Source organism: Mustela nivalis (assembly GCF_964662115.1).
Source record: "Mustela nivalis genome assembly, chromosome: 14".
NCBI classification, from domain to species: Eukaryota; Metazoa; Chordata; class Mammalia; order Carnivora; family Mustelidae; genus Mustela; species Mustela nivalis.
Window position 1 is genome coordinate 77,423,418 of NC_139033.1, and position 71,212 is coordinate 77,494,629.

General features: G+C 44.8%; 1 protein-coding gene and 1 long non-coding RNA gene across 3 annotated transcripts in view; both read left to right on the forward strand.

The window, feature by feature from the left end:
* The first annotated feature begins 6,515 nt into the window (after positions 1-6,515).
* Positions 6,516-30,243, forward strand: NAPG (NSF attachment protein gamma). Of its 2 annotated transcripts, XM_082699333.1 has the most exons (12): positions 6,516-6,694; positions 10,991-11,058; positions 13,055-13,139; positions 13,893-13,910; positions 14,572-14,602; positions 17,583-17,692; positions 17,808-17,874; positions 18,157-18,227; positions 24,026-24,104; positions 25,983-26,062; positions 26,835-26,964; positions 28,030-30,243. In XM_082699333.1, the coding sequence occupies exons 1-12, from the start codon at positions 6,639-6,641 to the stop codon at positions 28,168-28,170; spliced, it is 936 nt and encodes a 311-aa protein (XP_082555459.1). In that variant the 5' UTR covers positions 6,516-6,638; the 3' UTR covers positions 28,171-30,243. The 2 variants fall into 2 exon arrangements, with proteins under 2 accessions (XP_082555459.1, XP_082555460.1); XM_082699334.1 differs by lacking the exons at positions 13,055-13,139; positions 13,893-13,910.
* Positions 30,244-70,002: 39,759 nt separating this feature from the next.
* Positions 70,003-71,212, forward strand: part of LOC309847339 — an 8,562-nt gene continuing 7,352 nt past the window's right edge. The window contains exon 1 of the long non-coding RNA XR_014302409.1: positions 70,003-70,109. This is a non-coding gene — a long non-coding RNA (uncharacterized lncRNA). The remainder of the gene's footprint in view (positions 70,110-71,212) is intronic.

Genomic DNA, 71,212 nt, shown 5'->3' on the forward strand with positions numbered 1-71,212 from the left:
TATGAATGCGAAATGTTGCCAGAATCTGACTGTAATCCAAAGTAACAATTAACGGCTGTTTCTGTGGTTTATGGCTATGAAAGCCTGCGCGAGTAGTGCCACCGTGTGTTTCCGAGGGAGAACTACAAGACCATGAACAAAGGAAATGAACTTGGAAAGTCTCAATAAAATGTACTTACTACATTTGGCAGGGATGTTTCCTTCTCAGCGATTTGGCAACTTACTTCAGTAATACCTAATAAATTCTCAACTCCACTTTCAACTAAGTGAAATTTCCAAACTAACATATATGTAGTAAAGTGCACTCTGATTTTTCCCCCCCAAATTTGAACATCTATAACGGATCCATGCAACCGAGTGGGGGTAATGTGTGAGTTCTAATTAAACTGCTACAGACCAGGGACCATTTTGCAGTCCATTACTGTGGCTCGACTATAGACTTTGGAGCCAAGTGGTGCTGGGTTCAAGTTCTGCCTTCCTGCTTACTGACTGTGTGATCTTAAGCGAGTTCCTTAGCTTCTCTGAGCCTCAGTCTCCTCAGATGTGAAATGGGCTCGTTGTAGTGCCTCGAAGGCAGTATGCATAAAACACTTAGTAGAATTTCTTACAGACTGTGGCTGCTCTATTGAGCCATTGGTCTCACAGCTGTCAGGGACCCCCAGGGTGGGGGAGCCTTCAGGGTCAGGCAAGCTGGACAGGGTGGGGTCCACTCAGCACCACAATCATCCACCTCCTCCCCACTGACGCAGAGGCAACTACGGGACAGTGGCTACATTGGAAATTCTGCTCTGTGGCCTGAGATATGCTGGTCTGTACCATCCTGTGCCCAGGTCAGAGGACTGGCACCCGTGGGTGGGTCTTTCTCCATCTCACAGACTTCCTCTCTTGTGTTATCTTGGGGATTCTTTCAAAAATAGAAAGAAATTAACAATGAGGATTCTATGCAAGGTTAAGCAGCAGAGACGGAGGGAACCACGGAGAGAGCCCAGCAAACAGAAGCAGGTTATGAGCCTGAGGAATCCCCCCAAGGTGAATCTTCCCCCAAGGAAGAGCCATGCCAAGGCTCTGGAGCAAGGAGCTTCTGAATGCTCTAACTCCTCTTTCGCTTCTGGAAAAATGCGAGAATTTTAGGGCAGAATTGAGTGAGCTCTGTTCTAGGCACCACACTGTAGTGGCTCCCCAGGAAGTCAGGGGCCCTATCCCCCAGAGCTCACATGTTAGTGGTGGGGCAGATAGAGCAAACCATCAGTCGTGGCTAGAAAGGAGCAGGGTGGTCACAGGAATAAGAGGACAAGTCACCAGTTACCCCATATCTGCGTGGTGTGTGCCTCTTCAGTGCCAAGTATTACTCTAAACACAAGCAAGCAAACTGCATGTAGACATCCAGGCTTCTGGGGCTTAACTTCCATGGGGAGAGATGAGCAACAAACAAAAAGTTCAATGAAACAAGAAAATGACATCATGGAAGATGCCAGGTACCATGGGGGCAAAGCAGGGCAATTCTGGGGTCTGAAAGCATGTCAAGGGGGTGGAGAGAGCAAGTGACAGGCTCAGTGGGGCAGGCACTGGAGAGTGGGTGAGGTTTGAATGGATTTAAAGAAGGTGGGGATCTACCAAAACTCTGGGGAGCATGCTCTGGGTGAGGGAACACTCAAACACAGACCCTGAGGGGGAACTGGCAGGGCTGGTGTGGCCAAGGGGTCTTGTGGGAGGCACTCAGGTCCTGGTAGGTCTTGTAGGTTGTGCTAAGGCCTGTGGCTTTCACTCTGAGAAAATTGGAGTCTTTGGAGGGTTTGGAACCCCCAGTGATCTGGTCTGATATGTTCTAGAAGAATCCTCTTGCTTCTGGACAAAATGGGGCACAGGTCCAAAGGCCACTGCTGTAACAGAGGATAGGAACTCAGACCCCACTCACAGCTGTGGACCGATCAAGAAGCCACTGGGTTCTGGAAATCTTTTGGAGGTAGAGTCAACCAAATTTCCTGACAGATCACATGTTGTAGGTGTGTGAGAAAGAGAGGAGGCCTGAGTCACTCCATGTGCTTGGACCATGAGTAGAACAGAGTTGCCATCTGCCAGCATGGGTAAGATGAGGAAGAGTGGGTTTGCAGTCTCAGGAGTTCAGATTTGCACAGGGTACAAGAGGTTTTCAATTTCTGAGTGGGACTTTAGAGCATACATTGAATATATGAATCTGGAGAAATAATTCTCAATCTTGATCTCCATATTAATCTCATTAATTTCATAGATATTTGGAAGTGACTTTTTAGGCAATGGATTCATTAATTGTTAACAAAAATATAGATATCATAATATATATAGATATCTGTCAGTTTTATCCCAACAAAAGTCAAGAATTATTTTCTAAAATCCTATTGCAAGGAGGGGATCCTGTCAAATTATAATAGGATTTGTCCTCAAAGTCTGTTAGTTTTTGTTTGCTTTTTTGTTTTGCTTTGTTTTGTTTTTGTGACTCAGAATCTCTTTTCCCAGAGAAATGACTTTATAACTCATGGTAATACTTGGGCCAAGTCTCAGAGTCCACGTAACCTATTACACAGCAATAGATTTGCAAAACAAAACCTAAAATTAAAAATAAATCTTTTAAAATAGCAATGCTGCTGAGGTCCTGGTAATTTAATAAGCACACAAAACTTAGTGATATGGGAGCTTTTGTGGTTCCTCACTTACAGTTTCTGAGTTAAAACGGAGTTCATGGACCAAACTCTCTCCCAAGCAAAGACAAAGACCCTTCATTTCCCTGAACACTCAGCTGAGGAAGGTGGGTCCAAGGATCTGGCTTCCTGGCAGCAGAGCTGATGAGAGCAGGGGAGGTTCATGCACATGAGGAACCCAGGGACCTGGGCGTGAAAAACCTCCTGAAGGCTGCAGCCCACCGCTAGTGAACCATGGGGTAGCAAGCTCTAGTTCAGCCTCATTTACCCCCTGATGGAAATTACTGTAGTCAGATTCCAAACCAGCAGAGCACTTGGGCACGCACATTTTTCTTGGGGCAAGATAAAAAATTTAAAAAAGGAACCTGTAGAATAAGAGAGGATGAGCTCAGTGGGGTCGCTTGAGCCAGAAGCCAGCATGGGGAATGAATGGGACATTGACTGCCTGCAAGGGGCCCAGAAGAGGAGCTGAGAGATGCCCCGGAAAGTAGGGAGAAAGCAGGAGATGGGTGGAAGGCAAAGACGACAGAGACAACCTTTGCTTGGGTGCTGGCAGCAGCTGCTATGATAGCAAGAATTCTTTTCATGGGGTACACCATCAGGTCTTGTTTGAAAAATTACACTCTTTAGTTTTTCCTCGTTTGGGTGCAAATGTTCCACTTTTGGCTCATCCGAGCTGGCTTCCCATTGTAAATATCTCTCCCTCCTGCCCTACTTCAACCCAAATGTAGGATCAGGGGAGAAGAAAGTAGAGTATTTGTATCCCCCTTTACACTCCCTGTTCTTCCTCCTCTAGATCCCTTTCCTGGGAAGTGAGTTAGCATGGCCTTACACAGTTTCCCTAATGAAAGGTTTTTGGGAACAGGGAACCCTTAAATGCCAAGGGCATGTCAGAACCTCCTTTCTCTTTTCTATTCTTTCTTTGTCAACGCTTAGCAACATTACGTTAAATATTTGTGTCCCCTCATTGATCACAAATTCCATGTGAACAGATATTATGTCCTGATAGGGTTTTGAGCGGGCTGACTCAGATTATGGTACTTTGGCATACTGAACAATTTAAGGTGAAGGAATTTGAGGAACAACAGGTGCAGGAAGTTCTCGCGGACCACTCCCTTCTTCCCTGAAGCAGATCATAAGACCCAGGAGGACAGAAAACAGTTTTCTTCAACTCTCTTAGAATCGCTGCCTGGGTCTGAAAATTAAACAAAGATTAACAGGATAAAAGTATACAGGTGTATTTCATGTAAGTTTTACATGGCATGGGAGACTTCATAAGGAAATGAAGACCCAGAGAACTACACCTGTGTCTTTTCATGCTGGGTTCAGTGAGGAGGGGGCAGGCACCGAGGAATATGACAAGGAGTGGAAGGTAAGGGCGGTAAAGTGGAAGCTTAGCAAGTCCTGCGTGTTCAGATTCTTCCACGTTCCTCCATCTTTGGCAAGAAGCATGTTGCTTTATTCCAGGTGTAGGGAGGCAGTTCCCACATGAGGGTTTATGACCTGTTTCAGGGCAGAAGGGCAATGGGCAGGGGAGGTCAGAGTGCTCTACCTGCTTCTGTTGTTTGCTCAAACTTCCTTGGCTTAAAATATTCAACAAACCAAAGTGACATATTTTGGGGGAGCATGTCCTAATCCCATCAGGCCTCCTATGAGAGACGTCCTCTCATACCTGGAAAAGAGGACCTTCCTTATCTCAGACGGTGAAGGGACGCTGAATGAACAGTCCTTGCTAGGTTTCCTTCAGTTTACTACCCTTAACTCATATCCTTTGTCCTGTCATGTTTCCCACAACTTTTCCCCCTTCATCAAACCTAGCATAACCACATTCAGGTTTAACCACTTTCACAGGTCTTCATTTCCTTAGGAGGTCTCTGTGTCCTGTGAAACTTGTATTACATAAATCTGTATGCTTTCCTCCTGTTGATCTGTCTTTGCCAGTCTAATTTACAGTGCCCCGGATGGAGAATCTAAGATGGGTAGAGGAAGACAATTCTTTCTCCCCTATGTTTTCTTGCTTACCATTGTGTCCTGTGTATATAGGAACAGCACCTTGAAAAGAGTGGGTGCTCAGAAAACATTTAATAAGTGAATGTGTGAACAAGGGAGCGTGAGGAGGAGGCTAGGGACTTTTGGTGGAGATCCCTTAGAAACATTTCTGGCACTTTGAGTGGTTTCGGGGGTTGATGGCACTGGGGGGGGGATGTTAAATCTAATTTCACCTAAAAATGTAAAATGTCACTGTTTCTTGATAAAGTCCCCAGTTCCCTTATAACCGAATCAGTTATTACAGAGCTATGATGAGCTGGAAGTCACAATCACAATATTCTGTACCCCTTCATGTCCCTACTTCTCGAGTCTGGACTTGCCTCATGACTTGCTTTGAGCAATAAAAGTGGCAGAAGTGATTTTGAGTTGGTTCCGGGAGGCCTATAGCTTCCACTTCCCCCTCTGGGAATGGTGTGCCTTCATATGAGGTGGCTCGAGCTAGACAATGGGAGGATGACAGTAAGCCTTGTGCATCGATGGTGCTCACCCCCGTGAGACTAAATAAGGACATGAGGACAGATGAGAGAGATGTTCACTAGAGAAAAGGAAGACTATTTAGGCATAGATACAGGTCACTGGCAGATGGGCTGATGAGGCCAAAAGCAAGATATCTCTTCAGTTGCTATTTCCTATGAAACAAGAAGTAAGAGTTGGCAGGCAGGCGGGGAGATTGTGTGGGAATTTGGAGGAGAAAGAGGGTGTGAACGGCCATCCAAGTGAGTGGGTGAGTAATTTGACAGGAAAATGAAGTACAGTTGCTCAGCAGCAAAGACCAAAGACCTCCTTGATGTTTATGATCGTTAAATTGAGTCATGTTAACAGGCTAGTTTGTTTTTTCTCCAGCCACGTTTTCCTCCTCAAGAGCAGTTCCAGAGTGGGTGGAGAGTTGGGGCTTTTCCAGACAGGGAGAGAAGGAGGGATAGGGAGGGCCAAGGAGTTTGAGGCTTCGCTACCACAGGGTAGCTAAAATGATGGAACATGAGATCTCTGCTGGGTGAAGAGGGAAGTGTGAATAAGAACAGAAGAACAGGAAAACGGACCGAGCTCTGTTGAAAGTGAGAATTGCTGACACTAGGAAGGGCGAGCAGGAATGAGAGGAGGTAGTTCAAGTGGGCTGCCTGAAATGGACATAGTGGAAGGCACACAGTTACTAGTAATAAGGTCGAGGGAGCGATCCTGGGAAGTTGGTGGGGGTGAGAATCCAAGAGGCGAGTAGGCATTGCAGGAATCATCTATGTGGGTATTGCAATCACTGTGAGGGATCCACTGAGCCAGGAGTATTACTGGCTGTTATCCCTGCTTGAGCACTGCAAAAGATCCGAACTCCCTGAACTTTTCATTCAAAGCCCTCACTACAATTTGTGTGTCCAGTGATTATTTGGCAGTAAACGAGACTGATAGTCTGTTTTGCTTACTGACTGACATACAGTTGGCGCTCAAAGGCAGGATGAATGAGCACCATTCCAGCTATGGAGTAAGTGTAATAAATTATAGCACCAACGTGTTTCACGTGAATAGAAAAGCAAAGCTCCACGGGGGCGGGAATTTTTTTATTTTTTATTTTTTTGGTCTATTGTACTCCCCACTGATTTCCTGGTGCTTGGAAAAGTTCCAGGAACATATTAGGTGCTCAATAAATATTTACTGAGCGACTGCAGGCAGGAACGGCCCTCGGTACCCACGGCGCTTGCGCTAAACGCCCAAGGCTCAGGCGAAAACGGGCGCTCTGCGCCTGCGCAGTGTGTGCCAGAGCTGCGCCCCTACTGGTTCCCGACACTACTTTGCCGCATTAGATTTGCGCCTTACGGGCCCCCGTAGCGGCGGGGCTGCGGCACCGTCCCGGCTTTCACCTCGGCGTTCCCACGCCTCCTCAGCCGGGCTCTCCCCCTCCTCGTCAGGGCCCGGACCTTCGAGATGGCGGCTCAGAAGATAAATGAGGGACTGGAGCATCTCGCCAAAGCAGAGAAATAGTGAGTGGGCGTCTCAGACAGGGTCCGCTGGGTCCGTGCCCCAAGATGGCCTGGTCCGGGAGTTGGAGGGAGGGCCCGGGAGAGTGAGCCCTGAAGGCGGTGGCTTCCCGTGGGCTGCGGCCTGGGGGCCGGGGCGGGGCCTGCTGCACCTCCGGAAGCGGACTGGGTCTCCCCGCCGGAAGTCGTCCCCACTCTCTCCTGGGGTCTGTGGGCTGGAGGCTCTGCTCGTTTTGGTCTGGGCACTCCGGACCGCGTGATCCGTGGCGGCGACTGCCCTGTGCACCCGGAGAAAATCGCCTTGCTGAGAACCAGCGCTCTGAAAGACTCTCGCGTTGGGAAAGGGGATACAGATGTACCCTGCGAATTCCGGGGGGCTTTTTGTCGCGTCCTAGTATTCGGGTCCTGGGGTTTGCGCTACCTCAGTCATTTTATGTGTCTCCCAAGCTTCCGATACCGTACGTAGTAGGCACCCAACAGATATTCGCGGAATTGAACTGATCCTGCCCAGTCAGTCCTTTGAACACTCCCCTCCTCCTCAGTGTCATTACTGCAACGAATTTTTATTCGGCAGTTAGAGACCGTAAAAAGTCTGTGTGGTGCTGTGTGTTAGATGCTTTATGCCTGATCTGAGATCTTTACAACTTTCGACATACAGAAGAGGTGAGGCCTGGACAAGCCTTATGATGACTTGCCCAAGGCCGCACAGTTGAAAGATGGCAGCGCCAGGTTTTGAACAGGGGAAGAAATTCCAGTACTTTTTGTTATACTGTATTACCCCTTCCAGGCAGTGTGTAAGATCCTGGAGCTCTTTTGGTGCAGGAGATTCCTACAACAATCTTACTTTTTTTTTTTTTTTTTTTTTTTTTACTGGGAGCAAACATAAAGGTATTAGGATAGCGGCACCTGGGTGGCTCAGTGGGTTGAGCCGCTGCCTTGGGCTCGGGTCATAATCTCAGGGTCCTGGGATTGAGCCCTGCATCGGGCTCTCTGCTCAGCAGGGAGCCTGCTTCCCCCTCTCCCTCTCTCTGCCTGCCTCTCTGCCTACTTGTGATCTCTCTGTCAAATGGATGAATACAAAAATCTTAAAAAAAAGTATTAGGATAGTTTGTTTAATAAGGACCATAATAAAGCTGTGTTAACTTTGCTTTGGTAGAATGCGCGTGGGGGGAGAAGTTTATTCTGTCTGGTGGAATTGAGGAAGATTTCCCAGAAGTGGTATTTTGGAACAGGGCCTTGGAAAATAGGAGATTTTTTAGACAGAAGGCAAATCCTATGAGACAGAATCTATGGATAGGACGTCGTATGTCCACAGGCCTGAAAGTATGAGAGGAGAATAGTTAATGTAGAGTAGTTGAAGTGCCAGCGGATGAGCTAGAGCAGAGAAGTTGGGGTCCCATCATGAAGGGGCTGCTCCTCAGATGGTCCTGAACCTTAGCTTTTCTGGGGATCATATAACCAGTGGGACCGGGTTAGGTTTTTTTTGTGGTGAAGGAAGTGCAGCGGCAAAATGGAGAATGTACAGTGGGAGAGGAAAGTGAGAACTTTGGCATATTCAGTAAGTGTATCTTTGACCCAGCCACTGGGCTTATTAAGGCAACCAAAAGTAGTCCTTAATTCAGGAGCTTAGAATTCACAGGCGGGCATACAAGTCCTCAGATGAGTAAAAATAAAATACTAAATGTTAGAATAGAGGTATGCAGTTTCAGTGGGTCTACAAAGTAAGGAAGAATTAATATCCTCAAGGTGGGAGAAATGGAAGAGAAGGGCAGGCAGGAAAGGTGAATTTCCATGAGGGTTTAGTAGGCTCACGATGAGGGTTCGAATTAAAGTAATAATACAAGGGGCCTCTGAGTGGCTCAGTGGGTTAAAGCCTCTGTGTTCAGCTCAGGTCATGATCCCAGGGTTCTAGGATCCAGCCTTGCATCGGGCTCTCTGCTCAGCAGGGAGCCTGCTTCCTCCTCTCTCTCTGCCTGCCTCTCTGCTTACTTGTGATCTATCAAATAAATAAATAAAATCTTAAAAAAAAGAAAAGTAACAATACAAGGGGTGTCTGTGTGACTCAGTCTGCCTTTGACTCACGTCATGATCCCCCAGGTCCTGAGAACGAGAGCATGGTGTCTCTTGGGCTCCCTGTTCAGCAGGGTGTCTGCTTCTCCCTCTGCCTGTTCCCCTGCTCGTGCTCACTCTCTTTCTCTGTTTAAATAAATAAAATCTTAAAAAAAAAAAAAAAGCAACAATAGAAGAGGCAAGATTGGATGACGTCTGTCAGATAGAATTGGTAGGCTTTAATGACTTGACTGGATATGGAGGGAAAAACTTGACTCTTAGGTTTCCAATTTAGGAGATGACATGGAGGGGAGACCTTTAGCTAAGATAGGGGCTATTGAAGTGTGAACATGATGGGCAGGTAGGGATGAGGAAGGGGGATATTGGGTTCAGGCTTGAGCGTGTTATGTTTGAAGTGCCTCTAGACAGAGTTGTTAGTAATTGACAGGAAAAATGAGCCAGGAGCTTAGGAGAGAAGAATGGGTTTTTCTCTGTTTTCTAGTGGTAATATGGTTCAATATTTACAGATAGTTTTGTAATTTTAATCAAGCCCCTCTAGCAAATAGTGGTTTTGTGGGTTTTGGTCCTATGGAAATTGGTCTGTTGGGCTCAACAGAATTTCCTTATTGACTCTTGACCAAAATATCAAAACCACTAAGAGAGCCATTAAATTAACCAGAATGCCTTCTCTCTTTCTTATTAGAGGTGTTTAGTTGACTGGGGATGATTTGCTATATTTTAAAATCTCTAGTTCTTTCCATGTGTAGCATGTTAGACAACTGACTGTATTGTGTTTTGGGTGGGGTTTAAGAAATTATGTTAATATATAGATTATAATGAACCCTTAGGGTAGGGGTGGGGCATTAGAATTTTGTTTGTAGATTAGAATTTTGTACCCAGTTTTGTGGGTTAGACTGCTATTTAAGGATTTTATTTTTCTGAGCAATAATGTTCTTGGTAAGCTTTAAAAATTGCTCACACGTTTGGATCCTAGTATATATGCAAACACAGATGTTAAATATACTTTTTAAAAAAATTTTTATTTATTTATTTGACAGAGATAGATAGCACAAGCAGGGGTGAGAGAATGGGAGGCAGTCTCCCCACTGAGCAGGGAAATCTATGCGGGGGCTCCATCCCAGGCCACTGGAATCATGACCTGAGCTGAAGGCAGATGCTTGACCAACTGAGCCACCCAGGCGCCCTGTTAAATATGTTTAATCGCCAAAAAATGTTGCTTAAAAGTTAGAACTTCTGGGTGGTTCACACAACTGTCACAAACAAAGGCGTACTTTTGAGGGCTATTGGGGATTCTGTGTCTTTCAGTTAAGGTGCTCCTTTGAAGCACCTTACGGCATTACATGTAAGCTGGCTTTCACTAATTGCATTGAAATTTGGAATTTGAGATGGCATTTATTTAGCAGTTCTTAGGCGCACCTAAGTTTGACGGTCACTGGGTTACTTTACACTGAAAGTTTGAAATTATTTAAAAAAAAATAAAATATTAAAGAAAGAGCAAGTAAGATAACGACTCAAAATTGATGGTCTTTTGCTTTGACATCTGATAAACCAGTAGTGATCCTGGAAAGCAGCTTCTATTGTTTTCATAACATTCTCATCTTTCTGGCTACGCTTCCTGTTCACTGCTGGCTAATTCTGAACCTGGTTTGCTGGCTTCCTGTGTCGTGGTCCTGAACGTTTGTATTCTGCAATCTTGCAGGTCACTCTCTTAAGATCTCCCTGGTAGATCTTAGCTAGGTCCCTGGTGTGGCATACACTAGTGGTTCTTAAGTTAATAACTCGAGCCTCTCCTGAGCTTCTGTCTCAGGAATCCAACTGCTTGCTTGATGCCGTGCTTCAGAGGGTCTCAAGCTTTAATGCACCTCAGGGTTTGTTGTACCCCGATGGCTGCTGCCACCCTGGAGTTTGTGGTTCTGTAGGTCTGGGTCGGGAGAAGTTTACATTTTTAGCACATTTCCTAGTAATGCTGGCCCGGGGACCATGCACTAAGAATTTTTGCTGTGCTTGGCTATTATGCAGACATTTCAAAAGGAGAAAACCACGTCTGTGATACGGAGAGGGAAAATGGTGAGCCTGTTTCATTGTAAATGAATTTGGGTGGAGGTGGGCGGGGTGGGGACTTCGCACAGGTGTCTTTTAAAAAATCACCTACAAAGCCATTAAAGCAGGATTCTGACTTCAGAAATGTGGTTGGGAACGTCAGTTGAATGTGTCTTCTTTTCATTTTAGCCTGAAAACTGGTTTTTTAAAATGGAAACCAGATTATGACAGTGCCGCTTCTGAGTATGGAAAAGCAGGTACGTGTGATGGTAGTCCTGTGACTCCAGTATGTAGTCTTAACATAGGCCGAGAACTACGTCTTGGCAAAATACTTACACTTCATGCTTTCTGTGAGATTTTAACAGTTAAACAAACCTGCCCAAGCCCTTGCTTTTCTCCCAGTTGTTATTTTCAGCTGTGTTGAGGGCTGAGTTTGAGATCGGTGACCTGCAGCTCTCTCGTGAGAGCGGTGGTGGGGAGGGTTGGCAGTAGATAGCTGCAGGTTTTTCTCCGCTGTTTGTGTATTATTCTTGAACTTTAGTCAGTTGCATACTATTTCCAGGAGTTTTTGCCATAGACCTCTATTACACTTCCTATAATAGAATAAAGATTTTTCTTTGTTAACTTTTTATTTTTTAATTTAGCCTTATTCTGAGCAGATCTGCAAATTCTTTGTGTGTTTGGCACATGTTTTTTTCAAGAACTGCACTTTTGAGATAGGCTGATAAATGTTCGTGAAGTATTAAGCTATATAAATATTTGAATAAATTTATCTGTATATAAGATAAAAATAATCTGCAATATGCAACAGAGAAGGACCTTACTAAAAATTTAGCATTTACTCATGAAATGACAGCTTTCAGCATATGCATCATTATTTGGGATACAAAGCATAATGCAGTGTTTGAAGTACTCTGAACACATTTGCAGTTGTGTTCCAGCACCGCTCAGATCACGTTTGTTAGCCTAACACAGAGACCACCTACATAGTGTGCTTTTAGTAGACTTTAGTTTCAGTATGCTGCCAGAGAATAAAGAAATCAGGTAAATAGAAAGCTAATGAGTCTTTAACACTTAAATTTAAATCCTGACTAAATTCTCTCTGTCAAACTATGCAAATTATTTGTCCTATTTAAAAGAAAAAATATTAAAAGTTCAAAGTTCATGTGGATTCTATGGACACCTTATACAGGAACGCTTTTGTAACTAGAGGGGACAACATTTTGCAAATCTCGTGAGGGAAATTTATCACAGGTTTGTTTTACAAGCATCTAAGACCATGAGTTGCTTTCATAAATACATATTTCAGGTCATATTTTCCCATTAAATCATCCTTTGTTTATTTTCTTTAAGGGGTTATGCAAAATATATTTAATCATCAAAATCATTTTTTAAAGCAAAATGTGCAAGTCCAGGGATGAAAATAGTTCAATAGTTTGTTTATTTTCAATGTTTTATTAAAGAGAATTTTAAGAGTTTGAGTTTAAAAAAATTTTTTATACAGTATCCTTTTTTACTTATTTGTAAACAACTCTTAGCAAGTTTTCCAAAATCTGGAAGATCCTATTTTAGGGTCACTCCTTATTGTTTTGCCCTGGTAATGACATTTTTACAACAGTGAGCAATATATTTTAGCTCTCTGGACACTGGAGATGTCATTTACATAGAAACCCACTAAACAGCATAAAAGCTTTATGTAAAAGAAATGCATTATTAATGTTTTAGGCATTTATTTAAAGATTGTGCCAAAGGAGGGTTTATTTTACAAATGTTGAATGTATTTATTGGTCTTCCATTTCTAAATAATTTCAAAGATGGAATAAGCTGTAGCTAAAGTGCTGTTTTTATGATTAAATGTTGAACTGGTGAAGTAAGGTGCTGTCTTTAGGGACAGGACCTGTTCTTTCAGAGTATTGGTTTGACTGATGCAATCCTAGTTTCTCAAAGCTTAGGTGCTGCTGTTAAAAAGACTTGGTTTTGCGTGGAAGCGGCAATGATTTATTGCCAGCAATATACAGTTTGACAGAACAAAACACCAGACTTTTGAAAGTACTTCTAAGTTATTGGTAATCAAAAAGTTGTAAGAAAATTCTTTAGGACAAAGTAGCGTTGTATAACACTTAACACATTTGATTAAAATAAGGGTATTTTCTAATGCTTCCTACATGATGCAGATTTTGGTAACGATTGATTGGAAGTTTTTTTAACAATGGACTAGAAAGTCTGTTTTGTGTTGTTATTGTTCTGTTTCAGCTGTTGCCTTTAAAAATGCCAAACAGTTTGAGCAAGCAAAAGATGCCTGCCTGAGAGAAGCTGTTGCCCATGAGAATAACAGGGCGTATCTTTTTCAACCTTTATAAAGAAATTCAACAATTTGATGATTTGGACAGAAGCTCATTGTTTTCTTTTGTTAGAAATTTGCTACATGTGGACTACAGTGCTATTAAATTAGAAAATTAGAAATTAGAAAATTAGAAAAATTTTGTATTTAGACTCTGAAGGAGCATTTACAGAGAGACTTTTAATCATAAGGTTCACATTGTTTTGCAGAGCTGTATTTGAGAGTTTATTTCTGTTGTTTCTGCATTTGCTTGATGCTGGTTTTCCTTGGGATGAAGTGAGGGAAGTACATAGGTGCTGAAAATGAAACAGTAGTGGAGGTATTAGAAATATATAAACTGCTCAATAAATATTTTAAAAATATAGTCTTTCTTAGGTATTTAAAGAAAGATTTTTAAATATTTTAAAGCAATAAATTTTCCTGACGTATTTTAAAACTTACTAAGTAAAAAATGTCAATTTTATCTCATTTCCAAATTATGGTTATAATAACTTTGCATTACAGTGACACTTTTCAGATTAATGGTCAGTAGACATAGCTTAAAAATCTATGTGGTGTTTCCTCAGTGTTTTTGTGAATTAGGTAGTTGTGAGAGACATCAACAGGTGTGAAATGCTTGCTTCATCTGATTGTAAGATCTGTCTTTTAGAACCAGCAAGGGGAGATGACCATGTTTTTTAAATAGTAGATCTTTGGAAACTGTTGATTCGGGTTTTTTTCCTTAATTTTGACTTTGTTACATCCATTCAGTCTTTTTCATGCTGCCAAGTAAGTAAATATTTTCCATGTTTTCATGTATTTAGAGATAATGTTTTAAATGTTGTTTTTCCATAGGTCAGTAAATTATTTCTAAGTTATAAATCCATTGATAGTAAATTATTTTGTATCGATTTAAATAAAATAATCATTTCCATTTGTTTTGGTCTTTACCTGACCCTTAGAAACTGACTAAGTCCCTCCTAACTAAGTTATACAGTGTTTACATTCAATTCACCAAATATTTTTAGGACTATTTTCTCCAATAACCTATGAAGAAACAAGTAAGTTAGAATTTTTTTTCTCCCTCTTTCTTGATAGTTAATAATAGCCCTTGTGGAGACAAACAGTCTTTCTCCTGCTTTTGTGGAGGGTATTTACTTGTTTCAAAACTTGGATATAGGTTTGCAGATAGAAAGTCCTTTAACCTTTCTGAGATTTACTCAATTTTGCATCTGCAAAATAAAAATCCCTTTAACTCAGTTGTCTATTGTTTCCAAGGCATCATTGCTCACGAAAATGAAAAGAAAATAAAATGTTATTAAAAACCTAAAGCAATATGTAGTGCCTGAGCCAGTTTTAATTGACATAACTTCTCATATCTGTGGTAGAAGGTTTCTCCTCCCCCTTATTTCATTAACATCTCATCTGAGAAATTGTATTCTCTTTGCAGAGCTTATGAGCAAGCTGGCATGATGTTGAAGGTCAGTAATGTGCCACAACTGTTCTGTAGGTAAAATAAATTAATAACTACAAGGTGTTAAAGTAAATTTGTGTGGAGGTTGAAAACTCTCCTAGCTGTAAGGTGAGAGTTGGTAAGATTTCTTTTCCAAAGTAATGCTAATCAGACCCAAGGGTACATTGTATGTGTCTTGATAGGGAGTTTTAAAGGTGAAATTTAAGAGAATGTATTGAGTAAGTTTCTAAGCTTTCTACCAGGGGACTGTTGCTAGACAAAAAACTATGTGAGAGATTTCCCTACTTCTGAGAACTTCAGGACATTGTAATGTAGTAAAAATTTACAAATATATGTATTTTTTACTACCCTTGGGTTATAGAAAGAAGAAATATTTGCTTGTTTTATAAAAGTTGGCATTGGCTATTTAATTCTGATTCTTGTTGAGTGAAATAGTTTGGCTCATGTACCTGAGCCACTTTTCATATTTCTGCTTCTTAAAAGCAGGCTGGGAATTGATATCCTGTTGTGGTAAGAAAAAACGTTACTTTATGGCATTTAATGACATTCACTCTCCCAAGTATGCCAAGTAGCAATTGAAATCGAACATTTCCTTTCCATTTTTATGTTCACTAATGTATTAAAAGCTATCTGAATTATTTATTATAAAGCGTTGTTTTAAGAATTTGCACTTTAGTAAAACTTGTTTTTTTTTTTTTAAATTACTGTGACTTTTATAATCTTGCTGATATTTTTTTAAGTGGTCATGGTAGAACATGCCAAAAAATGTTAGTAATGTATTTAGGTTTTTTTTCCTTCTAGTTATTTTTCTACGTACATACATTTTCACATATATACACACATAGATTGAGATAATGCTCTACACACAGTTCTCCTGCTCTTTACATTTAACTTTTTAAATGCTGATTTTCTACTGTCATTTAAAAAACTACTTTGATAATATATATCAACGGCCTTGAGAATTTTCATAGCCAAGAATTCCAATTCTGTGACTTTCTTGTAAAGAGATAGCAAAAATTGATGTGTAAAAATGTTTATTGCATATTGCTTAACAAAAATGGCAGTTTCTAAATTTTTAATAATAGGATATTTAAGTGTATTTTGATGCTTCATTATAAGAAACTGTTACATAGCCATTGGAATAAACCTTTTCTGGATAAAATGTACAACCAGGTGGATATTAAGTAATGCACGCCAGGTTATCAGCAGCAGTTTCTCAGCAACTAGCATTTCTTTTGTAGCCAAAGGAGCTAGGTATGTGCCCTGACCTTCTGTTGTCCCTGTTCCCCCTGAGAACTCCTAGGAAGCTCCCAGATGGCTCTTGTCGTCTTGGTGTACTTTGTGCTTATTATTAGGATACATTCCTTTAAGGTACAAAAATGCGGGAACACTGTAATATATAATCCTCACAGCTTCAGTTTATATTCTAACAGCTGTGCTAAGACTTGAGTCTTCATCAAAAGTCTTTATAATTTCCATTGCTGTAGTGTCTGTTTAATTTGAGAATTTGAAGGCACTACTTTGAATGAAGAAAAAATAAACCTAGTGGATAGGGGAGAAGACAAGAGAAAATGCTTTCTGGTATGCTCTTATATTTATATTAAATGCCTTTGCACAGTCCTCAGCAGCATTAGAGGTCCTGAGCTACGTGGCCCAGTGTCAATTCTGTGGGTTCAAATTTCCATCAGATTGTCATACAGACCTTGATATTCATCCCCCAGCAAGGCTTAGGACGTGATAGTATGTAGAAGGAGGCAGAGTGGAAGACACCGTTTGGACCAACCTCTACAGCTGTTAGATTTTATATCTTGTTTGCTCCACAGAAGTGGTAAGGTGACGAAAGCACACAGACCACAGAAAATAGGTATATTTTTATTGTCTTCTTGATGATTTTGGCATGCTACAAGAACGTGGTGAAGCATATAAAATAGTGTAACTTTTAAGAAGACAGCCCATCCTTTTTTACTCCATAACTAAATAACAAAAAAGTTAAATGTGCAAGTCAGTAAGAGTGAGACCAGCCAGTTTGGTATCATAAAGAATTTGTCAACTCAGGTACTGAATAGTCAGACTTGAAAACAACCCTTGAGCTGTCGATGTGGAGCCTTCTTTAAGATCTAGGATGGCAATTCTAAGTAGATAATGTCTATAAGCTTTGTTTAGCTTTTAAATGACTTTTGTTCCTTTTTTAAGAAGAGTTTTGATATGGAGATGTTGTAAGGACCACAGGATGTCGAGATCTGTGATTTCATAGTAAGACACAGAGTTGGTGTGTTGGTGGCACTCGTCTTGGAAGAGTGCTGCAGGCTCAGATGAGCTCAGGGCATGGAGAGTAACTGGTGTGCAGGAGGTGGGCCCAGGTGTGGAGGGCAGTTCGGAGTGGGGAGATGTGCGGCCGCTGTCAGGAGGCATCATGCCTCCCAGGACAGCTGCTATTCAGCCCCAACCCACAAGCCTACTGATGTCTTAGCTTGTGATCTTTTTTAAAAGTAGGAAGCTATAGAACAGAACCTTTGTGAAAGGATCTGATTTCAAACTACTGAAGCAAGATGCACTTGGAAATGAGGTACAGCCCTTGAGCTGCCAGTTCAAAGCCATGACCATGAGCTTTATATGTGGTAGGGATTCAAAGCCATTGCCATGAGCTTTATATGTAGTAGGGACTCAGTAAACACTCAAAGAATTACAAATCTTAGAAAACAAGTTAATAGCAAGCATTTTGGGTTCTACCATTTGTATAGTTCTTCTGAAATTCTAAAGTGATGAACTCAGTGTAGAAATTAACCAATACCTTTTTAGTTTGGCTGAAGGAGGCTTTGATGGGGAACAGTAACCATGTGAAGGTATTTCATCTTAAATATATTTGTTGTTGTATAACATTGTGAATCATCTACTTTCATGAATTAGGAATAAAATGAATTTCAGTTTGTTAATGTTACATTTAAGTTGATGCATTTACTGCTCTGTCCTGTATCCTTTGCCTGAAGGAGATGCAGAAACTCCCTGAGGCCGTTCAGCTGATTGAGAAAGCCAGCATGATGTACCTAGAAAATGGCACTCCCGACACAGCAGCCATGGCATTGGAGCGAGCCGGCAAGTGAGTGTGGACACAGCTCTCTGCATAGAAGCCCTTGGCTGTTTGTCTTACTAAAGACCTTTGAAAAATAAGTTTTCTATTTCTCATATAAGTCCCATTTTCTTGTCTACTATAGGCTTATAGAAAATGTAGATCCAGAAAAAGCTGTACAGTTATATCAACAGACAGCTAATGTGTTTGAAGTAAGTTTGAATTTGTTTTCCTTTGTATACTTAGAGTGTTCAGATCCACAGCATGTAGGAAAATAGAGAAATGCCGTGGCTGCTTTGTAAAAATTTTCTGTGCTCATAATTCAACTGTATTTTTTGATTAGTGAATAAAATGGATTAACAGCTTTGGTATTCCACCCCCCCCCCCCCGCCATCTTGATCAAATGCTGTTACTTATTTATCAAATAACTATTGGGAGGAAAAAAGATTCCTAGATTAAAGCAGCCAATAGTTTCTTCTCTTTGATTCCTTCAGAATGAGGAACGCTTACGACAGGCGGTTGAATTACTAGGAAAAGCCTCCAGACTGCTGGTACGAGGACGCAGGTGAGATTTCCATAACCGTGTTCCTGTGTGTCCAGGTAACCCTTCGGTCCCCATTTGGAACTGTGAAGTGATTTGGGGAAAGGCTTGTTAATCTTTTTGGTGTGAGCCATAGGCACACCAGGCTGCCTAGCAGAAAGAGTGAGGTCTACAAGGTAGAATGTTAAATATCAGAATTTGCTGTTTTTCTTAATCTGATGCCAAAATGTATCATGCATTGTGTTTTTATTGGTTACAGTCTGGCTGAGCAGCATGAGAGCAGTTTTTTTCATGTTATTAGGTTAAGTTACAATGTGTTTTTCTTGAGGAGAAATATCTGTATAAGCATAGATAACAAGCTACCCTAAGTGCTCACCCACGAAAACTGACAGGTTCTCGCCCGCCAATCAAGTAGTGTCTTTAAATAGGGTATTTGGTGTTTGTTTTTTCGTCCTTTCAACATATGACTTAAGGCTTTAGTAGTTGGACCCCAGAAACCTAGAATCCTATTGATTTTTCCTTTGTTTTTTACTTTACCTTAATTTAAGCTTAGGAAACATTTTCTGTCATTCATAAAATTCTGTTTGCCAAGATGTCATTTAGTTGTATTTAAGGTAAACAAAGAAAACTCGAAGTTTGAAGATAGGTTTTTTCATTAACATGTGTCTCTACTTCCCTAGTGACAGAAGAGATGCAAGATAATTCTGTGAAGGAACCAAAAAACAAATGACTAAAGAATCTATTGACCCCTCTCTGAGACTGAATTAAATGTTGTCTTAATGAGGACTACAGATTCTAAAATAAAGTGGCATCAGAATAAATAATAGAATTAGTAACTCGTGCATGTTGGTATTTAGATGGACTATTTCATAAGACTTCGTTACACTGATTTGGTTTTTTTTGTTGGTCTAAACGGAATAGTGCTTTTATTTTGTTTTTAAATTAGGACTTTTGTATTAAGCCATGAGTCATAATTTAATTTATACATATCAGCCTTGGGTCATTACCTTTATCTGTCTTAATTCTCTTGGCTTCCTAGAAATCCAAACAACTGGAATGCTAACTGTGGCAATTCTCAACTTATAAATGGTGGTAGAGTAAGTTCACGTTAGTCCCTGAAAGTGTGTCTTTCATTCTTTCTTTCTTTTTTTGAAATATTATTTATTTATTTGAGAGAGAGACCGAGATAGCGAATGGGAGAGTGAGTGAAGAAGAAAGGGAGAAGTAGGTTCTCTGCTGAGCAGAGAGCCCGACATGGGGCCCAATCCCAGGACCCTGAGATTATGACCTGAGCCGAAGGCAGACGCTTAACCAACTGAGCCACCCAGGCGCTCCGCTGGAAGGGTTTCTTACAAAACCAGAGATGTTTGTGGTGATGGTCCCAGGTGTTACAGAAAAGCTGAACTTTAAAATAGTTCCTAGAGTCTGACCCTTTGAGCAGGGTTTTACACATATAGAAACAGGGAATGGTATCCTGAACGTTACTAATTTTAGGGCAGACGGGCACGTTCTGACATACTTTCATCTCCTTTTCTCATCCACTCCCCTAATGGTCTTCCCCTGAGTTCCCCAGTGTCTTTTTAGGGCCTGAGTCCCCTTAACTACTGAAGGCCTAAGAAGCGTAAGTTGGAGGTAGGGGCAAAAAGTAAGCCTCCCCTCTGTATAGGCAGGGACTCTGCCTCCGCTTTCCTAGGGTCTTTCTGCTTTTGCATCTGCTCCGCTTCTGTTTTCCAGACTGAGATTATCTAAAGCTGGGTTGTAGGGGGAGTAGCAAAAGGGAGGAGGGGGCCAGGACCTCCCCAGGATGGTAGCTGAGCAGTGTTTTCCAGCTACACAGTCATATTCCTCTGGAAAGCTCCACCATGGAGTGGTGGTAGCCACTGTCATTCCCAGAAGTTACTGATTGCTTGTAATGTGTGTAATGAGAACCATTATTCTAGAACAAATGCCAAGTATTATTCACAGTTGTGGAGACTGGTATGGAGATGCTAGAAAGGTGGACATTTGTAAATCTAGGGCAACCAGTGCATCTTTTATTTACTTTGTGAATTTGTTTTTTGCTTTTTTTTTTTCATTTTTAGTAAAAATGCATTGAAAAATGATAGTATTTCATGCAATGTTTTAAAAAAAATTACAGAAATAATTCAAGTTGTATAATATAAAAATTGATATAAATTTATTCAGCAGTGTTAAGGAATCTGATATTTGAAAACTACCACTGGGTATGGATAGTATGAAAGAATTATAAATCAGCTGTCACATGATTTTTTTTTTTTTTGCTATTTTATTTTATTTATTTATATTTTTAATAATTTTTAAAATTTTTTTATAAACATATAATGTATCATTAGCCCCAGGGGTACATGTCTGTGAATCGCCAGGCTTGCACACTTCACAGCACTCACCATAGCACATATCTTCCCCAATGTCCATAACCCCACCACCCTGCCTCCCGCCCCGGCCACCCTCAGTTTGTTTTGTGTCACATGAATTTTTGTAGTGCAAAGTGAGAAAGACCTGGAGGATTTTTATTAATAGATAACTGAGAAAATTTATGTGATATTTGAGTATTTTGAATATATATTATCCTTATAATCTTAATTGGGGCTGCCATTTGTCTAAAAGAAAACAGTAATTTTGTGCTTTCACAGAAATATCTAATAGGGCATAGTATGCAATTTAAAATTTTATGTTTGTTACATTGAGATAATATGCTTATATTTTTACAGTAATATTTAATGCTAACTTAACAGTAGTTTATAACTAGTGTAGCAAAATTAAATAACTTATTTAATATGTTTGTGTTAGTCTCCTGCTCTTCCCCCATTTTCAGAGAGCCATAATTCAAAAGTGAGTCAGACTTAATTAGGTTGCATCTGTGGGGTCTTAAATCAGTCCGTACCAGTGCCCTTGTTCCCTCCCTGAAAAGGCCTTTCTGATTGTTCTAAGCAGAGACTACATTCCTATGCCTTCCAGAGAAGTTTTGTGGCAGCTGAGCTGGTTGAACACTGTGTGGTTAGCACTAGGTAACCAAATCCAGAGCTTTCCAGAGCTTTGTCATGATTCCCAACAAGGGGGAGAGTCTGACTTCTCTGTCATTTAACCACTCCCCCAACCCCAGCTGACTCCCCACTTCTAAGGCTCTCAGACTCTTACCAGTTGACTGAGACAGTCACTAGATACTAAACTTAGGGAGGCCTGAGTGTGTGTTATGTGGACTAGGTACTAGTTTAATCCTGTATAATTACTGGGTTTCCATCTTACTTAATTTTGTCCTGTCCATTGTCATGCCAAGGTTTATTGGGTTGATAAACTTAGTTGGCAATATGATGTGGGCTGAAAGTTTTATAGGTAGCTAAACATATGTTCCAGACTTTAGGAGGCAGTTGGGGCCAGAGGATGGGTTTTGAGTCATGGTGAGGGAGATAAGAAAGCTGGGTTGTATGAAGTCCTGTGACAATTTCCTGTCGTATGCACATAATTTTTGTGGGCCTTACATTTTAATTACAGGAAGATAAAAACAATTTATTCTTTTTTTAGCAAAATCACATGTATTTTATTTTGTTAGGAGTATTAAGAATTACCTCTGGGTTTCATTATAATAACTTATGAATAATTTCCTGGATACAGTTGAAAACAGTTGGCTTTATATGTCAGTTTCATGGACTTTTAGCCAAGCTCATTGATTTTTTTTTTTTATTACAAGTAAATATTTCTCTTAGATGGCTGTTTTGCTCGCTAGCTGTTAGCACATGGAAATGCTATTTTTATGCCAAGGAAATAATTAAGTCATGTGGGAAGAATGCAGACTTTATACTTAAATATATGAAAAATTCAAAACATTAAGATTTCTACTAGAATGATGTCATCTGGATGTTTATGTCCTGGTATAATGTTTATAAAATAGTCTGGGATAAGCTCATGGTCATAATTACAAATGATACAGGTATATATAATCCTTCATATTAATTTCCTTTTCTGTATGACAAATAATCGTGAACCTAACAGCTTTAAACAGTATCACTTACTGGCTCCCAGGTCTGCAGGTTAGAAGTCCAGGCCCAGTATAGCTGGGTCCTGTGCTCAGGGTTTCACCAGGCCGGACCCAGGCGTCTGGTCTGGTATGACTGCCATCTTATTCTAGGCTCACTGGTTGTTGGCAGGATTCCTTTCCTTGCAGCCAGAGGACACATACCCATGTTTTCTCGTTAGCTATTGGCTAGGGGCAGTTCTCAGCTCTAGAGGTGCTATAGCCTGTAGATCCTTGGCCTGTGCCCTCCGGATGGTTTATAAGATGGCAGTTTGCTGCTGCTTCGAGGTTAGTGACTCTCTTGACTTTCAATCCCTGATCTTTGAAGACCTCACTGATTAGGTTTAGCCCCATCCAAACATTCTCTCTGCTTTGCTTGAGGTCAGTTGAGGATTGTCCTCACAAGAGTGAGTTCCATCATAATCAGAGATTGTGCCCACGTTCAAGAGGAGACTGTACAAGGAGTGTATATGAGGAGCAAGAATCTTGGGGAACAATCTTAGAAGTCTGCTACCATGCCCAATTTATAAACTGGCTTTGTTCCCAGAATTTAAAGACTTTTTTTTTTTTAATTAATTTGACAGAGATCACAAGTTGGCAGAGAGGCAGGCAGAGAGAGAGGCGGAAGCCTGAGCAGAGAGCCCGACGCGGGGCTCGATCCCAGGACCCTGAGATCATGGCCCGAGCAGAAGGCAGAGGCTTTAACCCACTGAGCCACTCAGGCGCCCCTGTTCCCAGAATTTAGCATGTTGATCTTTGGAAATTCAGAATGCATTTCTCCAGTAAGCCTTATTGTATGAGGTAGTAAGTTACAAGGGCACGGTCCACAAAAATTCAGTTCAACTCCTTTGAGTTAAACCAAGCCATACCATGTGTGTGTGCATATATGCATGTGCACAGATCTTAATTATTCACAGAAAAGTGTAGTATAACATTTTTGTATTTTAATATAATCACGAAAGAGCTTTCCCCCCTGCTGCATCCTAACAGTGCAGACAGCTTTTGCCATTTTGGCTTTTGGGGTCAGAGAGATGAGTGAGGCCTACACACTTCCTTTAGATACAGGTCAGACGCCAGGAAGAGAGTCCCCAGACAGGGACAGTGATACACCTGTACGAAGAGGTGAGGAGCTGCTTAGGGTGTGCTGGGCTTGAGTGGAAGGGGAAGGGCGAGGGCCTTGGAGGATTGGGGGAACAGTGCTAGTGATGCCTTTCCTCTTCGTCCTGCCACCTGAGTGGGATGGAAGAAAAAGAAAATGGGTGAGAGGCCAATGTTGGGGATGAAAGGTGGCAGGAAGGACGTTTTCTCTGGGTCACTGAGGCTGCAGTGGAGATTCTGGCAGTGAGGACAGAGTGGGAGAGGGAATTCTCTAGCAGGCAGGCAGTGCTCTTGGGGGTCTGGATGGCTTTATTGGAAGGAAAGAACTCTGGGCTGATTAAATCGGGGCTTTTCTAATACTTTTCACAAAAGTTTGCAGAGCGGTTTGTTGTTGAGTTGGCTAGATGCGCATTAATGGATGGTCTTTACCAGACTTAAACTACTCCATTTGAAGTAACCTGTCCTTGAGTTCTTCTGTTTTTTGTCTGTTTGCTTGATGCATGAACAGGCACATCAGGAGTTTAAAAGATAAGCCAGATGTGCAGAGCTCATGGAAACTGTGTTGTAGAGCAATTGCTAAAAATGCCTGATACCTTCTTACTTTTGCCAGAATCTGTAATATCTAATAGACAGTGATCTCTGTTTGAGAGGATTTAGAGCTGCCTTACTTGACATTTCTTCATTTTGTCTTTAGGTTTGATGAGGCAGCACTTTCTATTCAGAAAGAAAAAAATATTTATAAGGAGATTGAGAATTATCCAACTTGTTATAAGGTATGTTTTGAAAGTGCTTATTTTTGGCTTTATATTTGTTAATTTTTCATATTGGTGTAGCTATGTGTGTAAGACTGCAGTCCACGGATATTTTAAAAAATAATTTTGGCTGAGATGGAGTAAGCCCACTATAGCCTATCTTTCCTGCTGATTACAACTAAAACTTCTGGATAAAATACAAAAACTTCTGAACTCTGAAAAATAAAAGCAGGAGGAGTGAGCACTTGGAGAAGCGGCCATTACAGGAGTGGGTTTCCAGCATTTTCCCTGTTTTTTCTTGTGGCTTTCCTTGAGAGAAGCCCCCAGTCATGGAGCTGGGCAGCAGAGGCTCCAGCAGCTACAATGCCCAAGGAACCCATCTATCCGAAACTGGGGGGACTGGGAAAAGCAGCCTCCTTGTCTTCTCTTGTTTCTCCCCTGGCTTTGCTCTGAGGGTGAGCCCTAGTCATGGAGCAGCGACTGTGACAGTGGTGCAGCAGATGAAACACCGCAGGAGGCTGAATCTCTTTGGTCAGAGGAGCTAGGACAATGAGCTAAGAGCAAGGAAAAAGACCCAGGAAGGAGGGGAAGGGAATCTCAAGTGTGGGTATGAGCAGGTGCCCACACAAGTCCTGGGGTTACCCTCCAGCTCTGCATGTGGCAGACAGACCCAGAGCAGCAGAGCATAGGCTTTGAGAGTGGCAGTAAGATTTGATCACTACCCAGGACTCCCAGCTCCCTGGCAGCACTCTTGCTTGGAGCTGAGCCGCAGCCACCAGCAGAGGCCCTGAAGACTGGAGCGGCCGCCCGCCACAGGGGCGCAGAATCTGCATCTGAGCCTGACTGCTGGCTTAACCTGCTGAAAGCGTCCACACTCTCCTGAGAATCGTAACAGAGTCTATGCAGCAGAGCGCCTACAGTGTCTGGGGTAGTGTCCCAGAACACCCAGCATGATTGAGTCAGGAAAATGGCACCAGTTCCCAACAGAAGACAACCAGTGCCAACCCAGAGATGACCCAGATGTGGGAATTACCAGGTCACAACTTCAAAGCTCCTATCTTAACTATTCCATGAGATGCGAAAGTAAACAGATGAATGGATGAAAGGACTGTGTTTTTGTTTTGTTTTATTTTGTTTTAAATAGAAACTAAAAATGAACTAAATGAGAAATTTGGAACTGAAAAAGCAAATGTCTGAAGTAAAATATTGGATGATGGAGATGATAAAATGTTCAGTGAACTTAAGGACAGATCAATAAAAGTCATCTGAAAAATAAAGAAAAAAAAGATCGAAAAACACCTTTTGAAGAGCTGTTTGCCAATAAGATCTTACCAGTCACATCTTTGGTCTTATTAATGCCTTGATTGGCTTATAAATAGTATTGTTCCTCTTATCTCAAGTTTTTATTTGTTCATTCACCTTTTTCCTATTATTAATAGGAAATATATTAGTTATATTAAATAAATATATTAATTTTCCTATTAATAATTCTGAAGTGTTGTGGAGTCACAGGTCCTGCTTCAGGATTTCCCTTTTGAAGATTAAACCCATATAGACAGTTAAGAGAGATTTTCTTTACAATATGTGGTGGTTGTGTGCTAAGTTGTCTTAGTCGCTGTGGTCCTCAGACTGGCAGTATCGGGACCACCTGCGAGCAGTCTCAGGCTCGTCTCGGAACCCCCCAGACTACAGTCTGCATTTAACAGGACCCAGGGTGGTTTGTGTGCTCAGTGGAATTGCCGCGGGGTGTTCTCGCTCGCGTGTCCTGTGGAAGTTCCTAAGAATTTATCAATCTCTGTAGATAAAACAGGACTCTTAAAAGTTAAATTCCAGATGTCAGGATTGACTTTACTAATAAATAGATGTCAGTTTGGACCATAATCCCCTCTTTTGTTTTAGAAAACAATTGCTCAAGTCTTAGTTCATCTCCACAGAAATGACTACGTGGCTGCCGAGAGGTGTGTCAGGGAGAGCTACAGGTAAGATGTTGGCAGCCCTGCCGGACTTCTGCTGTGTAAACATTTCTATTTCTCAGTGTAAGGTCACTGCTCAGACAGCTGTTCTTGGCCATGAAGCTAGTTTTGGTTTTTAATAAATTTCATAGTGGTGGGAGGACTCACGTACCATTTCAGCAGGATTTTTACAAGTTGGGATCTTTCCTGTGTTTTTCTCCTGGGAATTTCGTGGGAGTGAATGACTAGAATGATTTTGTTCCCTTTGCCTTCTGAGAAAAAAAAAAGAAACAAAAAAAGAGTCAAGAAATGTTCTCAGATTACATGTAATAGGAAGATCATTTCTTTTTTTTTTTTTTTTTTTTAAGATTTTATTTATTTATTTGACAGACAGAGATCACAGTAGGCAGAGAGGCAGGCAGAGAGAGAGGGGGAAGCAGGTTCCCTTCTGAGCAGAGAGCCCAATGCGGGGCTCAATCCCAGGACTCTGGGATCATGACCTGAACCAAAGGCAGAGGCTTTAATCCACTGAGCCACCCAGGCGCCCCTGGGAAGATCATTTCTTGTTGGAGGTGTGGTCCAGTCGGGGCACTTGTTGACATTTCGGCCTAACTCTTTGCTTTCGGGCCTGTCCTGTGCATTGTGGGATGTCTGGAGCATCGCAGCTGCTAGCCGCTTGTTATCAAGACTGTCTCCAGCTATTGGCAAACACCTGCTGGGGGGCGGGAGGCAGAACCCCGGGGGATGGGAGACAGGACCCGGGGGGCAGGTGGAGCCCTGTGACCCGCGTTTGCTGTAGCATCCCAGGGTTCAGCGGGAGCGAAGACTGTGCTGCGCTGGAGCAGCTTCTCGAAGGCTATGACCAGCAAGACCAAGACCAAGTCTCCGAAGTATGCAACTCGCCGCTTTTCAAGTACATGGACAATGATGTAAGTGCCTTTTGTCCTTCCTTTTGACAGGTGAAGGCTTCTAGTGAGATGATTTTTCTCCTATGGACTTGTGAGATTTCCCCCTCTATTTTATACCTCCAGCCACTGCTTACAAAGGCATGTGGCATTGGCACTGAATTTGACCGCAGGCTTAGACATGTCAGTGAGGCGCATGTATAGCCATTTCTCTCGCCAACTAATGGTGTTGACTGTATGTGTTTATTTTTTAACTGGGCTCCATGTCTCAGCCTCTCCTACTACCCCTTGACCTCTGAAGGTTCCTTACTTTAAGTGTATTTTAGGCTTCCCTGTCTGAAAGAGGCTTATTGGGTAGTGGCCTTTGTAATTCCTTAGACTTGTTGGAGGCCCCCTGCTGTGACAGCTGGTTGTGTGATGCCAGTTAGTAATGAAGTCTCTAAACCTCCAATAACTCATTGTAAGCTGCTGGTCCCTGTCCTGCCAGCCTGTCCTACGTATTAGAGTGGTCTGCCTGTGAGAAACGGCCTCACACGCTGCTGTCTGCAGAATGTGAGCTGTGACTGTGACTTTTCAGTAGACTTCTGAGCCCCTGTTCATTTGATTTGGTATCAGATCAGCTTGAGATCTTGAGTGTTGTTTGGTTGGTTGATTTTGTTTGTTTGTTTTTCTGTAAGGATGTATGTAGAAGGAATCTGTTTTTGTTTTTGTTTTTTTTTTCCAGATATAGTCTTATGTAGGCTTTTGTAAGTGATTATTTTTAAAGACTTTGTCCCTAGTTTAACTCTTCATTTACTCAGCAGATCTTTATTTTGTAGGCACTCTGTGTGTCCTGATTATCTCCCATTCCTAAGTGTGGCACATAACTGAAGTTTTTACCAGTTGTCTACCTGTCATGTCCTGGTCACAGGCCATCTGATGGCGGTGCAGTCGTGAATTCCGTTGTGGTGGTTTTACCATCTAAATGGTCGTATTGGTTTTCCTGAGGTAGAAAATGAAGATTTGTCTTTTACAGATCGCTGCTGTTGAAAGGGGGCGTGTTGAGATTCGGGTTACGGGGCTATTGAGAACATGCTTTGTCATTGACAGTATGCTAAGCTGGGCCTGAGTTTGGTGGTCCCAGGAGGGGGGATCAAGAAGAAATCCGCAGCACCACAGGCTAAGTCAGAGGGCGCCGCCGCTCCCACTGCGGAGGAAGACGAAGATGAGTATGCGGGAGGCCTGTGCTAGGATCCTGCTCTGCCGCAGAAAGGAAGAGAAGAATCCTGACACACCATTCACAGACTTGGACCTTGTCTAAGGGGATCCAGACTTCATTTCAGTCATGGTTTTGAAAATGCTAATAAAGACTCCATGTTTAGTCTTCATTTCCCTAAGTACCCATTATGAGAAAACACTTTTTTTCTTTCCATAAGAGCCTTTCTAAGATACCAGCAGGAATTAACAAAAATATACTGTCACATTTTAATACAGTTGATTTTTAAATTTGCAAGCCACCAATTATGTTCTAAACAAAAGGGATACTAGGGATAGAAATTCTTTTCTCTTGGGCTTTTGTGATTTATTGTTACAGAATTTTCTTTGTGTTTTATTTAATAATTGCTGCTAAAAGTGAAGTTTACTCAGTTAAAGTAGTATTTTAAACTTTTTTGAAAAGGAAGTTTATCCCCAGTGATATTAGATACATTTAGATGATCAAATCTTGAAATCTCTTCGGAGGTAAGATTGGGACAGGATGCTGTTTTGAACCTTACACTATTGTTTAGCCCAATAAAAGGTACGTTTGAAGTCTTATGTGTAAGCTGAAAGTTTTGAAGCTATATTCAACTCCTTTTTGAAATCCATTTTTTTCCACCTAAAAAAACACATGGCGGCTGTCCCCAAATGCATTTGGTTCTTGGCTAAACGGGAAATAATGAGGACTGTTGTGCGTTCTAACAAAGGGATAATGTTCCCGTCAATCTAGAATATAGACCTTTCTTCCCTCCAGAATAATTTCTGATTCATCCAGAGCTGCAGCAGGACAGTAACGTGATGGCAGTGCTGTGTATACTGCAGACGCGTAGCTGGAAAGGGAAGAACTGTTTCCGAAGTGCTTCTGTTGAGGGGAGTGAGCTGCCAAAATGTCAGTCCTCATAGGTATTTGTAGAAGGCTGTTCGAGAAGCATTCCTTTTTCGCTCATGCGGCTCTGCCTCCCACAGTGGTCCCCGGTGGTACGCCCGTCTGCGTCTGCCTGGAGCCGGCCTGCCAGAGCCGGTGCGCAGTGTGCTGCTCCCTGAAGACAGCAGGGCCCATCGTGAAGCCTGGTTTTAGCCCCAGCTGGTTCTGAGGGAGAGGAGGGCTCAGCCAGGATGGCCGCCTCTATGGCAGGTGCGCTGGGCAAAAGTCATTATTGAAGATCTGATTTAAGACACTAACAAACTTAATGCTTTGATTCCTCGCATTACTTGCATAACTCTGCGGGGAGCAGCTCATTTTCAGTAATTGTACGGAGACGAACGTTGACCAGTCCCAGCGAGGTTGCATGTAGACGTGTGCACTGAATGACGAGCCCGCCATTGCTGCTGCACCCGTTAGATCCCATCGGAAACTTCGGGAGTCTCGAGGTCATGCTCATGTGAGCTAAGCAGCCATATGTCTAAACAGATTTGGCAGCGCTTAAAAGGTATCTTCGACCATTTGTTTATAGATTATTTGTTTATAGACTAAAGTGTTAAGTTTTACATTTTAGAAATAAGGAGTGATTGAGTGCATTCTGTACCAGCAGGGCAGCTGACCCAGAACAACATGGAACGCTTTATTTCTTTCAAGTGCAGCCTCTTCCCGCCTCCCTGCCCACACTTAGGAACTAACAAGCAAGACTTAGGGCTATTTCTTTGACGTCAGGGTTATTCTGTGTGGTGTCCAGGAAAGAGCCCTTGTTCCATCTTCATGCATTTTATTTTTCCATGTACAGAAGTCTTGATCCTGAGAGTGTGGTCAGGAGTGGGAAATGTGTGTTTACAGCAGGAAAAACTTTTCCAGAACTCATGTCATCACTTTTACCAAAGTGGAATCCTGCATGAATATGCTCAGAATCGAATACTCAGTGTTCTGTTATAAGTGAAATCAATCTAGAAATATATTTAATATATTGAATGTATTTGTACATAGGCAGAGTAATATGGTATTTGTGTATGGAATCTGTGCTTCCTATTTTTTCCAGTTCTTTGATGAGTCAATTTTAAATGTGTTGCTATGAAAATGTAGATTATTGCTTCTATGACAAGATAATTATGAAAATAAAATCTGAAACGATAGAAGTATGATTTATAACTGTCACTCATTTTGCTTTGCTTATTTCCTTTTTTCCAAGGACACATTCTTAATTATTTATGTGATTCCAGCTGTGTTATACAAGGATGGTGTTTGGTTCTCTGCAATGATATGCTCTGTTCTTTGGGAGTCAGTTAAGTACCTATAGTAGTTACTTTAAACTCTGAGCTTTAAAGAGACTGATCACCCAGTTACTATAATACTGTGCTATCTGCTACTTGGTGAGATGGGAGATTTTATATATCTTTCAAGAGAATCTTTCATTAAGGGAGATGATGGAAAGTCAAGTGCCTTGCTTCCAGGATGGACCAGTTATTGTGGAGGGAGACTCTTGAGTTCCCTTTCCCCTGCCACTCAGATCCATAATGGTCCCTCGTCTGTCCCTGAGGGTGGGAGCCATGGAGCCCTCAGGTCCCCTGCGATGCACCTGGGGCAGGAATGAGATCAGTTTTAGCTTCCAGAGCATGTACTAGGGAATGTCCCAGGGTTTGGACATAAGTTGACTATTAATAATTATTCAATTATATATTTATTTATAGTTTATATTTGTTATATTTAAGAATATAAGCTGGAGTAAGGCACATTTTGCTGTAAAGTGTAATTAGTTGGTCTTTCAGAAGCACGTAGGACCTTACTGTTCAGAGTTGAAGGAAGCCATATTGTGTGGTGCAGGCGAGCCGGGGTCCTGGTCCCACCTGCCAGTGGGATCCCAGCTGACGGTGCTGGATCTTGGGCAAGCTGGTCTCTTCACTTAGCCGCAGGAGCGTTATGGCGCCCACTTAACGGGGGGCTTTGAGGACTAAATGAGGTCACAAGTGCAAAGCACTTAACTGAGTCATTTTCATATAGTAGGTTCTCAGTGATGAATGAAAGCATGAACTCTGGGAGAGAAAAATTCAGTTAATAGTTCCAATTTTGACAGCCAAATTTTGTTGGGAGCTTACACATTTCAGATTATAGTGTAAGTCATTTTATCTAAGACCTCATTTGATTTTCTTCATGGCCCTATCATAACTGAGAACAAGGCTTTTTGTTTTGTTTATTTGTTTTTTGTTTTTTTAAATATTTTATTTATTTATTTGACAGACATCACAAGTAGGCAGAGAGGCAGGCAGTCAGGTGGGCAGGTGGTGGGGGGGGGAAGCAGGCTCTCCATTGAGCAGAAAGCCTGATGTGGGGCTCGATCCCAGGACCCCGAGATCACGACCTGAGCCGAAGGCAGAGGCTTAACCCACTGAGCCACCCAGGCACCCCGAAGACAAGCCTTTGTTAGGAACTGGTGTCTGCCCATTGGCGCCTCCCAGTTGCACCGACTGATGGGCTGCTGCTCCCAGGCTCTACACATCCAGCGTGCTGCCAGACCTGCCTCTCCCTGACCTTCATTTGGATCCTGCATTGCTCCGTGATCTCTTGGAGGCTGACCTCTGCTTGCTTTCCGACCACGACTGGTGGCTCTGAACCTGGGTATGGAGTGGGGTGACAGCCCGACATCTCCCTCCTCGCTCTGGAAGCTGTGCTGCCATTTGGCCGTGGGGTGGGCCCTCAGCAGTCATGTTGAAACACCGTGTCCACACCTCCAAACAGTGGTTTGCTCCCAAAGTTGGCTTCTGACTCAAGTGGAGCAAATTCCGGTTCATTCCCTCCCAGAGGGTGGGATTTGCTCTCACTATCCCGATTGCTCTCTCTTCATCCTGTTTGCCTTCCTAGAACTTCTCAATGCTTGCCATTATGCTATGTATTTATGAGTTTATGGTTAACAAATGGTGAATAAAATGTGAACTCCATTAAGATATGGCCTCCATGAGAGCATGGTCTTCATCCTCTTCCTTACCTGTGAGTCTTCCAGAACAGTTTTGGGCACATAGTAGGCATTAAATAAGCATTAATAGATACATGAACAAAAGCACTCAACAAACGTTACTGTTTGCTTTTATTGAAACTGGCTGGTTTCTAGTCCTGCTCTTTGTCACTCTTAATTTGTATTAGCCAGTACTTACCCACTGCTTTTCAAACCAAACAAGTATAATATTACTAAGTTCATGAAAACCTTTTTTAATTTATGGGCCTCTTTGTTTTCTCCCTCCCTCTCATGCCTAATTTAGAGGGAAGGGACATACCCTGCTAGATATTCTTAGGCCAAAGCACAAAAGATTTAAAGATAGGCTCTCAGGGGGCGCCTGGATGGCTCAATCAGTTAAGTGTCTGCCTTCAGCCCAGATCATGATCCCAGGGTCCTGGGATCGAGCCCCGAATTGGGCTCTCTGCTCAGTGGGGAGCCTGCTTCTCCCTCTCCCACTGCCACTCCCTCTGCTCCTATGTTCTAGCTTGCTTGCTCTCTCAAATAAATAAAAATTTAAAAAAATAAAAATAATAATGATGTGCTCGGGAACTATGTGAGCACATGGAAATCATGCCTTCCAGGGTATCTTGGGTGATTGTCAGGCTGCAACTTCTCCAGATATCAGAGCCAAATCATAAAGTTGATTTATTGCTTGAAGCTGAGGTACAGTCTGGCTTTGATTTCCCAGGGGTGATCCACTGGAGCGATGGTGATTGGGAAAGAAAGGAAAATCTGAAACAAAAGTGGTCTGAGCCGCACTGTTCAAACCTTAGGACTTGTACACAGAAACCTTGCCTCTCCTCTTGAAGCCCTTCACAAGCTCTTTTGAGAATCTGGGCTTCCCAGTTCAAGATTGGGAACATCCCCCAGCTTGTTTTTGCACTGAAGACCTTGACGGTGAGAACAGTCAGCATTGCCGTGACTTACTGCGTGAAGCTTGCAGAGGATTTCTGTTCAAAACCAACTAGTGTTTCACCTTGAGTGTGCTTAGGTTCAATCCTGGTGTCAGTGGCTCCTTCTTTTAACGGTAGTGTAGCCCAGTGTTCCTTGGAATTTGATAGAAAAAGATTTTAATTAAGGAGACTTTATAAATGTCCCTGGGCAGAGTGATAACCTTCCCAAATCGGGTAGATAAATAATTTTAACTTCAGGGCCAAAGTCAGATGCTAAGTGAACTCAACAACTGAACTGTGATGTTTAGAGCAGTGTAGAAGAAGTCACATATTTTGGTACATTCCCAGATTTGGGAACTGGTTTTGTAGCCGAGTTGCACTTTCCAACACCTTCAGGAGCTTCCTCGGTCTCTGAAAGTTTTCCTCTGCATATCTTCAACTGGCCTACCCTCACCTCTACAGAAGCCTCCTAGCTCAAGGTCCACCTCCACGACTTATGTGTGCCAGATGATTTTCTGGACTCTGAGCAAAATGAAAGTACAGGCCCTTATCTTCAAAAAAAAAAAAAAAAAAAAAAAATCTTTCCTCTGCGTCTCTGGCTGCCTGTCACAGTGTTTGCATCTGCTGTTCAGTATGGGTCCCTCAGGAGCAGGCCTTCCTGGGGGGCTGGGAGGCCCTGCTGTGCAACGAGGTATGAGGGCCCGACCCTGCCCCTGCCCCTGCCCCCAGAAAGGTCACCACTGCAGTCCAGGCAGCCGTGGCTGGTGGGCAGGGAGCTGGCTGTTTTGAGCCCATCCTGTGAAGATGGGAGGTGGACCCCCACATGAGCGGAGCCTCCAAGGCCCTGGCACATCTCCACTGGCCCAACAGATGTTTTTAGAAAACACAGACCCAAAGACAAGATTATTGAGACATCCTCGACAACACCAGGTGTGGGCCCCTCAGAACATGGACCCTGTGCCTTTTCACCGGCCACCTGCCAAAGGCCAAAGGTATCTGAGCCAAACCCAGTCATGTGGCCCCTGGCTGGGAAGCAGGGGCTTCAGCTCGGGTCCGCATTTCTCCCTCCTGGCCCGCAGATGAGCCATCTGGGGGGCCCTTATACTCCACCCCAGCCGTTACTCCATCCTGGAGTTGTTCCTCAGGGTCCCTGGGGATCTTAGTTCTGGAAGGTGGGTGACGATGAATCCATCCAGCCCAGATGTCCTCATGGTCACTAGCAGAGTGGGCCAGGCCTTCTAGGCTCTTTGCTGCGGACTAAATAAACACAGATAGCACTTCTTACGCTAATATTGATCCCTTCTCATGATCCAGCTTCCTTGAATGATTAAGCTAAGAGACACCCCTGGGGGTGAAGGGAGGGGCAGGGAGGTTTAAGGAAACCCAGACTTTTTCAGTTGTACAGTTGCAAAGCCAACAGAAATGCCGGGGAAAGGCTGCTGAAAATGGGATTCTTGTGTTTACCAACCAATCCTTGGGTGCTTCCCTCCCCAGCTGTGATTTTAGCCTGCCTGTATCTACGGGTTTCTTGACGTTTATGATTTGTTTCTCTTTCGCTTTCCAGGGCACACTTCTGGAAATGTCGCCAAACCCACACAGGAGCCAGAGGCCTCACTCCTTAGAGATGCAAGGAGGGAAGCAGGGCAGGGAGAGGGCATGGCCAATTCATCTAGGAGACCTGAGGGTACCCAATGGGGATCTTGGAGAATGGGTGAAGAAGCAGAGTGGAGGAGACTTCAGACCAAGGCCGAAGGAAGCTGCCTGCCCACTTGGGAGGCAGGAAGTCCGTGGAACCAAGTCAGAGCAAGCCACAGCTTTTCTGGGATCTAGGGGCAAGCCGGAGTCGAGGTGTGAACCATGGAAAGCCTGACACAGGGTTAGCGCTCCCATGGAACCCCGGGTCTTAGACCCTCTCCAGATCCCACCTTGGGACAGAGCTCTGAAGACACACCTCATGCTGTTTCCCACCAGAAAACATTTCTGGAAAGAAAACTTTATTTGTCGCATATTTCTCTCCTCCCTTTTGGGGGCCTGATGATCTAAGTTTATCAGTACATTTTCTTCCGGGCTCCAGTGTTAAGAATTTTCCGGCCACCAGGTGGCGCCACAGAGCAAGCCTGGAAGGAGCCTGGAAGGAGCCTTCAGGGCAGGGTGCCTGGGTCTCCGGCATAGAGCGCCCCATGCTTAACACAGAGGGACTCCAAAGTTACTAATCAGACAGGCTGCAAAGGATAGCATGGATGAACAGGATTCAAAGTCACCAATCAGATAAAAACGTGCAGCTATGTGTCTCTCTGAATCATGAACGTAAACTTGATCATGCTCTGTATGCAATATTTATCTGTTACTCTCTTAGCACCAAGTTATAGCATAAAATTAAGTAGTCCAGCCTGGACTTTTCTGAAGGCTCTGTCCTGAGCTACTTCCAGCAGAGGAGTGGGTGGGTGGGGAATGGGGAGACGGGAGGAGTAAGGGGGTGTTAATAGCATTTGGTCAGGGCAATTCTTTGTAGGGACCTGCTCCCCTCATCACAGGTCATTTAGCTTCCCTGGCTCTTGCCCTCTAAATGTTAGTTGTGTCCCCCAAGCATTGTGACAAACCGATAATGTCCTCACACGTCTACAGTTGCCCCCACCAGGGTTGGGCTAATGTCCCTTGTGGGGAACCAAGAAAACTTGAGAATATGTTCTCTGACCTGCCTTCTAAACACTTACTGACATTGGACCATCAGCCATATAGCTCCAGACCCTACTGCCTTATATAACACCCACATGGAGCTACCAAAATTCAAATAAATTAAAATGACATAAACGTAAAATTCATTTCTTTGGTCACACCGGTCACATCTCAGATACTCGATAGCCCCATATGTCTAGTGACTGCCATACTAGGCACACAAAATAAAGCATTTCTGTCCTCCTGGAAAGTTCTGCTGGACCCTGCTGCCCTGGATCATTCTTTCAAAGTGCAGCTGAGCACTGTTTTGGACCCAGTGTGGATGATGCATCCACAGATCAACCCAGGTGACCTGTGATATGAAAGCTGTAGCCGCCAGACTGCCTCCCACCTGTGGAGGTACAGGCACAAGCACAGGTGCAGGTAGAGGTACAGGTGCAAGTACAGGTGTAGGTACAGGTGCAGGTACAGGCATAGGAACAGGCACAGGTGATAGGTGCCTGTGGTATACAGGCATAGGTGCAGGTACAGGCACAGGCACAGCTCTAGGTGCAGGCACAGGTGCAGGTATAGATCCAGGCTCAGGTACAAATGCAGACACAGGCACAGGTGCAGTTATAGGTGTAGATGCAGGTGCAGGCACAGGTACAGGTGCATGTGCAGGTGTAGACATAGGCACAGGTGCAGGTGCAGCTGTAGATGGAGCAGATTCTGCAGCTCTGGAGCCAGGTCCTCTGACTGTCTTTCATTTGGCTCCTTCTCTCTGACGCCTTGAGTCTCGTGTATGCCTGATACAGGGGACATAGTATCCAGGGTCCCAAGACACCTGTTTTCTCTGTCAGACCTCACTGGGCTTATTCTTTCTCCCGAGAGTCACAAAGTTGCTGAAATGCAAAAAGTCCTTGGCTCTTTCTCTTTCTCCTTTCAGGCTGGATTACTGGATTAGAGGAGGGTTTCCCATGTTAGCAACCCGGGAACATTTTGAAGGTTTCTGACAAAAATCCCCTCTTCCCAGCAGAGAGCATGGGGGCTGGGTTACATAGGAAGCACTGGCGGGGAGCAGGAAGCATGGACCCTCCTCCGGGAGGTCCGTGAGTCTGCGCTTCAGAAAATGCTCCACCCAAACGCTGCCTGTGCAGATGGGCCTCTCCGCTGCTCCAGCAAGTGGTGATGATCCACGAACTAGAGAGAGAGCGAAAGAGAGACACAGAGAGAGAGAGAGACCTTCTTCATGATAAACACCTCCTCACCCCAGAGAGGAGGGGATGGTCTCAGTAGCATCCTGGAGAAGGTACGAGCCACCCGACGCTTTTCCGTCTCGACCACTTGTTTCCACAACCCTTCCAGCCTGTAGCGTCTCCCAGCGTGTGTCTCAGGCCATGTTCTCCTCAGATGCTCCTTGAAAAAAACAGTTCTAAGGAAGTAGCTCAAGGCTTAAGAAAGTTTAAGAAAGTCAATGTAGTGTTTTCTGGAACCTCTCTCCGCACTCTAGCAAATTAAAACTTTGGAGGAGTTCTGGAGAAGAAAATCGTTACGAATCGTGTACCTCAGCATCTTCAGGACACATTGGACCCTGATGACCTTCTCTCCTCAGGTGGCCCCTCGGAGACACAGCTGTGGGGTGTGAGGCTATCTGCAGGGGGTCGGGCCCAGCCCGAGCCCACAGATACGACTCCATGACGGACTTCCGAGCTCAGGCTTCCCTTTGAGGGTGATGAGGCTGAGTGCCAGCCTGCAGGAGAGACAGAAGCAAGTTTCACCAGAGAAAGAGTCACTGAAGAGCCTCACAGACCAGGCATCTATCTTCCTGCCCCTGATGAGAACGACTGCGACAGCAATGATAGGCCACTGCAGTCTACTGCGACAGCAATGTTGGGCCCTACAGTCATGTAGGGTTTCTTCGGTGTTTCTTTAATGTCCAACAGTCCCGAGGGGAAGGAAGGACATTTTACAACGAGGGGAAAGGGAGTCCAAAAACATCAAACAGTTTACCCTAGATCGTTGAGCCAGTGGAGTAGAAATTCAAACCCAAATCTTTGGCTTCTAAGTTGTGGCTGTTTTCTTCTTGACCAACTATTGTTTACAGGAATGCCATTTGCTCTACGTTTTCTTCTGCTCCTACGCTCTAGTTCCGCTCTCCAGACGGATTAGGTAAAGTCTGTTTCTGCTGCTATGGTTTAAAGGACGGGCTTCAGAATTAAAAGCAAAAGAGCTGCGTGATCTCAGAAAAGTTACTAAACCCCTCTGAGCCTCAGCTTTCCAATGGGGATTCCTATGTGGGATGGCTATGGTAAGGATGTGGTGAAATGGAAGAAGGTAGGAAGTAGTCCCACTTCAAGGAGCTTGAAAGCCCACATGGGGGTGAGGCTAAGTCCCGTCAACAGATGGGATAGCGTGATAGCGTGGTGATTCCCTGAGAGACCCTGGGGCCGCTCGGCTGCGGTCAAATCCCAGCTGCACCTGTCAGGGAACTCAACCTCTCCAGGTCTCGATTTTCCTCGCCTTTACGTGGGGCTCATACAAATCCCCATTAGGACCGCAGGAGGAATATGGCTGGGCCACTTGGGAGGACTCAGCTTATTTCAGCGAGAGGGAGCAGTGGGGGGAGGGGCCAATTAGGGGAGAAAGACAAGGATGTGAACAGAACATTGACATTTCCAAACTGGCTGGGGAGGCAGAGCTGGGAGTATGGTTTGGCCAGTACACGACCACAGGAGCCAGAAACTTTTTGGAGAGGCAAAGATTTCTTTCAGTTTTACGTTTCAAATTTCTTAATTTCCCAAGGAAAACATCTGGCCCCTCAAAGGAACAGACAAGAAAGAAACAGCTGGTGTCAATCCCGGGAGGGTGGCAAGAGCGAACATCTCAGGTCTGATCCATGCTGGTCCTCTGCCCAGGAATCTTAATTTTTCCTTCTGGACTGAGCTTGGCCTTCCCCAGGGCTGAAGTGTCCCCCTGTCTGCATGCTTGAGCCAAGCCTCCGAGTTTTAGGGTCGGCTGGGGGAGTGATTGCTTTTCCATAATGAGAAGGAGCCGCGCTTGCCTGGGGCGGCTGGGTGGGGAGGGCTGAGTGCAGGGGATCCCCTGGGGCCCATCTCAGCAAGAAAGAAGGCTCCACTGTCCCCACCTGAAGAGCACAAGTCTGCCAGCCCCTTGCCAGCCCCTTGCAGCGCTCCCTGCCCCCTCACCTCTGCTCAACCCTGCTCACCCCTGCTCCCCATGCCAAAGGGCTTTTCATCTCTTCCCTATTAGGAGCACTTCCTTTCCTACATGTAATAAAGAGAGCTTTTTTCTGAGCATCCCTGAATCTCGAGCCCCAGGCCAACGACCTTTGTTCTGAGTTAGTCTTTCACACCCAGCTGCCTACTTGGTGCCTCTCGTTTCCACATTTCAAACTCCCCCTGACTGTCAGAGAAACCTGGAGTTCCCACCTCCACACCCCCCACCCCCGCCCATCTGCAAAACAGAGTCCAGTCCCAGTGGCGGCAGAGACCAAAGGATTTAATCTCGGTGAGACACTTTCCCACGCCCAGACCACCAGCCAGTTCTGTGGACACCGTCTCCAGACCCCATCCACCCACCCCACTCCTGGTCCAGGCGGGGGTGCACAGCAGTAGCTAGTTCTCCTTCCTGAGAGCTGATTGTCAGCACTGACTTCTCTGCAAATTCACCATCAGTAACTTCCCCTTGGTGACCGGCGGCAGCCGTGGTGCGAGGAGTTCCATCACGGGAATGGACCAAGGCGAAACCATTAGGGATTTTTCTTCTCTCTTGGCTTTTTTTTTTCCCCAAAGAGCTGCTGTCACACACTGTCCCAGCACACCGGCAAAAACAGTTTTCTGGAAATGTTAGTGACACACCTTGTTATTCCTTAAAGCCTTTTGGTAACGTCTCCCTGCACTTGGAAGAAAATTCGGCATCTTAGTATGCTTTACAAGGGTCGTCCATATCTCTGGCCTCGTTTTGTGCCATCTGCTCTCAGAACTCAAGTCCCTCCAGACAAGCTTTGTCAGATGAGCTGAATAAGGCATGTGTTGTGAGTCTGAATTCCACAGGCCTCCCGCCCAGGGTACAAACACTGACATTTTCTATATTTTATAGAATGTTCTTACCGTTGCTGCCCTCTTCAGCCTGATAAAGAAAAACAATCTTGACCAGCACTATCTGATTAAAAAACATAGTATGAGTCACATATGTGATTTTTAGTCTTCTAATAGTCATATTAAAGAGTAAATAAAATAAAATAAAATAAATACGTGAAATTAACTCAAATAAAATGGTTTCTTTAGCCCAATATGTGCTCCTGCAAATCTGACTTGTCTCCACGGTCCTCAGGCTTGTCCTGGTTTGTTTCCACACTCCCAAGGTGGATGGCTGGGTCCCTGGATGGGACTTGGACATTTGCCTTTTATCCTCTGGCATCCAGGGAACCTCCAGGATCTCTTCCCTGGACACAGGTCCATAGGTGCAGCCTCCAGGTCCTGACAGCTAGCCCTTCTTCAGAATAAGTGGGATTGCCAGCTCCGAGGCCCCATTCTCATCCTCCCAGGATGCTGGAGGCTGATACCACGCACTGGCTGATGGCATTCCTTTGTGGCAAAGCTGCAAACTCCAGGGGTCAGTACAAGCCATGCAAAGCCTGACTCGAGAGTCCAGTGGTCTCTTGCATCCTCATTTATTTGAGAGAGAGACAAGGACAGAGAGCGAGCACGAGCAGTGGGTAGGGGCAGACAGAAAAGCAGACTTCCTGTTGAACAGGGAGCCCGATGTGGGGCTCAATCCCAGGACCCTCGATCCCAGGCTCATGACCTGAGCTGAAGGCAGACGCTTAACTAACTGAGCCACCTGGGCACCCCTGCTCAAATCTTCTTGTATTTATTCCTTACACAGGTTTTCTGTGTGTGTCTGCAGGTATGTACATACATTGTGTATATACGTGTATACATCTGTATCTATAGCCATCCGCGTTTGTCTGAATGGCAACAGTAACAAAATTTAACCAAGTGCAGTTCTGATTAATTAATTTACTTTACAAACCCTCATATAGCCCTTCCTGTATGTGGGGTGCTGTTTCAAGTTGTTTACAAATATTGCTGCATTTAACTTTCAGAACCATTTTATGAAGTAGATACTATCACTGCTTCTGCCTTGGAGATAGGGAAACTGAGTCACGGTACCATTTTTCTTACCCAATTCCTCACTTACTGGGTGGTTATTGTTTTAGGAAAAAAACGACCTTGAGCCATACCCTACTTCCTCCAAAGCATAAGAACACTTTGTATATATAAATAATGCAGGCTAAGAGCTTCCCTCGGATATGGTGCAAGAAAACCTCATTGATTTTCCTGGGAGAGGATGTGATAAGGTCTGTGGCAGAGTTTCATTATGATCACTTCGATACAAGCAATTGGAATAATTTAAGACTATGCCCATTTTTTCCCATTGGATTTATGGATTGCATATCACTGGGAAGGAGTTGTTTTGTTTTGTTTGCATTTTTTAGAGAGGGAGGGAGAGGCCGGGGAGGAGCAGAAGAAGAGGGAGAGAGAGAATTTCAAGAGGCTCCACGCCCAGAACAGAGCCCGATGTGGTGGTTCATCTCACAGACCCTGAGATCGTGACCTGAGATCATGACCTGAGCCAGAATCAAGAGTTGTTTGCTTAGCTGACTGAGCCACCCAGGTGCCCCTCACTGGGAAAGAGTTTAACAATCAGCCTAACAAAGGAAAGGTAGGGAACCACGATAAATAATACTGAAGTTATCTAAAGAGTTCGGGAGACCAAACAAGTCAATCTGCTTGGGTCTGGAGGTCACCTTGCACCTGGGACTTTGAGTTTTAAAACCCTGACTGTTGCAGGCAAACGGAATAGTTGGTCTCTGTGCTCTTGGCTTCAGGCTTCTGACAGTAACAAAAACAAAGAAGCAAAATTCGATTATCCGTGGGCTTTAAAATCCGGAAACCAAATCCCTCAAGTCTTCCCTTGGGACCCTACAATGAACTCAAGAACAAAGCTGTGTTAAAAATGGATTTCCTGCCTTATACAAGATTTTCCTGGCCTTTGTGCTCCCTGTGTTAATGTAGCTGCTCTGTATTTTAGACATAACACAGTTAAAAAAAAAAAAAACCTCTTAATTATTTTAAGCCTCTTTACATGATTGCCCTTTGATATGCGACTTTTTTTTTTCAATGTCTGTTTCATTCGATGTCTGGCCTGCCTCTTCGTGAGAAGGCAGATTTCACCAAACACAAGGGTATATATAGCCATTGTGGGAGAATTTCTTTTCATTCTTCTGATTGGAAGCTTTATAATTTGGCCAGCCCTAGAAGCAGCAACAATTCTCATCTTTCAGGTAAGTCTCAAGAGCCCATTTTTCCACTTTAGATCTGATCACATGTATGAAAGCCTAGATGAAAAGAGGTTAATTCGTTGTTCTGTAAGTAGAGAACAGTTTGGTTGGTTGCTCACAAGGAACCAGGAAAGGTGAGCCCCTATAATCCAGATCAAGGATCATGTCTGTCCCCCTGATCCTGCCCTCTTCCCACCAATGGCTCTGTATTTCCTCTCTGTCAACCTCTCTTCGCTAAGCATCACCTCTCACAAGAAAAAAAGGCAGATGCTATGCCAGTGATGGACACGGAGCTCTAGGGAAGCTGGCCTCACCAGACAAAGGATACCGTCAAAGACCTGGTGCGGGGAGGCCATGGTTTGTGAATTTCCTCTGTTTCTGGTGTCCCACCCAAACAACTTCTTAATATGCCTTACAAGGGTTGCCCGGGTCTGTGGCCTCCCTTGGTGTCAGCTGCTTTCAGAAGTTAAGCCCTTCTGGACCTGGGTGGCTATTAGGTTTTACCCCATATCGACCCCTGCCTCCCCTTGTCCTGACCCCACAGTGAAGCCAAGCCTTCCTGATATCAAAACAAAGTAAAGGCAATGAGTTTGGTCAAATAAGTGCCCAATTTGATGAAAATATTTAGGTTTTGGCTCAATTGGTGAAATGAATATAGCATTCAAATTGTGTTTTCATGGTGTCCGAATAATTGCTTTCAATGAGGAGAGTTCAAAGACACTGGTTTGAAATAATTGATTTTTCTGTCCTTTTTTTCCCTTTCCCCCACAGGTTCTTGTTTGGATTCAGCTGCCACATTGCTTGATCATGGAGATCAGCTTTAATGTCACCTTTCAAGCTGGTTCACACAAGGTAATTAGGCTCAAAATGGATTATTTCTCCCCTGGTGAATCACGAGCAGTGAGAGCCATGATTTAGTGTCACAGGGCAGCCTGGGGTGGTGGGAAGGTGGTGGCTTCATGTGGGGGCTTGGACCAGAGTGACTGTGACTGTGGCCAGGCCACTGCTCTCCTGGGGTTCCTTGCCCTCTGCTGTGAAAAGAAGGGCTGGTGCACGCCAGGCTCCTAACTGTGGAAGATCCAGGATTTATGATGAAATGATTGAATGCCCTCTTTCCTTCAGGTTGGCTTTAATTTCTTCCCTCCAGCTCACAGGTAGAAACATTCTGTGTCTTGGGCCTTGTACACACTTACCACACCTGTAAGACCTGCGGAGAGAGAGTCGGGTTGACACTGAGCCTTGTGCCGGACCTCTCAAGGTCGATGGTACGGAAGTCTGCTGTGAAGCCCAATGTCTGAAAAGGGGCTGCAGGCTCCCGCAGAGTGACGGGGCTTCTGAAGGGTGGAAACACCTGCTGTGGGTCAGGCTGGAAGAAAGGTCTCAACACCTTTGGTTAAACCTTTATGATCTTTTGGGGCACCTGGGTGGCTCAGGAGGTTGACCATCTGAGTCTTGGTTTCAGCTCAGGTCAGGATTTCGGGGTCGTGAGATCGAGTCCCAAGTTGGGCTCCGTGCTAAGCATGGAGACTGCTTAAGATTCTCTCTTACTCTCTCTTCTCCCTCCCCCTTCCCTCTCTAAAACAAAGACAAAAACCTTTATGATCTTTTGAGGTCCCTGTCTTCTGCCACTTTTTTCTACAAAGCATCCAGCATCTGCTTGCCATGCTTCCCTTCTGTCCCTGAGCTCTGGGAGCTTTTCATCATGGGCACTTGCGGGCGTTGGTCTGACTCTGCTCTTGCAGACTCCCGGCTACTTAGGACAGGGGCAACACTCTTCATGTGAACCGTCCCTTCATTTGCTCACTCACTCGCATACCCTGAACGTCTGTGTGTGTGGAGGGCTACCCTCGAAAGATGTCATGTGAGGTCTGACCACCCCAGGGTCCAACCTGTGACCCCACTTTCCACAGATGCTGCTTGGAGACAGGCCCTTGGCTCCCCGGCACAGGGGCTGAAGCTTGGTTCTGGAAGCAGCTACCATCTCAGGGACTGGGAAAGGGGTTCATGTAAGGGGTTCATGTAAGTGTTGGTAAGATATTTCAAATATAATCAGGTAGGACAGTCCTTTACTTCTGGCCTCTCTTCCCCACCGCACGTGAGGAATGAGTGGCCAGGACAGTTCCTGCAGCTGCTGGGACAAAGCGGGTGCTCCAAACAATGGGAATTTAATCCCTCCCGTTCTAGAGCCCAGAAGCCCTGGATCGAGCAGTCAACAGTGCCGCCCTTTTCTGAAGGCTCTCGGGGAGAATTCTCTGTTGCTCCTTCTTAACTTCTGTGGCTCCTGGAGACCTCTGGTGTTCTTTGGCTTGTGGCTGCCTTTTGGTTTCTGCCTCCATCCTGTGGCTTTCATATCTCTGGACCTATCTCATCCCCTCTTCTTGAAGGTAAGGGCATCTGTCATGTGGTTAGGGACCGCCCCCACCCCCGCCCCCCCACCATGCAGTGTGGACTGATCTTAACCAATCACATCTGCAAAGACCCTATTTCCAAATAAGGCCCATTCTGAGGCTCTAGTTGGACATCAATTTGGGGGGACATATTCAGCCCAGGATAGGTTCGTTCTCTAGAAACCAAGCTCTGAGCTGGGGATTTGTGTGCACGAAGTGGGTTGGGGAAGCTCTGGATGCCAACACCTTCCCGGCCACGAGGGAAGCAGGGGGAGAAGTTAGCAGAGAGGCAGTCGTGAATGAAGAGGCAGGGAGCATGTTCACACACGGGAGAGGGATGAGGGTTTCTTGCTGACTTATCAAAACACTGACATCTTCGGCAGGATTTGTCACATACCATTACAGTGCAAACGGCAGTTACAAACTAGTTATGAGTTTACTATTTTTAAATGGCATTTATGAACTGTCGGAGGCAGGCCCCTGGCCAGGGCGGCCTCCGCCATTAAAAGATGGCGCCTGGCTAGTTGCCAGGTTAGGATTGCCTCGTGAAACTAAGCGGAACGCCCAAAGAGGAAGTAAACAGCATTGGTTGCTAGCGAAGTTGTTCGTTTAGGTGCACAGCCTGATTCGCTCCCTCCTGTACCCTGCTCGCTGATTGGTCATGTAAGCGTATATAAGTGTGTAGACTTGCGGAAATAAAGAGAGAGAAGATGCATCGGAACCAGGGTTCTTGTCCTTGCGGGTCGAGGGCGATAATGAACATTGGAATTGTTCTGAAATCTTATATTTAACATGTAGAGGAAACATCATAGAGGTTTCCCTAAATCTGACAAAAAATCAAGGCCACTGTAATACCAATAATGAGCTATTAACATAAAAGAAACTCCCCAAAGTTATTGATACTAGAAGACAAATTTCATTCAATCATGGAAAAGAAAAGCTGAACCATCCTCTTTATCAAAAGATGACCTATGAAACCATTGTCATCTGGGAAAAAGATCAAGAAATATGAAACCCTTGGGGCGCCTGCGTGGCTCAGTGGGTTAAGCCGCTGCCTTCGGCTCAGGTCATGATCTCGGGGTCCTGGGATTGAGTCCCGCATCGGGCTCTCTCTGCTCAGCAGGGAGCCTGCTTCCTCCTCTCTCTCTCTCTGCCTCTCTGCCCACTTGTGATTTCTCTCTGTCAAATAAATAAATAAAATCTTAAAAAAAAAAAGAAATATGAAACCCAAGAGTCTTTAGAAAGTTAAGTATTATAAAATTACAATAGAGAGTAAGTTAATTAAAAGTATTTTCCTGGGCGCCTGGGTGGCTCAGTGGGTTAAGCCGCTGCCTTCAGCTCGGGTCATGATCTCAGGGTCCTGGGATCGAGTCCCGCATGGGCCTCTCTGCTCAGCAGGGAGCCTGCTTCCCTCTCTCTCTCTCTGCCTGCCTCTCCATCTACTTGTGATTTCTCTGTCAAATAAATAAATAAAATCTTAAAAAAAAAAAGTATTTTCCTGCATTTTGTGATATTTATGTATTTGCCAGCTTTCAACATTTTCAGAATGCTATCTATGGTTTCTTTCTCCTTCTAAAGAGGCACTTCAAACCTAATTTTGTGTTCCAATTTTTTAAAAGTATTTTATTTATTTTTTTGACAGAGAGAGATAGAGCGAGAGGGGGAACACAGGAGGGGGAGTGAGAAAGGGAGAAGCAGGATCTCTGCAGAGTAGGGAGCCTGATGCAGGGACTCCATCCCAGGACCCTGGGGTCATGACCTGAGCTGAAGGCAGACGCTTAATGACTGAGCCATGCAGGCGCCCCAGTATTCCAATTTTTCTTAAGGAAGACTCTTCCAAAATATGTAAGCTCCAGGTCTCATGCAGTTTGGATCTGCCCTGGCTGCTGGGACCAGGCCGCCATCCAGCTTGGATGCAGGGCCAAAATATCAGTGTTTAGAGCCCGGGAACTCAGGGTTCCTGGAACCCTAGATCACAGAGGCCCATGCTGGTGAGGTGGCACTTGAGCTTCTGGGAATGGGGCCCAGAGCACAGCTGTAGGTGGAATGGCCCTGAGGTCACCCAAGGTCTGACCCCTCCAGGACTCAGCCCAGCACACCCTGGGAGTGTGAGGCACTGTGTGACCTCTGAGCTTGGCTGAATTGGGGTTGCAGGTGTGAGGCTGGGGAGCACAGGGGAGGGGATTGCTTTTCTCGAGAGACTTCCCTGGAGAAAGTCTATCACATCCATCATCTCTGCAGAGCAAGACAGAGGCCCCAGAGGTGGCACAAGAAGGCACCTGCTCGTCTGCACACTCATGTGTCCCGGCTAGGACTGGACCTTTCTTTGGCTCCTTTGGGGGCTGTTTTGTTCCTACCCCTTTACCAGGGAAAGAGAAGCCAGACCTGTGACCCAGCTTCTCTGGGTTCAAACTGATGACTTTATTGAAACCGGCTGGGCTGTGGGGAGCCAGGAGGCGCAGAACGTCTCTACATCTAGGAGAATGAGAGCATGGAGAGATGGGTGCGGAGGGCAGCTTCCCCAGCTCTCCCAGGAGCACACAGATCTCCACACAGATCTCCTAGGAAGCCAGCAGGAGGGAAATTTCTGCAGGTTCAGGGAGGCACCATAGTTCTGTCTCCAGCCCCCACTGGCCACGCTCTTGCACAAATCACTGATCTGTCTCTACTAGACTCAGAATTAGTCCCTGCTCCTTGAAGGGGAAGCAACATCTTCTACTGACTCTGTCTGTGGCGGGAGGTGGATTGCAGGTGCCGATGCTCAGGGTGCCGGATCAGGATGTGTGTTGCGGGTGGCACAATGCAAGCCAAGGGCACAGCTCCAGATGCCCAGAGGGCTGGGAAATGAACAATGGCCAAATATAGAGCTTGATGTCCCTGAAGCCACTTCACGCTTTACACTGCTATTTAGGTAGCTTTTTAAATATAATATTGAGCTTTCTTGTCCTCAATCGGAGGTGCAGAGACTTGCTTTGATGCTCATCTCCTTCCTGCTGGGAGTGCTCCAGGACTGCCCCTCTCTGGCGACTGGTTATCTCCTAGGGGCTGCCCCCCACTCACAGGCTGGCTGTGCAGGGACTCGGCTGGAACCTAGGAGCCAGGCCTCATACATCTGCATTGCGTGGGTACCACAGTTCAGCGCAGACTTTACCCTGGGGAATAGCCTTGTCCCCATCTCCTCACCATCTGGGTTAGCAAGGTCAGCGGCGAGGGCAATAGCCAGGGTCTGGAAGTGGGTGTGCAGTGGCATTTGGCTTTGGCTTCCCCGGTGGCCGGCAGAGCACGGGTGTTGGTGAGGCAGCTCCTGGAGGTTCCCCATTCTTGCTCCCATCAGGCTGGGAGCTTTGGGGCAGGCTGTGTGCCTTCCTCCCCAACCCACCCCACTCCAGCCGCATTCCTCCCAAGAGTCCTTGTCAGATGTTGTCCAGAAAGGCTTCCTTCAACTTACCCAGCCGTTCATTCCACAAACACCCTAGAAATACTTCCTGTGTTCAGGACAACGTGCTCCATGCAGAGAGCCTGGAGATGAATGACACGTGGCCTTCACCTTGGGGGTGACTGACCACCCCCAGTCCTCTCCAGCTTTGGGGTACAAATGTCCTCGTATGAACAACAGTGGCCAAGCACCACGACTTCTTACAGGAGCCTGTGCCACTGCACGGCTTTTCTCCAATCAGTTGTCCCCGCCACTCTCAGAGCTCCCAGAGAAGTTATGTTTTTCACGGTAGGAACGCAACCTCCCAGGGGCGTCGCCATGCCCTTGCCCTTCGGTACCCATGCCCTTGCACGGTGCCCTCCCACAGGGAAGCTGGGCTGGCCTGGGTGGCCACTAGGGGTCCAAGGAAGCCATGCTCTCTGCCTTCTGAGGCAAGGTCAAGAACAGCTTCATGTGTGGCTGGGAACAAAGCAGAGGCGGCCTCTGCAGCACCTGCTGGCAGCCCTTCAGCCCCAGGTCTGTCTTTCTCTCCCAGGTGAAGGGTGGTGATCTGTTGTCAAGGTCCCTCGGTCTGAAAAATATGGCTTTACACACGTATAACTTAGCTTAAAAGAAAATGGTCATTCCTCCTCCGATTTGCCCATCTTACAATCTTTACAAAATCTCTATCAAAACTATCCAGTATATGCAGGTTGAATCAGCATAACACTTACTCAAATGGGGTTTAGGAATGAAGGACAGAGAGGAGTAGCTTCACAAACCCCAGCACCGTGCAGGGGTATTTCTCTCTACCCAAGTTAGACAATATGGTAATATCCAGAAAATCTTTTTGCTTTTATTTTCCTTATGGAGCAAATTTATGGTAAACTCAGATGCAAAAGTAAGGTGTTTGGGTTACAGCATTGCTGTAAGGTATTTCTACATCCATTGGGCTATTGATGTCTGTGTGTGGATCATGTGTCCATATTATTTCTCATCTATTATCTCTTTATACTCATCCAATCCCGGTCACCACCACCAACTCTGTCTCTAACCAGACCGCACAGACGGACTCCCGGTACCTTCTCTTTTTTCCACGGTGTTTACGTGTGGCCAGGGTCATACACAAAACAACTACTGGTCAGTAAGTATTTCCTTTTGGGTTTTGTTTTATGGACCTGACATAACTTTTTGTTTATTGAAGAAGAAAAAATCACAGCAAGCAATCCAAAAAGTACAAGGCAAAACCAAAACCAAATTCTTTCAACTCTTATCATTCAGAACTAGACATTTCCTTCGTGACGATCACACCAGTCCTCTCTGTACAAACAGGTGAAAGTACAAAAATAGACGCATTATTTTATAGGATGGGATCTTATTTACTATGTTAAAATAAAATTGTAACCGTCTTCATGGAACTTAAAGAGAAAAACGGGTAGGAATTTTGAAGTCCAGATTAATGTTTCTTCATGAGAGAGATTCACTTCTAGAAGCTTCCTCTCAAATTTGAAGTGGACTAGATTATTGAAGCTCTAATGTTTTAGCATTTCAACTATTTCAACATTTTCTGTTGATTCCTTGCATGGGACTATGGGGACAGGGGCACACCTGGGGCCTTGCACCATTTTTTAAATATGTCTTGATTTTTTTTTAAAGCTATATTATTTTTTTCCATTTTTAAGGTTTAGAATATTTACATTGCATTCTTTAATGACCATTTCTCAATTTTTTTTAGTCTTTTTTACTTAAATGGGTTCAGAGCTCACCATCCATTTTTAACCACTGGTTTCTGTTTTTATAAGAAATTGTTGTGATTTATCCCTTGCTTGGCTAAATGTCATCCTTTTTCTTTCCCCAAGAAAGGCTCATGGGTTTCCTGAATTATTGACTACTTGACAACATCTGCCTTTTTTGTCTTTTTTACTTTATGTGTCACCTGGCTAGGGGGAAACTCCTGGGTGACACTTTTCCAATTCAGAACCTTAAAAATACTGCTTCCCTGACTCCTGGCATTGAATATTGGAATCTGAGCCCAACCCAATCTTTTCCCTTGTATGTAATGTGGATTTTCTGCCTGAATAAGCGTGTGAATCCCTCCGTACATTTGGAGTTCAGTAAGTAGTCTGGATTAGGTTTGATCTTGATAATTCTACCCCTCTATCATCTATCTCTATCTATCTACAATATTTATAGTACAGGTTGTATTCTTTCATGCTGTAGAGTCCCTGCCTCCCTAGTCCTTTTCTTGGTTTGCTCCTTCACTGTAGTGGAACATGTCTTCCAGTAACTACCCCTTTCCCCACACCCCCCGACCAAATGGGGGCAGAGGTACTGTTTTGAATTACACATGTTTAAACTGTTTCCCTCTAATATTTGTGATCTGGCTGAACTACATTCTGGTTTGGAAACCCTTAGAAATTTGAAGACCCCCCTCCATTATCTTCTAGTCCCCATGTTGCTATTGAGAAGATCATTATGGTACCTTTTCCTCATTCTCTTTATCTGAAACTAATTCGGATATTGTCTCTAACTCTGGGGTTCTGAAACGCCATGATCAGGTGCTTTGAGAAATTCTTTTCATTGATTACATGGCAAAAATCATGATCTTCATTTCTTTTATTTTGGAAAAGTAATTTCTAATCATCTGTTTTCTCCTTAAATTCCCAGCAGTGTGGCGTTGCACCCTCTGATTTAATTCTCTGATTTTATTATCTTTTCTCTCTCGTCTTCCTTCTTATAATTGAGGATCTTTCTCAATTTCATCTTTCAAATCTTCCATACGTGTTTCCTGTAAACTCTCATATTTTTAAATTTCCCTCTCTTCTTACCTTGTTTTCCGAGGGCCATTTCCTCCCTCCTAACATAAACTGTTCTTAGGTCTAGAGTGCAAGATCATATATTACCTTTTGGAACGTGTTATTGTGCTTTTGAAATTCTGACCCTGAGTTCCATTTGTGAGTGTTTGGCCTCTGCCCTTAGGGTTGAAGGCCCTCCCCAGTGTCTCAGAGACTCTCAGTGCTGGAGGGAAGCCCTAAGGGCCAGTGGGAGGAGCCACTAGTGGGCGGGCCTTACGGGCAAAGGGGCGGTGCCGCAGGGCACTGTGTACAGGTAGGTGGTCACAAGTCTCTTCTGAGCATCCTCAGATCTTCAGGAACCGAAGGTCTCTTCTTCAAATCTATACTATTTCCCAGAGAAGACACCTCCAGGGTTCTGTGAGCAGGTGGGGGCCCGGCATCCCTCAGCAGCCCGTGGACATTCACCTGGACTGCCACGACAGCCCTTCCGCCCGGCTGCCCTACCTCTGACCCTCTCGGGGTGGAGAGACTCTCACCCAGGGAGCACGCAGGTGGGGGATATGAGGAGCTAACTGCTCCTCGGCCAGATTTGGACCCACTTCCGTTTCCAGCCCTCACCTCACTTCTCTGGTTGCCTGCCTGTCTCTCTTGAGGGCTTCCCGCGAGCCTGTGGAGTGGCTGGCTCCCGCCTCCCAGCCGCCACCCTGAGAACTGTCCTGTTAGGGCCCCGCCCCACCTGCCTAGTCTATGTGTTCTAAACCACAGCCGTCCTTGTCCTTGGTGTGTTTGTTTCTAATGACATCATCGTCTAAAACTCCTGTTTTTGTCTTCTCTTTTTTTCCTTGAGGGGATTGCTATGGACCCTAAAACCTCTTTTCCGTGTCAAAGCATGTGTATGTGTGTGATTTCTTTAAGACTATGGAGATCTATTTCTCTAAGCCTGCCTCCTTCTTATGCAGAAACTCTCTTTTTTATGATTGGGTAGTGTCTTCTTTTTAAGATTTTATTTATTTATTTGACAGAGGGGAGAGATCACAAGTAGAGAGAAGCAGGCAGCAAGAGGGGGAAGCAGGCTCCCCACTGAGCAGAGAGCCCGATGTGGGGCTCAATCCCAGGAGGCTGGGATTGGAGCCTGGGATCATGACCGGAGCTGAAGGCAGAGGCCTTAACCCGCTGAGCCACCCAGGCACCCCAGTTTTTTTAAAGAGTATTTGAGTGTAATCGACGCACAAGGTTATATTGACTTTATGTGTGTAACACAGTGATTTTACAAGTTAATGCGTGATGCTCAGCCCACCACAAGTGTAGCTACCAGCGGTCACCATGCAATGCTGTTATAATACCAGCGACTAAGTCCTTAGTAGGCAATCTCTTGTGAGACACATTTGTCTTCTGCCTTTCACTTTTATTAATTTCCTACTCAAAAATATTTAGATCTAGGGGCACCTGGGTGGCTCAGTCTGTTAAGTGTCTGCCTTCAGCTCAGGTCATGATCCCAGGGTCCTGGGATCGAGCCCCACATTGGGCTCCTTGCTCAGTGGGGTGCCTACTTCTTCCTCTCCCTCTGCCTCTCCTCTACTCATGCTCTCAATCTCTCTGACAAATTAATACATAAAATTTTTAATAAAAAATATTTAGGGATAGACTCTATGCATGATCCTTTCTGATCACTACTCCTCTTTAAGTATTAGTCAAAACTTCCATGGGGAGGCTAGCGTCACCTCCTGTTTGCTCCTAAACAAGGCTGTGGTATGTGAAGGAGAGAAGCTGGTGTTTCTTCCATGCTCCAAGATGTGCAAACACCCAGCATCTCTTCTCTGACTTCTGCTGCCAGCCATCTCCTTGAACACTGCGGATGATTTATTCCATTGGCTGGGTATTACTTGGCTGTCAATATTTCCAGAGCTTTCTTGGGGATTTGACTCATCGTCCTTGAACTTTGGTGAGAAAATTATACAAAATACCATATGTGTAAATGTCAGTGAGAGGAGACAGTGTCATGGAAGTGGATTGGCTGACCTGCCCGTGGCCTGGGGCCTGGGGGCCTCACCCCCTCCTTTTTTCAGGTAGGGTCTGTTCCAAAGAAAGAGAACCCAGAGAGTGGCTTCCAGGATGGAGCGAATGTAGGAACTCTGCCAAAGGCTGCCCCAGCCATCCTAGATGACCTTGGGGGGATTCACTCCTGGTGTGGTTTAGCCCCTGTGTGGGTCCCCTGGCTGCAGGCCAGAGTAAGCTAGCTGAGTAACTTCTAATTCAGAATAGAATTAGAAGAGAAGCAAGATTCTCCTACCTGTGAGCCAACAGAAAGGGGGCATTGTGGCAGGAAAAGATCTTTGGTGAGTCAGAATGTGCTCCTGCTGACCCAGCCAGACTCAGTAAGGCCACAGTGCTGGGGGTGAACTCATGGTTTGATCATCTATCATTGCCTAACACGCCATCCCCTAGATGAGATGTGTAAGCCAGCACTTTATTATGTCTCCTGTTCTGCGGGTTGACTGGCTTCAGAGAGGCAGTCTTATTTGGGCCCTGGATTGCTGCTAGAAGGAGGGAGATTGGAGTCAGATAAGGGTGGAGATGGCTGGCTATCAAATATGGTGCCCTCCCTCTGGGGCCGGTGGTCGATGCTGGCTATTGGCTTGGACCTTAGCTGCAGTGGTCAGTTGGACTCCCACCATGGGGCTTCTTGTGTGTCTAGGCTTTCTATATCATAGCAGCTGTGCTCAGAGGGCATCCCAGGCACAGGCATTCCAGGGAACCCAAGTGGGAGCTGAAAGGCTTACTATGGCCTAAGATCAGAAGTCTCCACGTGCCATTTCCTCCTCATCCTATTTGTCAAACCAATTGCTAGGACTGGTCCAGACTGAATGGAAGTGTAGATTGATTCCACTTTCAGATGGCTGAATGGCAAGGTCAGCTTGCAGAAGAGCATGTGGCAGCCACGGGGTGAGGTGAGGACACAGTGAGGAAGGCTAAAGTTGGACCCATCTCCTACCTTCCACTCTAGTGGGGAGAGCACAGCCAGCCCACTCCTCACTTATGGCTTTCATTCTGACACCTGCTGTGCAGAAATCAGCTGGGGATAGATGTGAATATGAGAGTAGCTTCTGGAAGGATTATCATCTCTTCGGTCCTCCTGGATAAGTATATGACCCCATGAGTGTCTCTGCCCCATGAACTTGGCCAGGGTCACCCCTCCAGGACTGAGACAGGGGTAGGTCCTATTCTCTGCCCTGGCTGCAGGAACACTGTTTCAAATCCTGCATTGCAGGATTGGGGCCCAGAATCCACGTAGGAATCCACGGATTTTCCATGGACCCCTTCACGTGCCTCCCTGCCCTGTTTTATCCTGTTTCTCCAGCTGTATTGCCCATCGGAGGGCAGTGACCCGGGATGGCCGATTACAATGCCAAGCTTAATTGAGCCTTTTCTCCAGGGAAATCAGCATGAGAAAGCAGAACAGGCCGCGAGGAGACCCTTCCCCGCAAAGGGTACAAATGGACGATGTCTCCAGGCTTATTTTCCCAAACTCGCTTTGGAGAGTTGGCCGAAACATCTAGATATAGAAGCTTCATACTGGCTCTGTCTCTCCACCCAAACATGAGTTCTCTCACTTTCCTTTGGGAGCTGGCTACTGTGTTCATAAAATGATACCTGCTGCCATTTCTGGGAGCATCTTCCCTGGGGAACAGGATGTTTCCATGGACGGAGACCAGCAAGCTCATGGCTGCCACGCCTAGAAGAGGGGGACACGGAGCTAAGCCTCTTCCCGGAGTGGGCCCCTGGAGTAGGAACCAAGGCAGAAAGTGGCTCCAGAAATGCAAGAGGCTGGCCCACGGGAGCCGCACTGGAGGGAAGGGGCGAGGGCGTTGGGTGGGTGAGCAGCAGGCCTGCGCCAGGCCTCATCAAGGCGGCCTTCCCAGAGGCGGCCACGGTGCCCTGGAGGAGCTCGGTGAGCAGCTCTGGGCCCCACCTCCTGGCTGAGCCCTCAGAGAGAGGAGAGGTCCCAGGGTGCATCTAGCTGGTGCGGGCACAGTCCCCAGTGCCAGCTGCAGGAGTCACACCCAGCTACTTTTTCACCTCAGTTTACCTCACTCAGGAAGGGGCCAAGGGGGAGAGAGAGGGAAAAGGACAAGTGATCATGGTTTTACGACTTTGCCTTATTTAACACAACTTTCAAAGTAAGAAGCGTTGTTTCCATTTTGAGGAATGAGGGAACTGAGGCAAAGCAGCGCTCAGTCCACTCAGCCGAGATGTGCTGGTGCTGTGCTAAGAAGGAGGGAGAGCTGCTGTCCCCCTCCCTCCTCCACAGGGTCGTAACACAGGCCCCATCTGAGGGTGGCCAGCGGGCTGAGGGCCTGGGGTCTCACCTCAGGATTAGTTTGCAGCTCCTGGGGCAGAAGAGGTGAGGAGAACTGGTTGCGGGCTACCAAGGGAAGCAGATGGCGGGGAGCAAGGGCAGGGTGGGCACCCCAAGTGGAACCCAGAGCTGACAGACAGTTCTGTGTCTCAGCACCGCAAGATGGCTCTGTGCGGGCCACCATGTTTAAGGCTTCAATTGTGTGCTATGTCTCCTCACCAGAAACACGTGTGATACAAGGAACCCCGTGATTTTTCTCTTCTCTCTGACCCGAATGCTTCCCTGCCCCTCATGTCATCAGCGTCATCGTGATCCTGGCTGTCTGTGATGAGCCCAGACTTATTATGTACCGCGAGACCATCCCAGATCTTCTATTCTCCACACCTCAAGCCCCATGAACATTTCCTCCACAGAAAACATGGAGAACTAACTTAGTTTACTCCAGACAGTGGTTGGAAATCCAGGAACCCTGCTCTGTAAGTTCTGTCTCATCTGTGATCAGCACGTCAGGACTTACCTGAACATCCCGGGAAAAAGAACCATGTGACCAAGGTGTGGCCTTCCCTAGCATTTTGTCACAGAGAATATCTTTTGGTTAATTTGGACAAACATAATTTTTTTTTTTTAACTCAAGACAAAACTTGAGTTGTGCTATCCAGCAAATGCAGTTTGGACTAACACCAAAGCACATTGGTACATTTTTCTTTTATGTCTTAAAAGCTTTTTTTGATGGCAAATCCTGAGTATGGTTTTAAAAAGCATGATTAATAGCTGGAAGAGGGTTGTGAATTATGTATGAACCCACAGACTCCCATAGGGGGAAGTGTATGGAGGTGACAAGGAGAGGACAGCACCATCACACTCCAGAACTTTCATTCCTGAGTGCAATCAAAGTCGTAGAAGTCTTTGGATACCTTGCTGCGTGGTAGAGGTAAGAATGAGAATCCGGAGTCAGGCAGGATTAGCGGCCAGGGGGCTGTAACCATCGATCAAGCTTTATTTTTCTCTCTCTCTCTGTCCTTCCTTTTTTCCTCTCTCCTTCCATTTACCCTGTATCCATTCATCTTTTCATCCCTTTGTTCCTTCTTTCCTTTTTCTTCCCTCCCTTCTCCTTTCTTTTCTCCTTTCTTCTCTCTCTCTTCCTCTCTGTCTTGGGCAACTAATACTCCGGTTTGTCCGTGGAAAACTGTCTCGTAAACTAATAAAACCAGATCAACCGAGACAGAAATACATAAAATTAATTGTACAACCTCAGACTCAAAGGGTCAAGCATTCTTTACATTTGTTTTTTTAAAAGATTTTATTTATTTATTTGTCAGAGACAGAGGGAGAAAGAGCGAGCGAGCACAGGCAGACAAAGAGGCAGGCAGAGGCAGAGGGAGAAGCAGGCTCCCTGCCGAGCAAGGAGCCCGATGTAGGACTCGATCCCAGGACCCTGGGATCATGACCCGAGCCGAAGGCAGCTGCTTAACCAACTGAGCCACCCAGGTGCCCCTACATTTGTTTTTCATCAAAGGGGGTCATGTGGTCCCCAAATCCTGGAAATACCACCCTACCTCTTAGAATGAAGAATATTCGATAACTTTAAATCAACACGCCAGCCCTCTGGCATTCTCTCTGGAAATGGAGTCATGTACATGGTTTAGCAGCAGAGAGGTTGTGCACCAAACTAATTCACTGAAGGCTCGGGTCCTTGGAGCGAGGGTGAGCCAGGCACTGTGGGAAGCCGGAGGTGCAGGGGTTCTGCACGGCCTGCAGAGACAGTGTGTGGAGTCACGAGCTGAGAGGCTTGGTCCTTATTTTGTTTTTTCCTTCATGGACCTTACCCCTGCTACCTAGTTAGCATTACAGAGTTACCAGCACAACCTTCAGAGTTCACCCACACAGTCAGGGAAATGGATTATAAACATGTATTATAAAAAGAGTTACGGGGAAAGTTCGATTTCTCTAGAAGGTTCTGTTTTCTTTTTGAAGTTTGCACTGAGTTGCGAGATGGTAGGTTGTCTATTCGCCCATCCCTGGTCCATGCTGTAAATGCTCCGAGCACTGTATGTTAGAAAAAAAGCCTAGAGTTCAAAAAGATGATAAAACAGCACGATCAGAGAAGGCCTCGTGCCTTAAGTATCATTTGGGCTTAGCCTTAAGATTGAAGGTGTGGGAGGCCTGGGCGTCTCAGTTGGTTAAGTGTCTGCCTTCATCTCAGGTCATGACCTTAGGGCCCTGGGACTGAGCCCCGCTTCGGGCTCTGCACTCAGTGGGGAACCTGCTTCTCCCTCTGCCTCTGTCTCTCCCCACCACTTGTGCTCTGTCTCTCAAAGAAATAATCAAGCCTTTAAAAAAAAATGAAGATGTGAACAGAAAAGGCTCATGGATGGTAAGGCAGGAAGTAAGGCAAGAAGAGGGGAAGTCCAGGGGGAGAAATGGCTTGAGCTGCTGAACCCCCACCTCTGATCTCCCCCAGAAACCTTGTGTGCATAGCTGTAACCCTCATGGATTGCGGCATGTTACATCTGTTTGTTTCCTGCTGCCATGTTACACTGTGAGCTCATCTAACACTGCACACAGCACACAGTTCTAGAATTTCTCACGGACGGAAGCTCACAGTATGTTCTCTTTCACATAACCACCCCCCACCACCACCACAGAGCATAATGTTTCTAAGATTCATCTATGTTGCTATGTATTTCAGTAATTCCTCATGTTTAATTGCTGAGTAGTATCCATTGTATGATTATCCCACATCTTTTTTTTTTCTAATTTTTATTTAGTTATTTGACAGAGAGAGATCATAAGTAGGCAGAGAGGCAGGCAGAGAGAGTGGGGGCGGGGGAAGCAGGCCCCCTGCTGAGCAGAGCGCCCAATGCAGGGCTCAATCCCAGGATCCTGAGACCATGACCTGAGCCGAAGGCAGAGGCTTAACCCACTGAGCCACCCAGGCGCCCCGGATGACCCCAGCTGACCTTCTACTCATGATCACAAGGGCTATTAGAGAGTTTTCCTCTTCCTTTCTGATATTTCTGACTTTATTTCTTTTTCTTCTCTTACTGCTTTGTTTATACCTCTGGTATGGTGTCGAATAGAAATGCAGAGAAGGCATCTTTATGTTGTTTCCAACTGTAGGTAGAAAGCACTCAACTGGTTGTAATTCAGTACTATACGTTTTTCCTAAAATGTTCTTCATCACACCAAGACAATTCCCTTTTATTCCTACTTTGCCAAGAGTTTTTATCACCCTGATAAAAACGTTGACTGCATCTACTGAAGTAGTGATATTGTTTTTCTCCTTTTTTTTTTTAATTGTTGGATTACAACAATTGATCTTTCAACCCTGCGATCGTGGAATAAATTTTATTTGGCTTTAATGTATTATCCTTTTAATATATTACTTGATTCAATTTGGTAATTTTTCTTGAGAAATTTTATGTCTATTTCATGAGGATATTGGTCTGTGTTTTTCTTTTCTAGAGATATTTTATTGTATTATGTTCATAGGGTTATACTTGCCTCATAAAATAAGTTAAGATGTTTTACTTCTTTCTCTACTTTAGGAAAGAGTTTGTGTAAGATTAGTGTTATTTCTTCCTTAAATGTTTGATAGATTACCCAGTCAAAATCATCTGTGCCTGGAGCTTCTTCTGTGGAAAAAATGTTATTAAAAAAACTCACTTTCTTTAGCATACATCTGGTTTCCAAATTTTCTCTTTCATTTTGTGCCAGTTTTGCTAAGTTTTATTTTTCAAGGAATTTGTCCATTTTATCTTAATTGCCAAGGTATCTGCATATTTATTTTCTCTCATCTGCAGATTAAATAATTTCTACTAATCTTTCAAGTTCACTGGCTGCTTCGTCTGTCATTTCATTTTAGGCTGATAAATATTTTCATTTTAGGTATGCTACTTTTGAGTTCAGAACAACCACTCGGATCTCCATATTTTCTATTCCTCTGCAAAGAATTGCTATCTCTTTATTCATTAAGAGGTTGTCATTCATCCAACAAAGTTGTCTTCATGGCTTTAAAATCTTGTCTGCTAATTTTGACATCCAGGTCATATCCAAGTGGTCTCTATTGTTTGTCTTTTCTCTTGAGAATGTGTCACACTTTATAGTTTCTTAAAATGTCAGAAGATTGTCGTTTGTGCCCTGATCATTGTGAATGCTCAGCTGTGGAGACTTTAGGTTCAGGCATCTTCCTCTGATGAGCACGTGTGATATTCTGTTTTATCAAAATTAACTTGCTTGGGGGCACCTGCGTGGCTCAGTGGGTTAAGCCTCTGCTTTCAGCTCAGGTCATGATCGGGTCCAGCATGGGGCTCTCTCCTCAGCCGGGAGGCTGCTTCCCACCCCCTCTCTCTGCCTGCCTCTCTGCCTACTTGTGATCTCTGTCAAATAAATAAATAAAATCTTAAAAAATAATTAACTTGGTTAGTTTCAGACATCTAATTCTGTCTCTTAAACAAAGGAACTCTATCTCAGTTTAGTTCTTTGCTTTTTTAAAATTATTTTAAATTTTTTAAAATTTATTTGGGAGAGAGAGTGAGAGTGCATGAGCAGGGGAGGGGCAAAGGGAGAAGCCGGCTCCCCACAAAGGAGGGAGCCCAGACACGGACGTGCGGCTGGATCTCAGAACCCCAGGATCATGACCTGAGCCGAAGGCAGACACTTAACCTACTGAGCCACCCAGGTGCCCCCAGTTCTTTGTTTTTTAACTGGGCAGCTTGTCACCTCTCTGCCCAAGCTTAGTTCAGAGTGGCCAGAGAATTCGATTTTCTGACTCTCTCCTTTCCAGGACCATCCCCCTCACTTCCTCCCTCCATCCCACCCTAGGACTCTGAACCCTGTCCTCCGCTTCTTCAGACCAGAAAGCCCCATGTGAGGTAGCTCAGTGGTCCCTGTGCACCTCTGCCTGTGCTCTGACGTCAGGCTAGGAGTCATGAAAACCAGAGCGCACCCAGAGCCTTTCCGTGCTTCCAAGAGCCAACCTGCTTTCATTCTCTTCCCATGGTCTCCGGGCTATTTTGTCTTTCTTTTCCTCTCCCCTTTTTCCTCCTCTTCTTCTTCTTTGTACTTGACTCTGTGGTTTCTAGCAGTTACCTGCAGACAGGCTTTCCTGACAGGGGCTTGGTTGGCTCTGTCAAAGATGGAGGGCAGCTCTGTATCTGAGTCCTAGGGAGAAGAGAGACCCAAGCCCACCAGCCAACCAGAAGGAATGCGAAGTCTGCTCTGTGGCTTCTGTGTCTGTTGACAGGGGTCTCAAGGTAGCACGTCAGTGGTTCAGACCAAAGGAAGACTCTGCAGGCTGAAAGGATATCCACCCAGAAACTGTGGGCCATGTGGGCTTCGAGGGCTCCAAGGAATGCAGGCCACTCCAGCGCTTTGCAGACTGCCTTGCTTGGAGGCCAAGGGAACTCACAGAGAACTGATTCACAAGGGCATGGAGCCCCCTTTATGGGGCTCCTAGAACCGCTTGGGCATGTGCCTATGGTACTACAAGGAGCTCAGGCTCTAATAGCAAGAAAAAGGAGAGACTGTTAATTATGTCATGGTAACCACTTTTCTTAAGTGTGGGAATAAGAAAACTGACTCTGTGAACAGAGTCTCTAATACAGAACAGGTCCAATAAAGAGATGGAATTCCCTTTCTTCACAGGCTCCCAGCCACGACAGCCTCTGAGAGAGCCTCTAGACCCACGTCTACACCCTCGATCAAGCTTTCGGCATGCTGATTCCAACGTCATTGGCCAGTCTTGTGACAGCTAGGGAAATAGCCCATATGAGGCATGTGGCTCATTTTATTGCTATCAGGTAAGAGGGCACATGATCTGAAAGGCCACCGGAAGTGGGGGATGAAGAAAAGACACTAACCTTACAATGATATTCATGCCTATTCCAGGGCACCTGAAATAAGCCCGTAATTTATGAAGCAATTAGGATGTTTCCCTTTTTCTGAGTTAGACCTGTAATGCCTCAGGAAATTCATGTTTGTCTTTGGGAATGTGTGTGTGTGTGTGTGTGCATGTGTGTGTTCTCAAAAGACTGTAGAGGTACAAATGGTGGATACTTGAAGAAGAAGTTATATTGAGGAGAAGGGACAAGAAGGGACCTGAGAAAGGTTGAGTTCTGCGAAACTTTCCCTCAGACCCTGTGGACATAAGCAGTCCCATGTCTGCTGTCCCAACCATGCTCTGATTCTCCGTAGATGTCCCCGCCTGGCAGGACAGACATCTGTACGTGGTGCTACAAGAGAAGCGTTGGGGAGGCAGGCCACCTTCAGGCGGAGAAGCAGCACCCCTGGGAGACAGCCTGAGAGGTTCTGGAAGGGGTCAGCTCACAGCATCATGGGGCGGGCTGGGCAGGTATGACCTACCAGGGCGGATGGTGAGGAATGGGGGCAGCTGAAGGTCAGGGTGCCGTGGCCGGCCACCCACTGACTTCCGTCTGCTTTGGGGCCCATTTGCTCTTCTTGTAGGGTCTTCCCACTGATTGAATGAGGCTAGCCTTCCTTATCCTAACCGTTTCTAGACTTAGCACTGAGGAAATATGGCAAATGAAATCCTTTTCCTCTAGTGTCTGACTACCAGGCTTTCCCACCCCTCATCAGTTACCGTGTTCTCCTTTCTCTGGCAGCAAGAACATTCCAATACTTGTTTCTCCGGCCAGTTTCCCAGCCCTCTCTCCCTGACGGGTCTCTGGATCTTCATTGCCTCTCCCTTCTCACAGTACTGCGGCCCCCACCTTGGTGTCCACCCAGCAGCCGCTCTGTTCTCAGTAATGAACTTCTGAGGCGGCAGGAACAACCAGCCTGGCTTATTACGCACCCAGACCTATCCGTACCTGTGACATGCAAGGTGCCATGAGAAATGCAACAGGGCAAAAAGCTTGCCATCCGCTTTCCTCGACTGCCAATAAACTGGCTTCAGTTAGGTTTTATCTTCCCTGGAGAAAACCCTAGAAAGTTCAGGAAGATCCTGCACTTTCTCTGTGAGCCCCTCCTGCATCTGCTGGGCTCACCATGTGTGTAACAGTTAGTTTCACACCCAACACACCCGCCCTCTCCCAGCATGCTGGCGCTCCTTCCCCAGCTCCGTGTGCGGCCAGCTCCCGACCCCTGCGCAGGAGAGAACCCACTCCATCATGGTGGATTTTGTTTTTTTCCTTTTAGCACCCTGCTGATTTTATTGGCAAATATTTTGTTAAGAATTTCCATGGATTGACCGGCTCAGTTGGCTGGGTGTGTGCCTTCAGCTCGGGTCATGATCCTGGCATCAGTCTTGTTTGATGACTCAGTGTATGGTCCATCTTCGTGAACGTTCCACTGGGAAGCAGATGGTTTTCGTCATTGGGTGAAGCGTTCTCTACATGTCGATTAGGTTAAGTTGGTGGGGAGTGTTGTTCAGATCTTCCGTGTCCTTACAGATGGCTTTTTTCCCCCTTATTTATTCTGTCGGTTGCTGAGAGAGTAAAATATAAATATAAATATAAAATTTATATTTATAGAATATATGTATATTTATAGAAGTATAAACTTTTTTTGCCAGAGTTGAGCAGTGTGTGTGCCTAGCCTGGAGTTTTCTTTGTGAGAAAGTTTCTAATTATGAATTCTATTTTCTTAATTGTCACAGGGTCATTCATTCTGTTTTTTAAAAATGTTGAGTCCCTCCCTCTCCCCTCCCTCCTCCTCCCTCCTTCCTCTCTCCCTGCTCCCTCCTCCCTCCTCCTCCCTCCCCCCTCCCTCCTCTCTCCCTCCTCCTCCCTCCCCCCTCCCTCCTCTCTCCCTCCTCCCTCCCTCCTCCCTCCTCCCTTCCTTCCATCCTGTGGCCTGTCTACAATAAATTCTATTTATCTGAAAACACTTTTGTCTTCATTTTTGACGGATAGTTTTATTTCACGTAGAATTGTTGTTTAACAGTTTTCTTTCTTTTTTTTTTTTTTTAAATCAATTTGAATAGTCATTCCAAACAGACGTTTTGTTGGACTCTATTGTTTCTGCACTTGATCTTAGCCCAAAGGCCAAGAAGTGATTAGCCTCTATTGTTCCGGATACAACATCAACTGCTGACTGTATCATTGTTCCATGTGTATGTTGTCTTTTTCCTTTTCTTTACTGGTTTTTTAGATGATTTTCTTTTTTCTTTTCAGCTCTAGAAATTTCATTATATTCAGGTGTGGTTTTCTTTATGTGTATCCTAAATTCTGATTGTTGGATCTTCTTGGATCTGTAAGCTAATGGTTTTCATCACATTTGGTAAGCTTTCAGCCATTATTTCTTCAAATGTTTGTCTATCTCTTTCTCTATGGTTTATTCTGGAACTAGATAGGTTGTTGGAGGTTTGTTCACAAATTTTGTTTTCTCCATCTTTCTTTCATCTTTTTTCCCTCTTTCCTTTGGATTTGATATTTTCTTTTCTTTTCTTTTTTTTTAAGATTTTATTTATTCATTTGACAGAGAGAGACACAGAGAGAGGGAATACAAGTAGAGGGAGTGGGAGAGAGAGAAGCAGGCTTCCTGCTAAGCAGGGAGGCCGACATGGGCTTTGATCCCAGGACCCTGAGATCATGACCTGAGCCGAAGGCAGATGCTTAACAACTGAGCCACCCAGGAACCCCAGGATTAGATATTTTCTACTTAATCTATATTCAAATTCACTCATTAAAAAATTCTACCTTCACATGTCTGTTGTTGACCCTTGGTAATTTAAAAACTAGCATGGATTTTTTAAGAATTGACATGTTTATGATTTTGAGATTGTTCATCTATAAACATGATGAACCTCTGTTAGTCAAGTAAATTTTAAATTTTTTTTCTTAGAAACTTTATACTAGGTATTTTAAAGGTTTTCCCCCTCTGCATGTTATGAATGTTGTCCTTTTTTATCCTGGTACATTTCGTTGTTGGTTATTTCTGCTTGATAGCAACACTGTTGATTTTTGTAGGTCAATCTGTTATTCAATAGCCCTGCTAGGGTCTCCTATTAGTTTTATTGGTTGTGTGTAGGCTCTCTTGGGTTCCCTAAGCAGACAATCAGGCGTTTGATTTTTTTTTTTTTTTTTACTCTCTTAACATTTTTTATTTATGATTTCTTTTATTACCTATTTTGATGAGTTTAAAATTTTTGAATTTCATTTTCAGAATTCATGAACTATTTAGGAACTTATTATTTCTGGCCATAACCTAAGAATTATTTTTGCTTAGCTACTTAAAATGTAGTTTAGAAAAATAAATTTAACTTTGTACTGGTTTAAGAAGATGTTAGCCAAGATAGCCTAGATCATATTGCCATAATAAATAACCCCCAAATCCCTGTTTCTTAAAACAACAAAATGTTTATCTCACCTACACTATCTGACCATCAAAGTTTGGCAGGTAGGATCTGCTCCTTGTGATGACTTAGACACTCAGGTTGATGGAATAGCCACCATTTCAAATGTTGGCAGTTGTTATGCCAAGGTGAGGAGAGAGAGGAAGAAAGAACGCTCTGGAAGTTCTCTTGGGCAATCAAATGCTCTAGGCCAGAAGTGACCCAATTTCATTTCCGCTCACAACTCATTGGCCAGAACTCATCCCATAGTCATACCCACTCACAAGAGGTTGGACACAGGAAATGCGATCCCACTATGTTCCTCAAAGAGGGGAGACCTGCATTGGTTGAACAACACAGTATAATAACATTTGCTAGAAATTTGTTGATACTTTTCCCTCCACCTATTCAACTTCTGTATTCTCTATCTGTAGAGGCTGCATTCCATTAATAACAGACACATCAAACTTCTGAGCTGAGCTGTTCAAATCTTATTTTTATTCAACCTGATCTGTAAGATTCTACAAAAGCTATATCGTAATCTTGCACTATGGCTAGGATGTTGGTTTTGTCAACTTCTCCTTGCAATTATTTTTTTATGTTTATGTATTTTGTGTGTGTGTGTGTGTATGTATATGTATATATGTGTATATATATACACATATGTATATATATGTTTATATATTTTGAAGGGGATATGATTAAGTTGAACTTGTTGCTTGTCCTTTTGCTCTGTATCCTTACTTCTATCAAAATGATGTACATATAGATTGGTCGAGAAGTTACATAATTTTCCTACATTTGGCCATCTTCACTCATTGACAGGGCTTGGCACTAGTAGTTACTTGTAGCAGGTGTATACGATTTCATTTTCTCCCAACCATACCCTTGTAAGGTCATTGCCGTATTGTTATTCCTGATTTCCTCCCGAGTCCATGGATCCCGCACTAGAACCTCAAAGTCTGGGCTCTTTTCTTGGCCTGTGCTGCTCTCAGAAAACACAAGCCAACCTTTGAGGCCAAAGCAATCATCAAAGACGTATTCTCCCCAGAAGCTGTTTTGGTGGCTCTCTGTGGTGCCAATATTTGTACTAGAAAGTAGCTGTTCATGCTGTGCCTTGCCGCTCTGCCAAACTGAACAGCGTCTTCCTGGTCTTTCATTTCCCTGTACCTTGTTAGCACCTCGCACACAGTGGAGCGCAGCAGCGCCAGGGCGACGAGGGAGAAAGGAATATAAGCTGTTTAGTGGAGAAGTTCTCCTAGCTTGGAAACCTTCTTCCTTCTAATTTCTTCCTGAAATATGTATTCCCTTTGCTAGAACACATCTCCTAGGTCATTCTCATGAGGGGTCCCTTACATCAGTCCCGAGTCTGATGATTCATGTTTATACCTCCTCCTTGGGGAAGCTTTTGGCCTAGTCCTGCTTTGGAGTTTCTTTGGGGCCTGCCTGACTGCAGTGAGGGGAGGTGGCCTGGTGGTCTGATTAGGCTCCTTAGGTAACTGCTCTCTGCAAGAGTTCCTGTTCTCCATTCAGCAGACAGGCTGTGCTTTTCATTTACTGACTTAGATCAGAGGGAGTTTTTTTTCTGTCTTCAGGCATTATTGTGTTTTTTTGGGTTTTGTTGTTGTTTTGTTTCTTTTTTTTTTTTTTTTTATGTTTTTATGTTTTATGTTTTCTCGGTCCTTTGTTCCAAGGGCAATGCAGGACAAAAGCTACTTGGCTTGTCATGGACTGCGGCACGCTCAGAGCAGTACTGAACCGTGTGCAATGAAGCCATCTGCAAGGTTCATTAATATTTCACTGCCTTGCTTCGGTCTGGGTGCCACGAAGCAGCATCATTCATAATTTACTGCTATTGCTTGGCCATTCCCTAATGCGTCATTAGTGTTTTAGGATGGTCTGGCCCACGGAGCACTCAGCATATGTGTCGGCAGCCTCAGAGGTCAGGCTCTGGGCAGCTCCTCTGCACCAGGGTGGGGAGGGTAAGCTGCACAGAGCAGCCCAGCTGGGCCGTCAGCTAGCCAGAGGCACCAGGAGTCCAGGAAGGTTACCCCAGAACTTTCCACAGCTCAATCCACTTCTGTTTTTGCACGAAGCCTTCCTGCATGGAGATGGAACAACATTCAAGGACGTAAAATTTTCCCAGAGAGAACTTGGCTGCAATTGAGATTGTACCAAAAATATAAAAAGATGAATGCCTTATGAAAAACAGCAAGTTAGATGCAAACTAATTTTATTTAGCCGGATTTTAAGAAGCTATATTTCCACACTCGGAAGTGTATGTCCTTATGATTTTGTTTTGCTTTACACTTGCTAAAAAGCCACCGTGGTCCTTAAGTTTTGTAAATTTGATGGAATGTGCCATTGTGTAGACAGGTCCAGGTGGGACTAAGGGATAGAAGTGTCCCACCCTGGTCCAAGTGCTCTGGGTATTCCTCGAGGTAATGTCCTTCCCTGGGGACTCCAGCCTTTTCCACTCACACCCCCTCATATTTTCTACTCATCAGCCCTCCATATATCAAAAGGGACTCTCTGAGATGATCCAACCCTTGGCATAATTTTAAGGCAATATTAAGGTATTCGCTTCCCTGGTGCTGCTTGCGTGTAGGAATTCGCTCTAGCTAAGGGTTGAAAAATTTTTGTTTTCTTTTCAAAATCATCTCTGATATAATCCAGTGGGGGGAGAATGATTTTATGTGAGGTGTGAGAGCCTTCTTAGTGTAACTAAACCCATTCCAAGTGGGAGACTTGCAACCTCTTCTAATTGTCTTTGAGGCTGAACTTGGAGCCACTGATTATACCTTCTGGATTATCATTTATTAATGAGGCTGACCAGACGTTTCCAATTATTGCTTACTTGGTTCCAGGTCTGAAGACTTCCCTTGTCAGGCATCATTTTTATAAGGCTGCAAACATTCTTCACTCTTCTCAGTAAACTTGACCTAGTTTTTCCAATGGGCATTCGACTAACACCTGAGCAAGTGTGACTGATCAGGAAGCGAATGAAAGGAAACAGACCCTTACCTTCCATCTCTGGAGTTCTAGTTCTTCAGTTGCTTTAGACATTCCTTTCATGAGGGTGGTGAGGGCAAAACTTTGGGGCCAACTTGGTTGGAAGGATGGCAGAGCCCACATGTATTGTGAATCTTCTATACGTTATCATGATACATTAGATCTAGAGTCATCTGGCCAGGATCCCCTCTAGGGCAAGATGGGAAGGGAGTGTCTTCAAACCTGGCCATTGTTGAAATCATCTAAAAGGATTTAAATGCATAAAGATGTGTAGAGCCTGGTGTCCTTATTCAGAGACATAGGGAGTCTAGAATTTGTAGTTTTTAACAAGAGCAAGAGATGAGGGGCGCTTGGGTACTTAGTGGGTTAAGCCTCTGCCTTCAGCTTAGGTCATGATCTCAGGGTCCTGGGATTGAGCCCAGCATCGGGCTCTCTGCTCAGCAGGGAGCCTGCTTCCCAAACTTCTCTCTCTGCCTGCCTCTCTGCCTACTTGTGATCTCTCTGTTAAATATAAATAAAATATTTTTTAAAAAAGTCAAAAATGGTTCTAATGATCAGCTAGTGGATTAGATGTACTGTCCTTAAACACAGATCCATGACCAATAGTTCAGAATCAGCAGGGTACAGGTTAAAGAAGGTTATTTCTGGGCCCTAGATCTATATGATGTGATAGAGGAGTCTCATAGGCTTCAGAATCTATAGGTTTCTAAAGCTGTCTATTGATTCTGATCATCAGAAAGATTTGGAAACTCCTAGACTAGAGAGGATGGATGGAGAGTGGAAGCCTGCAAGCCCACAAAGGGTTGTTGGGGTAAACAATGAGAAGGGTGAGGGCAGAGCCGCAGGACGAGAAGAGCAGAGGTTTAGGGACTGGACCAGAGAGACATCTGCTGGACTCCCTGGCCTGCGTGAGTCTTAGACTCTTTGAGGTCCCAGCAAGAGTGGCTATTCTTAACAGACTTAAGGCAGGGAAGATAGAGAGCTGAGATGAAAATCATGATTTTGGTTTTGATCATATTGCATTTGAGTTGCCAAGGGGTTATGAATGTAGAATCCCTCTGAGCAGTTAAGAGAAGCAGAACAGACAGCAAAGAAGTCAGACTAGACATCTAGAACTGTCTGCATGGTGAGCGGTTCCGTCTGCAGGCATGGGTGACATTCGTCATCTGTGACACCGGCTTGGAAGAATATTCAGAAGAAAATGGACCAGAAGGAGGCTTTTAGCACAGATTTTAAGTACTTTTTAAAGGTTGACTTCATATCTCAGAGTCTTGGGATCAGGATGCACGGGAATCTGTGGGTGCAGTTTTCTTCCTGTTGGATGATGGCTTGTCCTGTCTATGAGCCTGGATCTGGGTCCCTTATGAAGAAGAGCATGCATAGTTCTCCTCCACTAAGAGTCAGGCTCTTGACATTCCTTCTGTGACCCAGATACTCCTGGGCTATTCTGAACTCCTGTGATCACCTCTCAATTCCGTCTGGAGACTGGTTGGTAGCCTCTTACCCAAGACAACAATGATGTCCATAAGCCTAGAGCTCAATACCTCTTGAGTAATGGAAAAACATCTTTTAAAAATATAACCCAACTCTATATAAGTAACTTATACAACTCTACACACACACACACACACACACACACACACACACCCAACAAATAATCTGATTAAAAAATGGGCAGAGGACCTGAATATACATTTTCCCAAAGAAGACATCCAGATGACCAACAAACACATGAAGAGATTCTCAACATCTCTAGTCATCAGGGAAATGCAAATCAAACCCACATTGAGATCTTGCCTCATACCTGTCAGGACAACTAGAATAAAAAAGACAAGAAATAACAAGTGTTATTGAGGATATGGGGGAAAAGGAACCCTGTTGATGGGAATGCAAACTGGAGCAGCCCCTGTGGCAAACAGCGTAGGGGTCCTTTAAAAAAGTAGAAATAGGGGCACCTGAGTGGCTCAATAGGTTAAAGCCTCTGCCTTTGGCTCAGGTCATGATCCCAGGATCCTGGGATCAAGCCCCGCATTGGGCTCTCTGTTCAGCAGGGAGCCTGCTTCCTCCTCTCTCTCTGCCTGCCTCTCTGCCTACTTGTGATCTCTGTCTGTCAAATAAATAAATAAAATCTTTTTTTAAAAAAAGGAGAAATAGAACTAGCCTATGATCCAGGAATACTAGATATTTACCCAAAGAAAGTGAAAACACTAGTTTGAAATGCAACCCAATGTATTCACTGCAGCATTATTTACAATAGCCGAAATATGGGAACAGCCCATGGCTTTATCTATAAATGAGTAGATAAAGAAAATATAATATACATACAATGAAATATTTCTTTAAAAAAATCGAGATCTCACCATTTGTGACAACATGGTTGGACCTAGAGGGTATTATGTTAAGTAAAATAAGTCAAAGAAAGAAAGACAAATGCCATATGAGCTCACTTATATGTGGAATGTAAACAAAACAAAACAAAACAGACAAAAAGCAGAAGCAAAGCCATAAATACAGAGAACAGACTGATAGATTGATGGTTGCCAGAAAGGAGGGGGTGGGGTTTGGGCAGAAAGGTGAAGGGCAGTGGGAGGTACAGGCTTCCAGTTATGGATTAAGTCACAGGAATGAAAGGCCCCGCATAGGGAATGCAGTCAATGATATCATAATAGTGTTGTACAGTGATAGGTAGCTACACAGAGGGTGAGCACTCTATAAGATACAGACTTTTTGAATCCAGACACCCTATGCCGGAAACTAAAGTAACATTCTGTGTCAGCTGTGTGTCAGTTAAAAAATACTTAGCTCAGCTGGGAAGGAGACAGACCACCTGGCAGGTACGTGGGTCAGAGAGCACACCCCTGCACCAAGCCCAAGGAGATGGGGAATAGACTAGGCAGCTTCTCCTCCACAGCCCCCTCCCGCCCGGGGGCCTCTGTATACACGACATTACTCGCTGTTGTAATACAGTGACTGAAAGCTCTTCCAGCATCCGTGCACTTGCTGGTACAAGGCTGGGCTCCAGCCACAAAGCCTGACGAACTCACTGAAATCAAGCCGCCACACTGCCAAGCTGGCCTAGAGCACTTTCCCAGAACGAATACCTCTGGATCTTTCCAGAACTCCTGCTCCTGTATGTCAGTGCCAGTCGCCCGGCCTAGGACTCATCTACACCTTTGGCTTCTCCTTCTGCACCATCACCTCTGTCTCCTGCTCCCTAGTGGTCCCTGGCCACACCGCTCTCCCGTGGGCCATGAGTTGGTGAGGGGAACTGTGAGTGAAGGTGTCCTTTTCAAAGCAGTCTGCCAGACCCCAGTGGGGGCCAGAGGGCAAGGAAACAGGGGCCTGGAGCTCCTTAAATACCATCGGCAGCTTCCATTCCTCCTACGATGTTACCTGGGGCATTTAGCTTCAGTTCTTTCCTTCCGCTCGCTAAAAGTTTTAAACTCACGTTCTGTTTTAGCTCTAAATCTTCGCCTGACATCCCCCAAGATGATGAGAACTTGTTCGGGGTCCTAAACCCTTGGGTACAGGGGCGCTGCAGCCAGGGCGGGGGTGGGGGAACAGGGATGGGAGTGGGGAGGCCTGACTTGCGGGTGCTGGGTCTGTGACAGGTGCTTGGCTGATGGCTGTGCCCCTTCCTGGGGCTGGGGAGCCGTGTCCCCCATGATCGCCTTATGTCCTCCTGGCTGGTGTTACTAACCCGTACTGCCTGAAAAATGAGAATTAGAAAAGTGGATTTGTGGAAATAAAGTTAAACAAAGACTTTGGAGAAAGTCTCCATGCAATCGATTAAAAGTTTTCCCTAAATCTGCCAGTTTCCCTTACCCTAAAAGATGTTTCTTGAGGCATTGCTTTAGACCTGCAAAACAGCTCCATCCTGTGGGCGCCACTGAGTGCTAGCGACACATGTGCATATGGTGGTGGCCCTCCGTCAGCC

Coding starts and splice junctions, on each gene's coding strand:
- NAPG (XM_082699333.1), top strand. CDS start 6,639: ATGGCGGCTCAGAAGATAAATGAGGGACTGGAGCATCTCGCCAAAGCA. Junction 11,059..13,054: donor TTCTGAGTATGGAAAAGCAG/GTACGTGTGATG, acceptor GTTCTGTTTCAG/CTGTTGCCTTTAAAAATGCC. Junction 24,105..25,982: donor ATTATCCAACTTGTTATAAG/GTATGTTTTGAA, acceptor CTTTTGTTTTAG/AAAACAATTGCTCAAGTCTT.